At 49.9% G+C, this 71207-nt stretch overlaps 1 protein-coding gene across 2 annotated transcripts; it reads left to right on the top strand.

The window, feature by feature from the left end:
* Positions 1-21143: 21143 nt before the first annotated feature.
* Positions 21144-35931, top strand: BLK (BLK proto-oncogene, Src family tyrosine kinase). Of its 2 annotated transcripts, XM_068552064.1 has the most exons (10): positions 21144-21214; positions 22128-22226; positions 23255-23358; positions 27717-27863; positions 28305-28457; positions 29702-29881; positions 31013-31089; positions 33610-33760; positions 34902-35033; positions 35726-35931. In XM_068552064.1, exons 1-10 carry the CDS (start codon positions 21159-21161, stop codon positions 35929-35931), a joined length of 1305 nt encoding a protein of 434 aa, XP_068408165.1. In that variant the 5' UTR covers positions 21144-21158. The 2 variants fall into 2 exon arrangements, with proteins under 2 accessions (XP_068408165.1, XP_068408166.1); XM_068552065.1 differs by lacking the exon at positions 28305-28457.
* Positions 35932-71207: the final 35276 nt, after the last annotated feature.

Consider the following 71207-nt stretch of genomic DNA (forward strand, 5'->3'; position numbering starts at 1 on the left):
CTCCAGTCACTCGCTCCTGGGGAGGTCTTTCCTTCGAGGAATGGCCCTGGGCCTCTGTGGAAGTCCGTCACACCATCGCTGCTCTCTGCACAGACTCGCCTCTCTCGGAAATGCTTGGCCATTTCCTCTGCTATTCGCTGTCCGGCCTCCCTCTGGCTGCCCGCTGTGCCAGCCAGCACACGAGCTCCAGAGCTCATCTCTGGTGTCCTCTCCCCACCGCGTGCTCAGGACCTGTGCTCACAGGCCTCCATCTGGGAGAAAGGGATCCTCACAGGGAATGAGGGAGTCCCTCCTCCCCATGGCACTGCCCGGTGCCACAGGGCCACACTGCCCCAGGTGGGCCCTCTCCCACGCATGCTGGCAGCCTACGTTGTCCCAGGAAAGCAGTCTGACAGTTTGGACCAGGAGTCCTGAAACTGTTTCTTGGTGTTGATGCAAAGTGACTTTCCTTCTGAGAGCCTGAACAAAAGGGGGAAATCTCAAAAGTAGGCAATCCAATATTATTGACTATAGTAATGAGCCGTACATTGCATCACCATGACTTATTTATTTTATAACTGGAAGTTTATACCTCTTAGAAATGAGTTCTTTTTTTTTTTGGTTAAGACATGTCTTTCTTTTATTTACATAGCACTGAGGGAAAAAACAACACTGAGAATTAAACCATGACAAGGTGCTTGAATGATGGTGTTGATCAGTACTTGAATGTTACACAAACTTCTCTTGCCTCTTAAATTTCTTTTACCCAGTTCAAGGAATTCGGCCATTGCCTTCATGCGCATGGCTTCAAATGTGATAGGGAATCCTTTTGTACATATCTTGGTTACAGACCATAGCAAAATTTCATCAATTTCTAAATAGCTTCCATAGTAGAAAAAGATCAATAACAGCTAAAAAGAAATGAGTTCTTTTTAAAAAAGAAAACTGCATTTTTCAAAATGGTCAAAGGATATAAGTAGGCCATACACAGAGGGAAAAGCCCATATAAATCAATAAGCATCTCAAAAATAATTGAGAAAAAAACAAACTAAAACAAAAATATTCCATTGTCATCCATCGGATTAATGAAAAGTAATGTCTCATAACGCCAGTTTTGGCAAGAATATGAGGAAATGAGAACTCTTAGATATTGCTGGGGGGAGGACAAGTTGGTACTTTGGAGACCCTTTTTGGGAATCCGCAACAAAGCTGAAGGATCTCGCCCGACGGCCCTGTGGGTCCTCACAGCACACTAGAGCCACATTGTTCAGAGAAATGCTCACACGTGTGCACGAGGGACATGGGCTCCTCACGGTGCAGTTTGTCATCGTGAAAAAGTGGAGACAACTCAACTGCTCCTTAGTAAAAAATAAATAGATGGACAAATAAAATGAGGTTTATTCACTTAATGGAATAAGATTTTTAAAAATTGAAGAACTAGGGACCTGTATAGCAAAACAAACAAATCTCAAGAACAAGTTTGAGTAAAAAAAAAAAAAAAAAAGCCGGTTTCCAAAAGGTTACGTGCATTAGGAAGCCATTTTTTTTGCAAAATATACAAAAGTATATATTGCTTGTGGCTGTTTATTTGTATGTTATAAATGTACAAAAGCATATGTGGTAACAACACCCATTCACTTCAAGATAATGATGACCTTGGAGACAAAGAAAGGAGAAAATAATGATCAAGCTTTAGTTGTATCGGTGACATAAAAAGAGAGAGAGGGAGGAAGAAAAAGAACTGAACTAGGTGTGACAAAATATTAATATCCGTTTGGTGTTAGTGTTGTTACATTTGTTTCTGAGCTTTTTATGCATATAAAATACTGTGAAAAAACTAATAGTGAAAATTAATAGATATATACACCTTAACCTAGGTGTATATATCTATAATCTTGGGTTGGGGAAGGTATTTCTAAGCAGGAACACCAAAGGCAAAGATCGGTAAGAAAGATTAGTAAACTGACTAGATAAAGATGATAACCTTTTGTCCACAATAAATACTGCAAACAAAATTAAAAAGCAAAAGATAAAATGAGAAAAATATTTATAATATATATGACAAATTAATGTATAAATTAAATATATTTATGGTATAAAGAGGTCCTATATATAATTAAGAAAAATGATAAACACCTCAATGTAAAAATGAGTAGAGGACATGGACAACCAATTCATCACATGAGAAACACAAGTGGTTGATAAATACATGATAAATATTAATAGAAAATTAAAGCCATGTTGTTTATCATTTTTCACTTAGTAGTTTGGCAAAGGTTTCTTTGAAACTTGATAAAAGCTACTGACGAAGAACGAGGGAAATGAGCTTTCTTCATTGCTGTGAGAATGTAAATCAGTATTACCTTTGCAGAAATTAATTTAGCATCAGAGCTCAAGATCCTTAAAAATGTGTATCTTCTTTGACTTAATAATTCCACTTTTAGAAATACAGCTTTAAAAATATTGGCCCAACAACTAAACATATATTCTATAAGGATGTTTACTACAGGTTTATTTCTAATAGTCAAAGGTTGAAAATAACTTACTTGAGCAGTAGTGATTAAATAAATTAATGTTAAGTCTGTAGATGACATGCAATTAATAATATTGGTTCCCAAACTGTACTTATGTATATATAGTTTACACCATAGTGTTTACTGAAATAACGTTATAATACTGCATAAACAGTCTGGCTCCATTTTCTTAAGTGTATATGCATACGTAAAAACTCTGGAAATTCATCTCCAAAGTGTTCATAGTGGTTCTCCATACGTGGTAGGATTTCAAGCCATCTTAATTTTTTTCTTTATATAGATCTGAATTTTCTGATTTTTCAATGTGTGTACATTACTTGCTTAATAAAAAATTAGATTAAAAAGTAAAAGATAGCTTTTTAAAGTAAAGTAACTTAGTAAGTATAAAGAGAATAATAACCTTTCTTAGAGAAAGTGCTGGGAAATACATACTCACATACACTTGTGTGAAATGCCTGAATGACAATTGGCAAAATATATCAGAAGACTTAAAACGTGTTACACTCTCGAGCCCAGCAATCCCACTTCTAGGATTTTTAACCTCAACAAAGATTAATGGGGAACATGAACAAGGATAAAATACATGAACAAAGGACATCTTTGCAGCATTATTTCTATACTAAAAAAATGGAAACAGCTTGGTGTGTAACCAGAGGAATGGGTAAAATAAGCATTGTACAACCTTCCGATAAGATGCCCCACAGCCGTGCATGTGATGCTACAGGCAAAACGGGTAACGACAGGAAAAGGTGGCCATGAAACACCCTTAAAAACAGGTCACAGAACAAGATGTAGATAATGATCCCGATTTTGCGTTTTTAAAAAATGCCAATGGAAAATTACATACCAGAATGTTAACTAACAGTGATTATCTCTGGATGATGGTGTTGTAAGTAATTCTTATCTTCCTCTCTACTTTCTGAATTTCCTATAACTACCAGCAAATTACATGTATAAAGAGGAAACTATATTTAATATGATTCATCAGAGGAGGCTGGGTCCTCCAAGCATGGCCTGAACACATAAGGGATAGAATTCTGTCACTTCTTTCATCCTTTAGAATGTTGTTCAGGGGCACACGTTCCATTGTTTTTAGGTAATTGCCTATTTTCTTTTTTTTTAACTTCACATTTAAAAAACAATATTTAAGGGTATTATGTATTTAAGCATATCGTTCTGTGTTTAATCCAAACCACACAGAGGTATGTAAAGCAAAAATGTAACATCTTTTTGCTTGCAAATTTCACTCTCCAGAAGCTGCCCTGTTAGCAGTTTCATTTATACCAAGGGCTTTCAGACATTTTCTTTTCATTTGCAAATATATTTATACACTCCCTTTTTTTTCTTTTCCACAATTATTTTATACAAAGTATTCTGCAATAAACTCTTTCACTTAACAATAATGTATTCCAGGCACTTTTGGTCAGTTAGATCTTTTATTCTTTTACTAATATGTCTACCCATTCATTTACTGAACTGGATTTTATCATTGTATAAGTTATTCATGAATATTGTTTTTAAAATGTGGAAAGCTCCAAAGGGTCTAAACTGAAAATTAAAAGTTTGCCCTTACTGCCCCCAACCCAGAAATAAGCGATGATAACAGTTTTTGTTTTTAAATCTCCTTTTTGTTATCTTTACAACTTTAGAGAATACCAGTGCCTGATTTTAAATATATCTCTGGGCTAATTATATTGATTCCCACTATGAAAGATGCAGAAGCCCTTCCTTACCTGCCTTCCACCTGTACCCTCTCTTCTCTATCGAAATTTTCATCTGCGGTTGGTTGAATCTGCAGATACAAAACCTGTAAATACAAAGGGCGGACTATGGGACTTGAGAACGGGGGGATTTTGGTAAACATGGGGGCTCTTGGAATCAATCCCCCCGTGGATAATGAAAGAGGACTGTGTATGGAATCAGACAGTATATATTCTTTGTGTTTTGTTTCTTTCACTTAGCACTGTGCGCTTGAGATTCACATGTTGTTACAGATGTTGTGGTCAATTACAACTGCATTTTTGAAATCCATTCATCAGTTAATGGACCTTTTGGTTGTTTCCAGTTGGGAGCTAATGAGTAAAGCTGCTATGAATGTATGTGCACAAGTCTTTGTGTCAGTTGTTTTCATTGCTCTTTGATAAATAACTAGAAATGAAATCTCTGGATCATAGAATAACCAGAATATCCCAAACTGTTTTCCCAAGTTTCTGTTCCATTTCATTTTGCCGTCAACATTGTATGAGAGTTGCAGTGCCCCCCAATCCTTGCCAACATCTACTATGATCGGTCTTTTAATCGTAGCCATTCTGGCGGGTGTGTAGGGGTATCTCATGGTGATTTTAATTGCCATTTCTCTAATGATTGATAATGTTGAGCGCCTTTTCATGTGCTTGTTTGCCAATCATATAGTATCTTCTTTATTCAAGTATTTGTTAAGTTGAATGTTTGCCTTCTTTTATTGCATTGAAAAAGTTATTTATATATTCTCATATCAGATATATGTTTTTCAAACATTTTCCCCTGTGTGTGGTTTCATGTGTATTCATTTCTTTAATAGTGTCTTTTAAAGTGCAGAAATTTTTAACTTTGGAAAAGTCTAATTTATCAGTTTTTTCTTTCATAGTACATGCTTTTATGTTCTAAGAGAGTTTTTTTTTTGCGTTAAGCCAAGATCACAAAGATTTTCCCCTATGATTTTTTTCTAGAACTATAATGTATCTTTTTTAGCAGCTTCTAGGATTTTTTCTTTATCACTAGTTTTCAGCAATTTGATCATGATGTAACTTGTGGTTTTCTTCATACATGAGGTTGAGTGACTTTCTTGAATCCTTGGGTTTATAGTTTTCATCAAATTTGGAATTTCCATCTTTCATTTTTTCAAATTTTTTTCTCTTCCATCCCTTTTCTGATAATCCAATTACGTGTTTTTTGACCAGTTAATGTGGTCAGTTGTCTCACAGGTCGCTGTGCCCTGTTCTTTTTCTAGTTTTTATTTCTCTTTATTTATTGAAAGCACTTCACTTTAGTTTCTTTTTCTATTGCTGCTATGTCTACAATCTCTAAGACCTGCATCCTGTTCTAAAATCCTACCATAATCTACTTTTACTTGTTTATCACTTATTACTTATACATAATCTTCTAATCATTCTCATGTTTTTCACAGATGTCATCACAGGTGTTTCATTTTCATTACTTCACATACTTTGGAACACAGTAGATGCAGCCAGATTTCGAAGCCAGAGAATTGGTTTTTAAATATTAGTCTCTGACTCAGTGTACGGTCTTGATCAAGTCTTTAGACCTCACTGAGCCTCAGTTTCTTCACCTATAAAACGGGAAGGAGTATGTCTACTGTCAGGTCTAGATATACTATATGTAAAGCACATGGCAGAGTGTCCAGCCTTGAGTAGGAAGGAATACTAGGCCCAGTGCTAGTAATCATTAGTACTCATGCTCCTGTGTGATAGGCAAATCCTACAACAAAGAGTTTTATAAGTTAATTTTAGATCTCTGTGCCTCTAGCCGGACATCCATGTCTGTAGACCCTCACAATAATTACAGTTAACCCAAAAAATGTCAGGGACCTAAGGCCTTTTTTTATTCTTTTCTTTTCTTTCTGTCTTTAACCTTTTCCAATTTCCTGTTTGCAAACGTTAAATAGAGCCAGCTTTTTCAGTCCGAATGTCTCCCCGCCCCCTCAAGCCTGGTAGAGGTGCTTCTCTGCACAAGCCTCCCTTCTGTTTACAAATTCCACCACTGAGTTGTGCATAATAAACATTGGAGAGGCGGCTCAAAAGGACTGATGATGGATAGTGCCTTTGAAAGCAATTCAGGTTGTGAACAGACGCGCATCTGGGAAGACACCTGTGAGCCTCAGCTTGAGAGAACAAGGCTTCACGTCAGAGACGTGCCACAAATCCCTGTTCAGTTTCTTCTGTTTCTTCACTTCCGTCTTCAGCCTCCTGAGGACAAGGATGAGGTTTCTCTTCAGCTCACAGGGTCGTTTTGAGGCTCCTGAGATACATGTGTGAAAATGCTTTGCAAACTGGCAAGTATCAGAGCAATGCTGGTTGCTGTCATAGAAAGGGAAGTGATTTTCCCCATGTCAAAAAAACTATGTAGAAATATATTAATATGTAAGGGACACGTGTATGGAGGACAAAAAGAATCATTCCTTTTAAAGACAAGAGGATCACAGACAGGAAAACTACAAGCATTATTTACGAGGGACTCATATGAAGAAATACCCAAGGTCTTCAGGACTATCTTTTAATCCTCTTTGCAAGTAATACTCCAGAAATGCAGCCAAATGAAAGAAAGGGTCTTCGTGAAGTGGGGTTGATGAACCTGTCTGCATCAGCATGGTCAGGGCAGTAATTAAAAATGCAGATCCTGGGGCTCCAGGCCGGACCTACGTGTCAGAACTGCTGGGACTGGGCCTCAAACTGGCTGCAAGCTCCCAGCTTTGATAATTCAAGCTTAGGAACTGCTGTGCTAACGAATCATAACTGACTCCATTAGGAAGCGAACTCATGATTTAATTTTTTAATAAAATCAGTGCAAAAAAAATTGAAACTTAAAAGTAGATTAAGGTCCACGGTCCCATCAGTACCAAATACACCAGTAGTTTTTTTGTTTGTAGGTTTCAACATATCGGTAGCACGTTTTACTTATCACTACTGTGTGTTTTTTGTTTGTTTGTCTTTTGTTTTTTTGATTTATTTTATTTTTATTTATTTTTGGCTGCATTGGACCTTTGTTGCTGAGCACGGGCTTTCTCTAGCTGTGGTGAGCAGGGGCTAGTCTTTGTTGCAGTGCACTGGCTTCTCATTGCAGTGGCTTCTCTTGTTGCAACACACGGGCTCTAGGCGTGCGGGCTTCAGTAATTGCGGCACATGGGCTCAGTAGTTGTGGCGCATGGGCTTAGTTACTCTGCAACATGTGGGATCTTCCCTGACCAGGACTTGAACCCGTGTCCTCTGCATTGGCAGGCGGATTCTTAACCACTGCGCCACCAGGGAAGCCCGTGGTTTATTTTTTTTTTTAGTATAAATGTACGTGGTGTCTCCCAATAAAAGAATTTTATTCACAAGCTAGTAATTATCAGAAGAATTTAAATATCATCATGGTGCCATTTTCTGCCTAATTGCCTAACAAATTTCAAGCTTGCCTATGTCAGCAGAATCAAATGTCGGTGACACGGTAAGCATGTGTCTATATTTTACTTAACACATTGTCACAAGAAGGTTGTCTTCCTTCCTGAAGTTTCGCTCAGCACCCTCAAACGTTTTACCACCTGAAAATCATTTTGATCAACTTTACCATTGCGGGGAGTGAATTTCCACTGCAGAAATATTTTCAGTTTACAAAATTGGAATAGCCATATGTGTGTCTCCTCTTCACTGGGCCTAAGTTGGCGACCACTTTGACCAAGGGAACACACAAGTCCAAGTCCACTGCTAGCTCACCCGGTGGCCCTGACATACTCAGGCAGGAGTTACAACTCTGCAGTGGGTCCTATGCCAGCACTGGGCAAATATTCTACTAGTATTGAAAATATCGCACAAGGTGTTAACTGTGGTTTCTTGAACTAATTCTAGCATTAGAATCCAGCCAGTGGAAAAACTCTGTTTTCTGAACTAGGTTCTTGCGTCGATGTCTTTGGGAAAGCACCATTTCTCTATATGCAGATACTACCCAACCCTGGTGGAATTATGCACGGCATTTTTTCCCGGTGTTCTCTCGTTCTCATCCTTGATTCTCTCAACTCCCAACTAACAAGTGTGGAAGGAATGCTGGAATTAGCACGTCAGTATTTAGTGACCCCTCATGGAACCATTCGTTGAAATGTTGATGAGGAGTTGATCAATGGAAGGATCAAACCAGCATCACCTGGACCCAGATCTATCTTAGCATCACTGAAGCGGTGCCACTGGACAGTTGGGCCTCCAGATAGGTTGTGACACAGAGCACATGTCACCCCCATAAGGCATCCCTACCAGGAAAAGATGAACCTGAATGCAGTGGACCTTGCAGAGTTAGTTCTATGTATGAGAAAGAGGGAGATAGAGGAGCAGTTGTGAGCCATCTCGAGGATGCAAACTCCAGCACGTAGAACATTCCACGGGACCACCACTCTGGATTTGTTAACTCAGTGGCATGAAGCAAACCTAAGCAGGGGCTGGGGGGCAGTTCCAGGAAAGATGACTGGAGAGAGACTCAACCATCCCATATAACGTGTGAAGCTTGTTTGAATCCTGGATAGGACAAACCAACAGCAAGAAGCCATTTTTGAGACAACTGGGGAAATTGATTATGGATTGGATGTTACATGAAACCGCAGAATTATTGCTCATTTCGTTAGGTGTGATAATGACATAGAGGTTATGTGAGAAAATGTCTCCATGTTTTAAAGACACGTGCAGGGGCTTCCCTGGTGGCACAGTGGTTGGGAGTCTGCCTGCCAGTGCATGGGACACGGGTTCGAGCCCGTGTCTGGGAAGATCCCACGTGCTGCGGAGCGACTGGGCCCGTGAGCCACAACTGCTGAGCCTGCGCGTCTGGAGCCTGTGCTCTGCAACGAGAGGCCATGACAGTTAGAGGCCCGCGCACCGCGATGAAGAGTGGCCCCCGCTCGCCGCCAACTGGAGAAGGCCCTCGCACAGAAATGAGGACCCAACACAGCCAAAAATAAATAAATAAATTAATTAATTAAAAATAAAATAAAATAAAGACACGTGCAGAGTATGTGGAGGTGACGCGGCATGTTTCAAGCCATGAGTTTCATTTCATTTCAAAGTTTCAATCCTTTATTTATAAAATGATTTGTCTTAAAATACCTAAAGTACTTCAATCAAGAAAACAATTTCTAAAGATAATTGGTGGATCTAGGGGGATGAGTATGGAGGTGTTCATTATACTCTTTATTTTTATATTTAGAAAGTTTTCATTAAAAATAGTTTTAATCTAAAAAAGTGATATCTGAGCCATCCGTTAAGGACTAGCTAGTGTTTTCTTCCAGGTGGAAGTGAGTTCTTCTTGCTGAGCTCACAAGACCTCTCTTCTGTATGTCATCTGCCTACCCTGCTTGTTGTGACTTGAGTGTATGTCTCACCTCTTATCGTCCCCCGAGAACGGACGCCTTCCTTGTTTCATCTCTTCACTGTGTCTGACACAGTACACGGTTGACAGTGACTGAATGAACACAAGAATATAGTTTCTAAGAGCCAACACTGCAGCTGTTTCATGATCACATGTTGGGGGGAGCGATATGGGCAAAGGTGACGTAGCCTCATTCAAGTTGAGTTATCCTGAACTTGAGACTCGAAAAATAAGTTTCAATTCAAGTTCTTTGGCCTCTTCTTTAGTTCAGAGTCATAGGCCCATCACTGTACTCTTCTCATCTAGGAAATGGGCATTGCACTAGTGGATTCGTGGGGGGCAGGCCTTGGAACGCTTGGAAGTAGGCAAATGTTCCACGAGGGCAGAAGGAACTCGCCAGTGAGAGGCTGGCGTCTCATCACGACGCCCAACGCCCAGCATGGGCCCTGGGTCTGCACATAGGCTTACCTGTTCCAACTTGAAGCTGCCCACCCATGTCTGGCAGGTTAAGTCAGAGGGTAGAGCTTTCGGCTAATAACATGGCAATGTTTCCAGATCCCAGACTTAGGAACCAGTCAGAGGTGGGTGTAAGGCTGGCTCCACAGCTTACTAGCTTGACTTGGCTTCAAGTCTCAAGTCCATCTCGTCTGTAGAAAGAAAGTAGCACTGCCTGTCTCACAGTTACTAAAGGAAATATTATGGTTGATTATTTGTATATGTGGAATGATAGTAAAATATTTATTAAACACTATGGGCCAGGCACTGTTCTAAGATGTGCCAGTGGCATGTAATAACAAACCTAATCCTTACCACACTCTGGGAGCAGGAACTGTTACTATCTGGAGACTAAGAGACAGAAATGTTAAGCAACTTACTCAAGGACACACAGGTCAAAAGCAGCGAAACCAGGATTCAGACCTCAGCATTCTTGTCAATGGTGCTCCGTGGTCTCTCTCGAACAGGACAGTGTTCATGAGGCATCTGGCTCAGTATCTGGCACAGGGGGACCGCTTGACACATGACAGTACCTGCTATTTAAAAGAATAAACCAGAGTCGCAACATTGTAAATTAACTATACCTCAATTAAAAAAATTAAATTAAACAAAGTAAACCAGAGTCAAACTGATGTTTCTGTCATGCAACCATGTGCATTCCAGGGTTGATTTCATGCAGAAGATTTTTCCCACCAAATCATCCTCCTGCCTCTCAAATAACCTGTTTCTGGAGCAGCCAGTTCAGGTGGAGGGACTCAGAGCCATCAACACTTCCCGGGGCCACACGACAGCCCGCCATCCACGGTGGCCTCTGTCCCCCACCTACCATCTCCACCACCACCCAGGCTCTCACCCCCAAAGGAAAGGTTAGGAAATCCCGAAGGACCCCAGTGGCAGCTTAGGGCACCATGAAGCTCTCCTCTGTCACCCAGTTCGTCCTCCAGTTAGAATTTATTTAGCACCCTCTCTGCTCTCGTTCCTTTCTGACCCTCATCTTGTTTGGGCCGCATGACAACCATGTGATTTATGTACGGGCTGTTGGTCCTTGAACTCTATAAAACCTATGTAGTTGTGCATTATGTGTCAACATCCGCAAACATTTTCCACGTGTTGAATTCGGACTTGAGCACGTCAGCTGGTGAATGAACTGCCACCCGCCTGCCAACAGCTCAGTCTTGGCAGGACAACCATTTTCATCTGGGTAATAGCGTTTGCACAACTGTTTTAATGTTTTGGTGCATTTGCCCCCTAATTTTACACAAGTAGTCATTGGAATTACGCCTGTAATCATGGGTAAGTGCATAATTAAAAGGCATCTGTGAAAGGCTAAAAATAGACAAAGATTTGCCAAATAGGCAAGACTTAATTGACACGTTATTAGTTTTTGTTTAAAAACATGCTAAAAATATGGCATTCCATAAAGCCAGGATCAGGATGAGGGAAACGCACCGATAGGGCATCGCAAGCAGAAAAGTGCACTGAAAACCTGGTTTAATTCCACAGAAACAGAACTGCCCCTTCACCCCCAGACAGGAAAGTCCATTGTTTGGCTTTTTTCGGCATTCACCTTTGAGTATGTTTTCTCAGGAAGTCTTTGTGTATGAAAACGAGGAGTAGTTTCATACTTCCCAATTTTATAGGTCCGGAGACTGAGCCTAGGTGATGAGGTGATTTGCCCAGGTTCACGCAGTCAATTCGTGGCTTGCTTTTGAGCCCAGCTTGCTTGGACCACCCACTCCCCCCAGAGCCAGGGAGGAGGGAGACGGCTGTACGAGGCTCTGCCTGGAATTCCAGACCTCCCCTGTCCAGCAGCTCCCGGGAGGTTTTTCCTCCGGGCAGGAGGGCTTTGGAGGCAGGTGCAGCCTGCACAGAGGAGAGGACTGTGCGTCTGAACCTGAGCTGTGGGCCCAGGGGATGGAGCCTCAGGCAGGGCACCCATGTACCTGCTTTGGGCAGGGAGGTCGGGGGCAGCGTGGGGGCTGATAACCCCCTCCAGCACCTGGCTCTGCCACCTTCAGTGCGACCTTAACAAGCCACCTCGCCACTCCATCCTCAGCTGTGAAATGAGAATACAGTAAGTCCCCTACATACGAACCGTCAAGCTGCGAACTTTCAAAGATGCGAACGTGCCCCTGTATGCCAGCTGTTGTACTGTACTTTTCAAGGTACTGTACTGTGAGATTTTAAATGTTTATTTTTTGTGTTTGTTTTTTATGTATTATTTGTGTGAAAAGTATTATGTACCTATTACAGTACAGTACTATATAGCCGACTGTGTTAGTTGGGTACCTAGGCTGTTTTGGACTTATGACAGTGCTCTCGGAAAGGAACTCGTTCGTGTGTAGGGGACTTACTGTAATTGTAACCACCCTATGGATGTTACATGAATATTGAATGAATCATATATGTCAAGTGCTTTCAACCTGTGAAATGCTGGCCACTGTAAATAAAGGGTTTCCAGTTTCTCTATTTTTAGTTACTGCCTCTGCCACATCCCCTGCCAGGCTGAGGCTGTGTTTCACGTTTTAAGCATCTCCCCTGGGGCCTACATTGATCTCCCTGCTCTGGTCAAGGTCGGCAGGGGCGTCTAATTCATTTCAAATAAGCAAGCAGATGTCCCCTCCCCCACAATCCCCTCCTCTTTCTAACCCCTACCCCCTGCACTACACACACACACACACACACACAAAAGCACACACACGGGTGCATTCACATGCTTGCTCTGTCATGCACTCACAGACACACGCAGGTGCACGTGTGTGCACTCTCTCTCTCTCTCACACATACACAACTCACATCCTTCTCCCATCCATCCTTCACCGCTGGGAGGAGGCCGGTGCCCTCTAAGTGCAGCAAAGCCCCCTGAACCCACAGGGAGCCGCACGTGTTGCCTTGGGCTTCTGCGTGGACTCTGTGTTTGTTTCCTGGCTCCACCCAGCCTGAAACTGCTAAAATATCACAGCGGGGTGGCAGCCCGAGCACGGGGACACAGCTCTGCTTGTCACATGGCTTCCTGGGTAACTCAGGCTCCGGTCAGAGCCTCTGGGGTGGAGGGACCCTAGAGAGCCGATGTGTTTATAAAACCCATGGAAAAGCATCTGCATACACACTGCTAAGGAGTCGAAGGACGAGGAAGTGTAAGTAGTGGTGATTTAATCTGAGGAATTTTACTTCCTGTCAAGTTATGTAGATGCTCAGTTCTGCTATCTAAGTGGACATAAAGGTCTGCCCAGGAAGTTTAAAATTGGTGGCAGTATGGTTAACCAGATAGGGTTGGTCATTCGGGCAGGTGCAGAAGCAGGTGTCCAAGTTGGGAAAACTCTAGAAGCTGCTGCCCTCTGACGCTTCATTGCGCCAGGAGGCTGGGAGAGGGAGGAAAGGCCTGAGGCCCAGGCAGCCGTTCTCCAGAGCTGGGGCTGACCCGGGTCCAGAGCTTACGCCCGCTCTGGTCCCCGGCAAGTCACTCACGTCTCTTTTCATTTTCTGCTTGTACCAATAAGATTATGCTTCCTGTTAAAGGATTCAAGGAATATATAAAATCATAAGAAAGAAGGTAGAAGTCGCACAAGGTCTCATTACTTGAGATAAACAATATTAACATTTTAGGAAATATCTTTTTGGAGTCCTGCTTTGCATTAACGCCCACACACGCACTTTTTTAAATTTGCTTTTTTTTCTGTTGGGTGTGGGCATGCTTCCTCCCTTTCTGTCTCTGCCTCCCCTTCTGTCTCTACCTCCTCCACCAATCACCAAACCTAAGCCTTCGTGTTTATCCTCCCAAACCTATTTCCATGTAACATAAAAACACGTGCATGTGCCTACATAGGGGTTTCTTGTCTCATTCTTTGGTTTTTCCGAATATGGGACAGCCTCACCCACTTCTTCACATCCGGCTTTTCTCACCTAACTATATGTTGTAGCAATTCCTCTTAGCCTCGCTGGTAAAGATCTAACGTGTTCTTTTTGATAGATGCATAATAGTTTAGAGACTTTTAAAGTGCAGATTTACTCAACAATTCCCCAGTTGGTGAGCAGTTACAAAGTTTCTTTTGTTTTGTTTTCTGTTGCTACAACTATTGCGGCAATAAATGTGTTTGTATCTCATGTATTCCTATATAAAGATGTCTTAGTACGCAGTGAGATTCTTGGAAGTGGGATTGTAAATCGAAAGATATGTGTAGTTTTTCATTTTAATAGAACTTGAGAGATTGCTTTCTAAAAGTTTGGCAATATTTCATATTTTATTTATTCAATATTTATTAAGCACTTACTCTGTGCCAGGCACTGTTTTAGCAATTTGGATTAACAGTGTATAATGCAAAGATCCCAGACCTCACAGAGGTTTCATCTTAGAAATGGAGTGGGAAAGAACGGATGAAATAACAATAATAAATACTTTTGTACCAGAAATGTAGAAAACAAGAAAACACAATTTTCCCTTTCTTTACCATCAACAATTGGTATTACCGTTCCTTTTATATATTTCCCTATCTTACTGATGCAACGTAGTGTTTTCTTGTTACTTTGATTTGCATTTTCCAATTGGTAAGTAATTTCAACATTTTTCACATGCCTATTTAGTGATTTGGATTTGTGTTGGATGGAGTGTCTATTTATAATTTTTACTCATTTTTCTATCGAGTAGATTATATGATAAACCCATACGTCTTGCCAAATTTCATGAGCTCTGTGTATATTATATGTGGACATTTGTTTGCCGTATGCTTTGCAAATCTTTTCCCCAATCTATTGCTTATCTTCATGATGGTTTCTTTTACTGTGTAGTACCTTTAACATTTATGAATCTGTCCTTTTGTTATGAATATGTCTTTTTGTCCTCTCTCAGCTTCTAGCTATTCCGCCTTTGTTAATTGTTATCCCCAAGCTCTGGGTCATATGTATAGTCTCCTAAATTTTCTTCCAATTAAAATTTTTAAATTTTTAATATATTGTTTCAATACACCTGGAATTTATTTTTTTAATATGGTGTGAGATTGGCATCCAATTGTATTTTGTTCTAGGTAGATAGTGATTTCCCCAATACCTTTTATTAAAATAAACCCTCAGTTCTCCACTGAATTAAAATGCCATTGTTTTCATATATGCAGTTTCCATATGTACTGGAATCTGTTTGCATTCTTATTATTATGCGTCACTGATGATATGTCTATTCCTATTCCACTTTCATGCTGGTTTGATTTTACTCTCCTTTTTCATAATTTTAAAGCTAGGGTGAGACTTTATTTGGTCATAGAAACCTTCAGATAATGTTATCCAATTAAAAGTTGTAATTATTCAAAGTACATTTAATTTATATTGGGAACAACAAATAAGTCATAATCAAGAAAGAGAAGAGATGAAAATAATTACAAAACAATACGATGTAAAACTTCATGGTTGGGCTTCCCTGGTGGTGCAGCGGTTGAGAATCTGCCTGCCAAAGCAGGGGACACAGGTTCGAGCCCTGGTCTGGGAAGATCCCACATGCAGCGGAGCAACTAGGCCCGTGAACCACAACTACTGAACCTGTGCGTCTGGAGCCTGTGCTCCGCAACAAGAGAGGCCGCGATAGTGAGAGGCCCGCGCACCGTGATGAAGAGTGGCCCCTGCTTGCCGCAACTATAGAAAGCCCTCGCACAGAAACGAAGACCCAACACAGCCAAAAATAAATAAATTTAAAAAAAAACAAAAAACTTCATGGTAAATTAGAAATGGAGAGGAAATCAAAGATGTCCTATAAATCTTATAAATTATCAAAGTGGTGCAAGAAGGAGGAAAAGTGGCAACAAATTCCTGTGGAAGAAACTGGAAATTTATTTAGAGATCTACTATTTAAAAGGGTCCCAGGAACAGATGACTTACCAGCTGAGTTCCACGTAGTCTTTAAGGAACAGATAGCCCCAATGTTGTTAAACGATTCAAGATCATAGGAAGAAAGACGAAGAGATCCCCGGTATGTTATGAAGCCAGAATCATCTTAATGTTAATTCCTTATAGACGAATCACACTTGGGAATATAGATTTTCATTCAAAATAAAATATTAGCAAATAGGATCCATCCGTGTATCAAAAAGACTAAGGCACTGTAACGAAATAGCTTTTATTCCAGAATGCAAGGATGTTTCAGTAGCAGAAAATTGATCAACATAATTCATTACATCAACAAATTAAAGAAGAAAAATTATCATATAAATAGATATTAAATAGTCACCTGATAAAATTCAGCAGCCCTTCCTGGTACAACCCCATAATCCATTATCCAAAATGTGGTTAAGTGTGGTGGTCTGGTGTCAGCCAGGGCTCCAGAGTTGGCTCTGCATTGGTTAACTGTTTGACCGGGAACCAGCTACTTAACATCTCAGACCTCCTACTTACCCTTATTTTAGAGACTTGAAAGGATGATACAAGATAGGTGAAGTTCTTGGTCAAGAGTAAGCTCTCCTTGAACAGCCGCCCCTGGAATGGGGCTGGTGGCGAAGTGGCGGTGCTCTTGGCCGTGGTCCCCGGGGTCTTTCTCACATCTGTCATTTGAAGATTCTTTACCCAAGAAAAATCTTGATCATATTTCACTCACGCCTAAAGAAGATTCCCCGATATTATTGAAAAGTTGGCATTAGATGCCTGTACTGTCTTTGTGACCTAAATTACAGCATCTCACCTGAAAACCTGAGCTGGAAAGAACCTCAGAATGTTCTAACATGGGCCAAGAGAGGGAATGTGACTTTCCCAAGGGAAGACTGAAACCCAGACCACCAGACACGTTGGTCAGCCTCTTTCTAGACGGCAAGGCTCCTACCCCCAGGGGCCTGGGATCCACCCTGGCGGTTTCTGGCAGTTTCCTCAGGCCAGACCATCTCTGTGTCCTAAACCCAGGAGTCTCTCCTCTCTAGGCCACTTCTTCCTGCTCTGGGAAAAAAGATGGAGGCAAGCTTAGCCCACCCAACCCACTTCTGACCCCATGTTCTGACTTTGACCTTCACTGCCCCCCTGCTTCCCCACCTTTCTAATCGGCAACCGGAAGGGGTTTGGGGACGCTCTTGTGTACAGAGGCTCTGAAAACCTACTCACATCACCAATCTGCTGTGTGCTCTCCGACAGGATGGGAGTGGTGAGCAGCAAAAGGCAGGTCAAGGAGAAGGGAAAGGGCAGATGGAGCCCCGTGAAGGCCAGCACCCAGGGCAAAGAGGCCCCACCACTGCCGCCCCTGGTGAGTGACTGCTGTGGCAGCTGGAGGGGGTGGGAGAGGCGTGCACGGAGACCCCCCGCGCGGCTCGGGGGCTGCTGCTCGTCTCCAGCCAGCACCAGTGCCATCTCTAGACAACGCAGGGCACCAACAAGTAGGCCCCTCCCACTGCCACCACGACCCACGTCGCAGTGGTGGCATAGTACCAAGCTTAGCAGCCAGATTGCCGAGCTTAAATCAATGAGTGGTGTGCTTCCAGGTAGGTTACTTAACTCCTCTGTGCCTCAGTGTCCGCATCTGTAAAATGGGTACAGTAAGAATGCCTTTCTGATGGGGACGTGACCATAGGCAGGTGTGCAAGGCACAGGACCGGGCCTAGGGGGTTCCCGGTAACTCTTAGCCAGTTTTCAATGCACACGGGCAGCCTTGAAGAGGAAAGGATATCAAAAATGTCAACTTGGAGAAAGGGTGGGGTGAGGGGGGGTCTGGGGCATTTAGCAACATCTGCTGCCCCCACCCCCTGCCCAGAAGCTCCTGATGGTCCTTGTCCCCTTCGTGGCACTGCTGCTGGCATTCCAAGCAGCTTGCCGTCCTGGGATAAGGCAGCCTAGGACTGGAGGGGCCCTCTCCCCCGCAGCAGGCCCTCAAGTTCTCATGGAGCCTGTCATGCAGCTCTGGTCTGTTCACAAAGCGTTTGGCAGCCTTTGACGGTAGCATTCCCAAAGAGGCACTTTTAGATAATGATGTTCGTGTCTCCCCCACGCGGCCACCTACCCCCTTTTGGTTTGGGGCAGTTGGGGGTCATGCCTGGGTCCCCCAACCCTCACCAGTGCATTTGACTGGCCATTGCTTTATTCTGACAGTGACCTGATGGGGAGGGGAGGGGGGATTGCCAATCCTGTTTCTTAGAGAAATCTTATCTATCCGTGTCCCAATTTAGTGCAGGGCTTGGCAGGTAGCAATGAAATGTTTGTTGAATGAATGAATGATCGACTGGGAAAACGCCGACTTCGACTGTGTTCGTTATATGCTAATAAGTAGTAGAGCCTGGAAGGTTTTAAACTTTTTTAAAAGTCACATCATATCTATTAATTATGGAAAAAAATTATAAATACTCATTATTCCACTGCCCAATGATACCTGGAGTTAGCACTTCAGAGCTCCTTCCTGCCTCCAGACCCCTTTTCTCTGGGTTATTTATATTACATGTTTATATTGTCAATGGAACCACGCTATACATGCCATTTTGCAAAATGCTACTTCAAAATTGTGTTCAATAAATATGGAATACAAAAAGAATTCCCTGGCGGTCCCAGTGGTTAAGACTCCATGCTCCCAATGCAGGGGCCACGGGTTCGATCCCTGGTGGGGGAATCCCACATGCTGCGTGGCCAAAAAAAAAAAAATTTGTAACACATGTGTCAAGTTGAAAAAAGAGCAAAATGAAGAGCCCCATCATCTTCAGAAGTAGAAGGTGACCAGTTGAGACTGTCTGCTGCCCCCAGCCTATCCTCGTCACCCCAGGCCCCACTATCCTGAGGGTGTTTATCATTCCTTAGCTTCGGTTTTTCGGTGTGATCACATATGTATGTGTTTCTAAACACTCTTCAGTTTGATTTTACCCGTTGTGAACTTTAAATCATTTGAATCAGACAGCACGTATTCGTCCGAGGCGTGGGTTTTGGATCTCCGTTACGTTTGTGGGTTTTACCCACGTGGATGCCTGGGGCTGTGGCCACAAACTCGCCCCGGGTTTCGTTGCATAACTCACTCCAGTTTGTCTATTCGTCTGTCTTTGGTCAAAGGGTGACCAAACTTCAACGATTTTTATTTTTTTAATTTTTTTTCTGGGAGCATTCCGGTACAAAGGTTTCTCTACAGGGTACATACCTGGGAACACATCTGTTGAGTTTGAGGGAAATATGCTTTTAAAATAATTTCCCTTGAGAGCAAATACGCTTTTGCAGTTTCATCTTTTAAAGAAGAACCAGGATTTTAACCCGGGTGATACGGCTTCCCTCACAGTTCCACAGCTGCCTCTTACGATGTGCGGGCATCCCCACGTACCCCTCCTCCAGCCGCGTGTGTGGTTGGGCAGGTGGTCCCGGCTTGTGGGAGGTGGCACTGGCACCTGGGGCTTGAGGCAGCATGTGTAGAATTTACCTGTGCAGCCTCCTGGGCCAGCAGAGAGGCTCCCCCAGACCCTCCAGCTGGCACCCAGCAGTCTCACCTCTCCTGCCCTGCCCAGGCCTCGGGGCCGTGACCTAACACAGAGCGCGTGCATTTCCACTCTAGGTCGTGTTTAACCACCTGGCTCCCCCCGCTCCTGGCACCACGCACCCGGACCAAGGTAGGAAGGGGCTGCTTTGGCAGCTGAGGCTCCCCTGGCCACACCCTCCGGGCCCCGGCTTCGTGCAGCTGGAACAGGGGCCGAGGTGGGAGCGGCTTCCTGGGGAAGACAGGCCCTCGAGGGTCGGAGAGGAGAAGGCCTGGTTGGAGGCTGAGGGAGGTGCCCTAGGCTTCACCTGCCCTTGGGGGGTGTCTCTCCAGGAGCCAAGCACCAGCTCATTTAGTGTACCTGAGCCTGGGTGGGCTTTTTTTTAAAAAAGACTTTACAAACTACGAATGAGCACCAAAAGAGTTACAGCAAATACAAACAGCATCGTCAAACCCAGGCTTTCAAAAATTCTAGCTCCCAACCTCCAAGGGCGAAGGTCGATGGCTCTGCGTCCCAGCCTTTGCTCTGTTCCATATGGAGTTTCCCATATCTAGTTTCCCAGCCCGCTTTCAAAGGCCCCCTGCCGGCCTTCTAACCACCCCGGTCTCCACTTCCACTCTGATGGGCCGGACTGTGGAGGTGACATAATGAATGACCTCGGCCCTCTGGGGTCGGGGGTTGAGGCCTGGGCAGGGGGCTCACAGGATGGGGCTTCCGGGAGAGCTCTGCGCCAGCATCCTCATAACACACCTGCATCCAGCACCGGGAGGCCTCGGGCATTAGAGCACTCGCACGGCTGCACTGAACAAACAAGCCAGAGCCCGGCTCTGCCCCAGGACTGCGGAGGATGCAAAACTAATTACGATGGGGCCCCTCCGCGAAGGAGCTCAGAGTCTGTCAGTCAAGAGCTGGAACCCATTTAGTGGCCTCGCCTGGTGCCTGGTGTTTCTTATCCTGCTGAGGATCACGGTTAATTACCGTTAGGGGGGATCCTTACTTCCTGCCGGGGGCTTCGCATCTCCAGGAAGGAAGCCCAGGAGAAGGAAGTAAAACCAACTGCCTTTGGCACGAGAACTTGAATCTCAGAACCGGAGGAGGCCTGTGTCATCTATTCCAGCCCCCCCTTCCCGCCGAGGGGAGGTGAACAGCCACACTTTGGGGACAAAGCTGAGTCATCTACTTCTGGGGACGCTAAGTGGTCTCCAGGTGACCTTTTTCAGGGCGGGGGGTCTTGGCTCCCCATTGCTGTGCAGAAAAGCAGTGGTCATTGGGAAGACGCTAAGCCAAGCTCCGGGCCCGCTCCGTTCCAGGGACCAGCAGCTCGTCTGGGTACCGTGACAGGGCCCTGGGTACCGTTACAGGTCCAAGTTACAGCTGCTACGTTCCGAGACCACTACTCCCCTTGGAACAGAGGCAGGGAGGGCAGGGGGAGAAGGGGAAGAGAGGGGAGGGTCATGGCCTCCGAAGTGATAAGGGATGGTTCCCAGACATGGGTCTGCGGCCCTCAGGTCCACACAGCCGATCTCCCTAGATCTTCGGGATTTTTCCAGCCCCTACCATCGCTCTAGCAGCCCAAGCAGTGACCATCTCTTCCCTGTTCACCCTAGAGGAACACTTTGTGGTGGCCCTGTATGACTACAAAGCCATGAACGACCGGGACCTGCAGATGCTGAAGGGGGAGAAGCTGCAGATCCTGAAGGAGTAAGTGTCCCGGACACCATCCCTGTGACTGCAGGACCCCCACCCCCGCCCACCTACCTTTCCCCCAACACGCTGCCCTGCATGGCTGCCTCCAGAATATCTTCTCCAGTGCCCTGCCCCTCAGCCCAGCCCAGTCACTCGGTAGTAGGGGTTCGTATTCACTACCTCCTGCTCTGCTGTCAAAATCCTACTCTTCCTTCAAAACCCACCTTTAACGTCACCTCCTCCATGAAGCCCTCCTGATGCCCACAACGCTTGCCTGGCTTCTCCATCACAGCTCTGGGCTGGAGTCTGTTGGGTCCAGATTTGTCTCCCTTGCGAGACAAGATCTCACGTGAGACCCTACCTGTGAATTCAGCTTTAGTTTATCCAGGGTTTCTTCTCAGAAACTGCTCTAAAGCTACTCTTTCACATGTCGGGCTTGTCCTGTGGGGCCTGAGAGCTACTTTATTTCTTGATGTTCTGCGATGAAGTGTTAAGGCCCTGACCTTTTGACCACCTGTGGGCTCCGGTTGGTCCTCTCCTCCGCAGGCCTCCTTGTTTCTGTCTTTCCCATCCAGTCCAAACTCACTCCCCAAACCCTAAACGTGTTCCATTAATCGAGAGGAAGGCGTCTCACCAGAGGACTGGGGCCCTCTTGGGTGGATCAGGCTATGGAGACAAACCTCCCCTGGAGGCTGCGTTGTTCCCTTTCCTCCCCTGGACCAGGAGCATCTTGGGCCCATCAGATGCTGGCGAGTTGGAATGACCTGGACACACAGCATCACTGAGCCACTGGCCCCAGTTCCCTCCCTCTGCCCAACTACCTGCCTCTCGAATCCTCTGCCTCCCAGGGGTGAGATGCTGTGGGCAGTGAGCTGCCCAGAGAGGCCCGTGGGAGCCGCCACCTGTTTTGTTTTTCTTTCCCGCCTAGAGCTGGAGACTGGTGGTTGGCCAAGTCTCTCATCACAGGAAGAGAAGGCTACGTGCCCAGCAACTTTGTGACCCGAATAGAGACCCTGGAAGTGGAAAAGTAGGTGGACAGACGGCCCCTCAGAGCGGAGGCGTGTGCAGGCTGCTTCTAGTCCGTGCAGGGCGGAGCCAGAAAGTAGCTAAAGAGCAGAGCAGGGTGTGAACCTGGCACGGAGAGGGCAGGAGAGGGGTGGGGACTTGGTGCCGCTGGGAAAGGCTTGTCTAATGTCCCAGCAACATTTAAATCTCTGTGTGACACTGAGGGTGTCACTCGGGGAGCCCATCTCACCCTTCCCATCTGTGAAATGGGAGCTGCCCATTTCCTGGCTAACCTGATAGAGACGACCCCATGTCCCACCGCCTTGATCAGCCACGCTCCTCCCCTGCCTCCAGGGCAGGACTCAGGGCTTACACCTCGGGGGACTCACAGGATGGGGGCCTTAGGGGACAGCTCCGCCCCGGCATCCTCATAATCCACCTGCACACGGCACCAGCCAGGGCCTCGAGCATTAGTGCCCTGAGCAAACAGAGCCAGAGCCCCAGCTCTGCCCAGGACCGGGGAGGATGCAAAACCCATTATGACGTGACCCCTGCCCTGAAGGAGCTCAGAGTCTGTCAAACTCACGAGCTGGCACGGGTCTGCTGCCTCGCCTAGTGTTCCCATCCAGCGATGCTCGTCCTCAGGAGGGCTCCTTGCCCAGCATGCCCGGCCCTGTGCCTGGCCCTGGACCAGCGTGAGGCCGGGGCACATCCACCCTGACCAGCCTCTGCTCAAGGGGCACTAGAGACCCGACCCCAAGGAGGGTGGGCTGTGAGGGAAGGTGTCAGGTGCATTCTCCCAGAGCAAAATTAACAAACGGCACCAAATACTGCTCTCCTTTCATTTCAAGAAAACACCAAGTCCATCACTGACAGCAGGGAAAGGGACCGAGGGGCATTTCATGTAGCAAAATGTGAGGGGCTCAGCTCAGGGTTAAGTCGACAACAGGAACACATTTTATCTCTGGAGGGAAGGGACTTGGGTGACAATATCCCCGGGAGTGTGGCCACTCTCTGAGGTCTGTCTGCCTTTGTGCTTTTCTTTTCCAGGTGGTTCTTCAGATCAATTTGCCGGAGAGATGCCGAGAGGCAGCTTCTGGCTCCAATCAATAAGGCCGGCTCCTTTCTTATTAGAGAGAGCGAAACTAGCAAAGGTAAGCCTGGGCCTCCACTGCCCTCCCTGTGCAGCCCGGGAGCCCCACCTGCGGCCTTGCTTCTGGGAGTTGGGAGGGGGCCAGTGTGTGGGGGTGCTAGGCAGGAGAACCTGGCAGCGTCCGCCCCGGGGGGTCCCTCCCACATCAGGCCAGCCAGGACAGCCCACGGGTATCCCGTAACTGAGCGTGGGGCTGTACACATGGACAGTTCTCCCAGGGCCCCGCTGGAAACGTGCCCAGCGCGAGAGCAGCTCCCATCTCGGGCTGGACTCGCACCGCCTCGGTCAGCAGGGGTGCTGAGGCTGGCGGGGGCGGAGGAGGGGGTGTGACCCAGGGCCACATCTGGAATCAAAGGATTTGGGAGCTGAAAGAATCCTTAGAGGTAATCTCAGCTAGAGGCTGTGACTCAGACACTTCCAGGAGCCTGTGAGGTATAAGTTTGTGATATACAAGGAGGGGGCGGTGATCGTTGAGATCTGGGGGACTCATAGATTCAAACCCACCGACCGAGCAGAACGTTTCTGCCACCACCCTCAGGCCACTGGGTTTTCTCTTTCTCTGTCTTTAGTTTTCTCTCTGTCTTTCCTCCTCAAAGTTCTTTCTGCTATAAAGTATAAAACACATCTAAAAATTGCATAAATTATAAATGAGTGCATAATTATAAACATAGAGTCATGCTAAGTAAACATCTCTGTAACCACAAGAGCGAGAACATTCCAGACACCCAGAGCCCCTCTCCCTGCCCCACCGGTGCCCCTTTCTGATTCACCTCCCCACCCGCCAGAGAAGCCACCACTGTCCTGACTTGGATGGAAATCCTTCCTTATCTTTCTTTATAGTTTTACCACCCATGTTTTGTCTGTTTTTCACCTTTATACAAATGGAATCATACTATTTTAGTTTTTGTGTGCGTCCTATTCCTTTCACTCAACACTGTAAGATTCTGTATTCGTTTGCCAGGCCTTCTGAAGCAAAGTACCAGGAACTGGGGGACTTAAACAACAGAAATGTGTTTTCCCACAGTTCTGGAGGCTAGAAATCTGAGATCAAGGTGTCAGCAGGGTCGGTTTCTCCTGAGGTCTCTCTCCCTGGCTTGTAGATGGCCGTCTTCTCCCTGTGTCCTCACATGGTTGTCCCTCTGTGTGTGTCTGTGTCCTCGTGCCCTCTTCTTATAAGGACACCAGTCATATTGGATCAGGGCCCACCCCAATGACCTCATTTTAATGTAATCACCTCTTTAAAGACTCTATTTCCAAAGACAGCCACATTCTGATGTACTGGGGGTTAGGACTTCAACACAGGAATTTGTGGGGAGAGGGGGGACACAATTCAGCCCATGACAGACTCACTCGTGTTGTTGAGGATAGCAACAGTCTGTTCACTTTGACTGCTATACGGAATCTAGTATATGAATATTCCATAAGTTATTGCTATTTCTCCACGCTAACGTTGGCGGACTTGGGGTTGTTTCCAGCTTGGGGCTGTTATGAACGTGCTGCTGTGAACCTTGTTACATATGCTTCCTGGTACACGTTTGCCACTAGTCTTCCATCTTTGAGATACTGGGCCAATACCCCCATTTGAAAGATGAGAAAACTGACTCCCTGAGGGCAGAAGTGACTCATTCAAGACCAACAGTGAACAAGCGTCAGGGCCCAGATCATCTGAGGGGCACCGAAAATCTTCACAAGCTCTAAAATGTGTCAAAACTGGCCTAACCTGGGTGGTTGGAGGGGAGTTTCCCAAGCCCGGTGAAGAAAGCCTTTGCTATCAGGACACTGCACAGAGGGACCTGTTACAGGAGAGGAGGTGGCGGCAGCGACATCGGAGGTGAAGGGGAGAGAGGGTGGCTAGACTGTGAGCCTGGCCCCCTGTGTTGGGGCAAAGAGAATGGACAGGGCTTTCCTGGTGGGAGCACCACCCCCTCCCCTGCCCTCTGGCTTACCCCTCAGCTCCATCCATGGCTTGAGAACTGCAGTGAGTGGAAACACTAAAGCAGCAAAAGCAGGACAAAGAGAGCTGTTTACAACCCACTGGAGGCTCAGGGGAGCTCCCGCAGCTCATTGCCCCTCAAAGGGTCAGAGCCAGGTTGGGGAGGAGGAGGGATGCAATGGTGCGTTGGGGTGCTCTGTGCAGAATTTCCTGAGATGCACCCATGGATGCATTAAATTATATACACATACATATTAGGATATTGCCACTACTCCATGTGAATAGCAGTGCACCTATGTCCAAGAAACAATATGGGAATCATTAGAGATGACATAAGTGTTTTGTTGGCTGTAGAATATTTCAAACGCATACGGAAGTAAAGCGAACAGTATAATGGAGCCCCTGTACCCAACACCCAGCTTCAACAATAATCAACCCAGCTAATCTCGTTTTGTGTGTATCGCCACCCACCACTCTTGCTTTGAAGCAAATCCCAGACATCACGTCATTTCACCCGGAAATGATGTTTTAATTGTTGCCTATTGCTAAGGGGCCCCCTGGAGGGAAAGGGCATCCCCATCCTCAGTGTAAAGGAGGAAGGGGTCTCTAAGGGCGGCGGGTGTCTCCTCCTGCCCTTGCCCCCCTCCCCAGCTAGTCCAGGCTGGGATTGGCCAGATGGAGCTGAGGCTTCGGGACCCCACGCACATATACACATCCCCGCATACACATGCCCACACTCCACCGAACTCCAAAGCCCCTGGAAGCCACAGACAGAGGATGGGAGATGGCAAAGGAACACTGCCCCCAGAAGCCAGGGAGCGAGTTCTAGCCCCGAGAGGCCTCCAGGACATCCCTTAGCTTCTCAAGCTTCATTTAATTGGTATCTGTGTGAGGACTGACTCGTTTCCCAGTTCCAGGGCAGGTGGTCCTTACGGTGTTAAGAAATCTCAATCTCTGGGAGCCCAGCCTTGCCTATGCCCAGCGCAGCCCACACGCAGCGTGGAGACAGGACAAGGGGATCCAGATTTTGTGAACTGCAAGAATTGAAGTCCCCTTTAAGAGGAAGGAATGCCAGATTGTAAAAAGATATTCGGGACAGGCCCTAGGAGGAGCCCACACAAGAGAGAGGCCCTAAATCAGAGCTTCCGCGGCACTGCTGGAGGAGAGCCCGGTCTCCTTGGCTGATCTCGAGGATTCGCGAGCAGGGTGCAGCGGAGGGAATGGGGAGAACAGCTCCTTTCCTCACTAGGGTGACGCGCGGATGAATGGACTCACTAGAGCCACTCTCTGGTTCCCGAGATACCGGGGCGCGTTGCACCTCCCCGGGGCGAAGTCGGGGCCACAGTTTGCCGCGTGCGGGCTGGGCTGGGGCCGGGCGCGTGGGGCGGGCTGTGGCGGAGGCAGGGCGCGCCGCGGGGCGCAAGGCTTCTCCGCATCCTTTTGCAAGTGGGCAATAGGAGAGGCGCAATGGCCAAGGGTTAGGGGAGAAGGGATTTGAGATGGGCTGATGGGCTGATGGGGGAGGGAAGACGCCTGAAGACACACCGCAGAGCAAAATCAAGCGCCCACACCCAGGACAAGAGGTGTCCAAGCCTGACACCTGGCGGGGAAGGGTGGTACTGCTCGCGGTAGGCGCGCCCTTAGGAAGGGCACGGGAGCCCCCAAGCCTGCCGCTGGCCAGCGGAGGGCCCTGGGGCAAAGCGACATACCCCTTCTGGGCCTCAGCTTCCTCATCTTCCAAAAAAAAGTGGAGGAGTGTGGTGCCCAGAGAGCTGGACAGAGGCGCTTTGTAAAAAACATCAAGTTCGTGGAATGTTTTTCAGCTGAAAACTCTTGCCACCTAAATTGCTCTTAACCCTTGGCATCTGCTACATTAACCTAGAAGACAGAATACCTAGATGTGTGTATGGATTTGAACAGAACCCCTGGGGAGTGTCTTATTATGTTCTCCCCCATGGACAGGAGTGCTTGGGGTTGTAATTTGCTATTGCATGTGGGGTAGGGTCAGCCTTTCAGCTGGAATGAATGAATGAATGAATGAGTCAATCTCTTAGTCCCTCCAACAATTCTATATTTCTCAATATCCCATGGCAAAGGGTCCCCAAGCCCCAGGGCCCAAGTTGGGGGACAGCCTGATTGCTAAGATAACATCCTGCCTGCTCCAGAATTCTGGGATTCCCTGGCTGAGTGTTTGGAGATTTGGGGAGGAACGTCAAGGACAGAGTCAGATGGAGCTGCGAGGAAAGGCTTCCAGGAGGGTGGAGGGTGAGATGAAGGAAAAGGTAACTTTTGATGGAAGTGGTCAAAATGGAGAGCAGAATTTGGGGAACTTTTCTCCAGGTTATTGAAATGAAGCCAAAATCCCAGTCCTGGTTTTCCTTCTTTATGCCTTACTTCTCATGTATGTGTCTTTATTAACCCTCCAGGTGCCTTTTCTCTGTCTGTGAAGGATGTGACCACCCAGGGGGAGGTGATCAAACACTATAAGATCCGCTCCCTGGATGAAGGCGGCTATTACATCTCCCCCCGAAACACCTTCCCCACCCTGCAGGCTTTGGTGCAGCACTATTCTAGTAAGAGGGGGCATCTGATGAGGGGGGATGGGGGGCTTGTACCAGAGGAGCCCTTGTATCTCTCTATCACTAAGATCTCAGGATGGTGTGAATTATTGGTGCCATCTTGGTGGAGGGGTGGAGGATTATCCCAAGGCTGGACCTAAGGAGTTGACAACTGTCAACATAATGATTCACATTCTGTGTCCCTAATCCCCTCTACTGGCTGTGACCACTTGGAGAGTAACAAGTATTTTCAGTCTTAGAGACAGCAAGACAATGATAGCATTCCTTGCTTAATGCAAAATGAATGCAGAGAGCTGTGTGTGTGTGGTGTGTGCACGAGGGGTAGGGGTGGGGTAGGGCGGGCAATAGGGGGCAGGGACACAGCTGGGAGTGATATGGCTCCCATGAGAATGAGACCAGTCTGGCTCCAGCCCCACCTCTTCTTTCCTAATGCAGAGAAAGGGGATGGTTTGTGCCAGAGGCTGACCCAACCCTGTGTGAGCCTGGCTCTCCAGAACCCCTGGGCCCAGGATGAATGGGAAATCCCCCGGCAGTCTCTCAAGCTGCTCAGGAAACTTGGGTCTGGGCAGTTTGGTGAAGTCTGGATGGGTGAGTATGTGTCACGCCGGGAGCCGCTCTCTCCCTGTCCTGCGTCCTTAAGCACAGAAGTCTCGGGATTTGCACAGGGCATCATGCTTCCCATAAAGGCTTATGAGGGGGAAGGGACTGCGGCTATATACCCATTTTACAGATGAGGTAATGGAGGCATAGAACACTAAAGTGACTTGCCCTCAGCTGTTCCGCACATGATGGTGAAGCAGGAGTAGAATCCAACTCTCCCACCCCCTCAGCCCAGTCCCTCCTTCGTTCTTTGCTGCCCAGAGCTGCCTTTGCCATTGATTTGTGTGTGACCTGGAACGCCTTGCTAACTCATAGAGTGGCAACAGCATGTTAACCGTGGTGAGCGGTGAACCAGGGGCCCCAAGACTCTGGTAACAAACCAAAGCCACCACTTGCAGCTGTGAGACTAGCCAGTCCCTTAACTTCTGGACCCCTGTGGCCTCACCTTCAATTACAGTTGATGGTCTCTCCTCTGCTCAGCATGGGCTCTCTCAGAACACAAGGTGCTTTATTTTATCCCTGGAAAGGTCCGTGTCTCTGGGCATGATTTCACGGTGGGATCCTGCTGCCCCCCCCCCAATCCTCTGGCACCCAGGACTGATGCCTGAGGCGCCCCTGGCAGGAGCTCCACCTGGATTGTTGCAAGTCTGAGTCATGACTTGCCTTCTCCCTTCAGTGTGGATGGGGACCTTATGGTGGGGGTGGGTGTGTGCAGGTGCCGGCGCTGTAAGGGAAACATCACAGGGCGCAGAAAGGGGGAAGGAGTCCCCAGGCCCCCTCTGCGTTCTCTATGCTTTTGTCGTGGGCTGTAATGCTCCCTGCCACGCTGAAGCTATCAGGTGGTAGAAGAGCCTCATTACGTAGGGGTAGGAGGCAGGCTACTTGAAGGACAAGAGATGCACCCCAGACCCAGGCGTAGGGGCAAGGAGGTGAAATGGCCCCCCTCCCAGGCCGGGTAAGTTCCTCCACTGCCTGGGGCTCCCGTCTGGCGGGGGAGGCTGGGACAAGCTGGCATCCCGCAAGGTAAGCAGGCACATCCATCTCTCTCATGAGCTGTCATTCCAGCCCAGGACCACTTCCGGGGGTGGGGCGGGGGCGGCTGTGGCCTCAGTGCCCCATCTATAGAGCAGGGATGGCTCCTGGAAGCTTAGGTCGATTTTGGTTAAGGGATCACCTCCCATAGCCTCTGGGTCTTCTGAATGTCCTCTTCATTCTCCGTCCCTGGGGCTCAGGTTATTACAAAAACAACATCAAGGTGGCCATCAAGACCTTGAAGGAGGGAACCATGTCTCCGGAGGCCTTCCTGGGTGAGGCCAACCTGATGAAAACTCTCCGGCATGAGAGGCTGGTCCGTCTCTACGCCGTGGTCACCAAGGAGCCCATCTACATCGTGACCGAGTACATGGCCAGAGGTGGTGCCCTGCCCGGGACTGCATCCTTCAGACAGAGGCAGGGAGGCTTGAGGGTGGGAGTCCAGGCTTGGGGGGCCGAGAAGGCTGAGGCTGATCTGCTGCCGTGGGTTTGCCTGGCCAGGAGACCTCCGCAGGAGATCACTGAGCCATGGGCTGGATCAGTTAGCCAACATCTTTCAGATCTAGGGTGTTCCATGTGCGTGGGGGGCGGAGGGAAGGATGGTGAGAACAAGATGGATAAGTGGTCCTTACAGAGCGGTGTCCTCGGTGCAGGAGCCCTTGAACCAGCATTTTTGGAGTGCGCCTTCTGTGCCTGGCACTGCTTGATGCCCCCTGGGGTGGACAGAGCGAGGCAAAGTCCAGAGAACAGTAGGCTGGGTGTCCAGAGACGGTTCTAGTTCAGGGAACGTTTTACAACCTTATGAGCATTTTACAACATGGATGAAAAGAGAGGATGGGCGAGATGGCCTCTGAGGTCCATGGTGTGGCCACGCTCTCCCGGGGCAGGGGGCTCCTTTTCACCCCTCCTGTGGCCCTGACCACACGCTGATTCTGGTCAGATCCTAACGTGCTGTGCTAATACAGTTCCTTAAAGGTTGTCATGAAGGGGGCCCACCTGGCTCCCCTGCTCACCTCTCAGCCACCCCTCTGGTGAGAATCCCCCAACTCTTAGATGCCAGAGAGCAGCTGCGTTTGTTCCCTGCACCAACCCAGGAGACGGGTCTCTCCATTCTGGTGCTTTCTTGTGCCCTTGGCCCTCGGAGGAAGAATCTCTGCCAACAGGCGGTGAAGGGGGCAAGAAGATGCTTTGGAATGTTGTGCGGGGAATGAGCATGTTCTGCTCCGGTCCCCTGGCTGCACGACCCTGAACTTGGCTGAGACCTAACATCCTCCGAGCAGCCGGTAGCAGATCAGCACCTCCTGGGTGCTGTGAGGGCTGAGATGGGAGTTTCTGTAGAGCAGAGGCACCTGCAGCTGTGGGTGGGTTTGTTCTCTGGGCACAAGAGATCCGACAGAGTGCCACCCACTTCCTGCCGCAGGTGGGGAGCAGCCCATACCCTGAGAGGCCGGCCCAGCCAGGGTTGGTTGGGTCACTCTGCACAAGTGCAGCTGCAACTTCTCTTTCCTCAGGCTGCTTGCTGGATTTCCTGAAGACGGATGAAGGTAACCGATTGTCCCTCCCAAGGCTGATCGACATGTCGGCCCAGGTTTGTGAGAACCGAGTGCAGCGGGCCAGGCCCCCAGACCCTCTCCTCCGTCCCCATGGCTTAACAAGATCAACTATTTAGAGGTTGTGTCCATTAGATTTAGGCTGGGCTGTGAAGGACAGAGAGCCCAAAGTCATCATGGCTTAAACGTGTAAACACCAGAGGTGGGCAGTCTGGGGTGGGCAGCGGGGCCACTCCTCGGAGTCACAGGGACCCAGGTTTCTTCCACCCTCCAGGTCTTAGCAGGTCATCTTCCCACCCAGGGAGGCTGCTCGCACTTTAGCATCTTGTCTTCAGCCAGCAAGAAGAAGTGAGGGGCGGGGGGCGGGGAAGCCAACCTCCTTCCCTTTACAGACGCGTCCCCAAAGTCACCCACTACCCTTGCTCTCCCAGCCCCCTGGCCACCGGTCACCAGCCAACACCTACTGCAAGGGAGCTTGGGAAATGTAGTCTTTATCCTGGGCAGCCGTGAAGGAGCGAGGTGGGTTCTATTGCTAAGGACGAGAGGGAGGAAAGGGTGGTGTGGGAGACCCAGAGAGTTCCCACGAATTCCATGTCACACGGTAGGCCCGTGTTCTGTGGTGACCTCGCCTGTCCTCAGATGGTGCCCACAAACGCCTTCTGTAGACTCAGACGGCGTGAGGTAAAGAGCAAAAGGAAGAGGAGGGATCTTTCCTCCCCGGGGATTTTAGCTGAGGGTTCTACCCGGCAGCAAAGCACATCTGGTGGCTCCAAGTGTGCATCTGTTAAAACTGGAACTCAGCAGAAAAGCTCCGGTCTGTGGTCAGCCCGTGAGACACATAAACACACACACACACATCCTGCTGCAGAAAGGCACCCTTCCGCATCCCACACCAGCCCCTCCCCTCCTCCTCTACCGTTATCTGCTGTTAATATCAGGGCAGGAACTGAGGTCACCACCCCTTTTTTCCACTGAGGTGAGCGCAGGCCGGGTCCAACAGGCTGCTGAGGTGGTCTCGGAAAATTAACGCTGGTAACCGGTTTCAAACCACAGCGCAGTGAGCAACCTGCCCACTCTTTTTTTCCCCCGATTCTTTTCCTTCTCTCTCTCTCTCTCCGCGGTCTCTTAGTCAATCCTTTGGGAAATCTTGGGTCACCCAGAGGCAAAAGATGTGAAAAGCCACCTGAGTTTATAAGTAGGTGTGGTCAAGAATCTGAAGGTTAGGAAACCAGAAAATCAGAACCTTCCAGGTGAGCAGCTTCTAAACCACATTCTGATCATGCTAACACCTCACTGCGTGCACACACACGCACACACGCACACACGCCCGCACTCACCGCCTTCTGGGCGCTCCTTTTCCTGCTCTGAGGCATGAAATGCCAAGCTCCCCTCCAACCACAAGCCCATGTGCCCCACTTTGCAGCCACACGGCAGCTCCCCCCCTGTCCTGTCACATCTGGGAGCCTTTGCCCAGAATGTCCCCTCTGCCCAGGATGCCTTTGACTCTCTTCTCAGCTGGCAGAATCCTAATCAACGTTCACGACCCAGGTCAAGGTCACGTCTATTCAGTTTTTCTGGACAAGAAAGTGCAGAGAGCACCTTGGTCATGTGTTCCCCTAGCCTCGTGCCTGGTGGATGCTTCTTGAAAGCAGATCTGGGTCCTGCTAGACCTTTTTTTTTTTTTTTTTAATTTCTAATACCGCTCATATAGTACATATATATATATATATACGTGAATACAATATAGTACATATTTGTTAATGGGATGAATACGGCTAAATGCTGTCCAGATATATTTGGTATTCAGCTTTATAACCCTCACAGTACCATACCAACACGTGTGTGTGATGGAATGATTTAGCGAAGGAATAAATATGAAAATATAATATATAAATGAATGAATAAATGAATAAACCAGTGCAATGGAAGCCTAAGGAGGAGTGGGATCAATTCCAGTGCTGGCTTTGAGGAGGTAAACTGGCTTTCTATTCTCTGCCTCAGTTTCTTCATCCATCCACTGGGAGTGCAGTGAATAAACCCTGAGTTAGTTTCTTTGGCTAAACAGCTCCTCCTGGCCCAATGCTGGTGATCTGGGACAGAAACAACTCTCTTCTTTCACTGCCTCTGTTCCGTCAGGATCCTGCTGGGTTAGGTCCTCCGCCGGGTCTCACCTAATGCTCACCCCAACCCTGGGGCCCTGGAGACCCATCCCCTCACGTTCCATGCCAGGGCACTGACACCCCCTCCCCCAAGGAGCTTAAGCAATGATTCCAATCCAGGGCTCCCTGCTCCAGTACTTGCAACTTGCTGAGGAAATGAAACCCTCTCCCCAGCCTCCTGCCTTCCCCTCCTCTCACGCCCCTTCCTTTTCTTCTCCTTCCCTCTCAAGAGACCTTCCTTTTCTCCTGCCTGCCTTCTGCCACCTTCCTCCCCTGCAGACCCTTGAAGGAGAGGAGAGGTGGGTGAGCAGTGCGGGGCCCCTGGCTCTGATGCAGAGGGTGGCCGGAGTCCTTCTCCCCAAGGGGGGCTGGCCTTCACCGTGGGGCGCATTCCCTCAGATTGCAGAAGGAATGGCGTATATCGAGCAGATGAATTCAATCCACCGGGACCTGAGGGCGGCCAACATCCTGGTGTCTGAGACCTTGTGCTGCAAAATCGGTGACTTTGGCTTGGCCCGCATCATCGACAATGAATACACTGCCCAAGAGGGTGAGCCGAGCCTCCCAACTCCCCAAGTCCCTTTGGACTTCTTGTCATGCAGTTCTGGCCTTGCCCCCAGCTAGTCCAGCGTTTCCCTAAAGTGTTCTGTAGAGCACAGGTGCCTCAGGAGGAGTGGCTCTGTGAGGGAGTAAGTTTGGAGACACTGCCCAGTCCATCCAGCCCTCCCTTGGAGACTCCCAGCCCACAGCAGCATATTAAAGGCACTGAGAAGTCCTGCAGCTAAGGAACAGTGTACTTGTGCCTCACCTCGGGTCTCCCAAGCTAACTGGAATCCCAAATACTTTTTCCATGTAACTTCTGTGAACCTCCCACAGAACCAGGGGTTCACAGAACACACTTTGGAAAACACTGCTCTAAAGTATGAGCAGCAAAACCTAATACCTGAATTGGGGTCTCCACAGGCACTCTACTTTACTTTGTAAAACTTTGGCAAAAATCTTCTTCACAAGAGGATTTGAAAGGATCAAAATACATTTCATCAAGCAAGTTAGTGAGCATAATTAGCTCAGCATATTAGTCAGTTGATGCGGGAGAAGGATTGACATGATTCGTTCCCTGAGGGAACTTCAAGGGATAAAGCCAGGCAAGGTGCAGGTGATCAAGGGCAGGGCCATGCGGTCTGTTCTGGACGCCAGCCAGGGCTGCAGCCATCCGCTGGGCTTCACGGGCAGCAGGATTTGAATTCCTTCCTCACTGTGACCCTAGGAGGTATATGAGCCATGTGTCACCATTTCCATTTTGCAGGAAAGGATTAAGGCAGGGACAAGTTAGATGACTTTCCCAAGCCATGGGTTCCTGTTAGTAAACAAGACTCACGGGAGGTGGAAAAGGACTCTCCCATCCCAGATGGAAACACGTGCTGGTTGCCCAATGAAGCCCACTGGGCAAAGACCCAAAGCGGGTGACAGGGATGGTATTTGTCCTTTCATGCTGCGGATCCCCAGGGTCTGCATGCTCCTGGTCACGTGTCCTAGGGGTCTGAGCGACTCCCTGGATGCATCTCTGCCTGGCACAGCTGCGCTAACTCCGCCAGGCAGGGCAGGGTGGAGGGGAGGAGGGGCAGGGAGTTGGGGGGCGTGCAGGGGCAGTCAGTCACGGCCTCACAAAGCTGCTCTTGGCTTTCTCACAGGGGCCAAGTTCCCCATCAAGTGGACCGCCCCAGAGGCCATCCACTTCGGGGTGTTCACCATCAAAGCAGACGTGTGGTCGTTTGGAATCCTCCTGATGGAAATCATCACTTACGGGCGTGTGCCCTACCCAGGTAGGCGGCTGCATCCTGCAGCGACCTTGCTGCCCCGGGCTGTCCTGAGATGACTGTGATGGCAGCTGTCCCATCCTCAGTGCCTGGGGTTGCCCACCTGCATGTCAGAATGGAGCCCAATGGTTGAAACAGAAACCCAAGTGTGCCACTCTGGGGGCGGGGCTTCCACCCCCTTTCTCAACGTTGCTCTTGGCAACAGAGCTGTGTCCCCTTCATCCAGCAGAGGTCAGTGAGCCCCCAAACCTGGAATTCAGTTAAGGTCGGGGTCTGAACTCAGGTTTCCTCCAACTCGTATGCCCTCAACTGAGGGCAGGTGGCCCCTCCCTTGGTCTTGCACCTTGGGTACAAAGCCCCATCTTGAGGGTCAACCCCCAGCCCCCCAGCCTCAGGCCCGAAGGGCTGGGGCCTCTTAGCAGCCTCTGGGAGGGGGTGGGGCCTGTTCACCAAGTACCTGCGAGGTGAGTGATGCTCGCCTGTGCCGCGCAGTCACAGGTAAGCGAGGTGGGGTCCCATCCAGGAGGAACTGTCCCACACTGAGATAATCTACAGCCTCGTTTCCAGCTGTTCTCCAAGCAATGGAAAGTAAACAGTGGGATGCGTAAAGGTGGCACCAGCCGGGCTGCGAGGGCGGAGATGGCGGTCGGTGCCTGGCGGGCCCCTCCGCCCTTCAGCCGCGTCCCCTCCGCCTCCAGGGATGAGCAACCCCGAGGTCATCCGCAACCTGGGGCGCGGCTACCGCATGCCGCGCCCAGATTCGTGCCCGCCCGAGCTGTACAGCAGCGTCATTGCCGAGTGCTGGCGCAGCCGGCCCGAGGAGCGGCCCACCTTCGAGTTCCTGCAGTCGGTGCTCGAGGACTTCCACACGGCCACCGAGGGCCAGTACGAGCTGCAGCCCTAGGCCCGTGTGCAACTGATGAGGACTCTTCACCCGGCGGCTTCCTCAGCCCCAGATGGGCTGGAAAGGCAGGGAGGGGTCGGCACGCCCATTTCTCAGATGAGCAAACTAGAGGTAGAGCGGCCTGGCAGGTGGGTCACGGCTTGGACTCCGGATCCAATCTCAGCACGAACCTTCTCCGGCTGTGTGCCCCTGGGCGAGTTACTTAGCCTCTCTGTGCCTCCGCCTTCTCGTTGGCACCACGGGAAAGAACCACAGTTGTATCTACCTCGTATGTTCTTCACGAGGATGACCCGCTAAGGTGTTCAGAATAGTGCCTGGCACACTCGTGTTTGTCATCATGTCATATAAGGCTTCCTGTGCTGGCACCAAAAGCCAGGCGTCTACTGCAGGTGACCTGAGTCCCGCGGGCTCCCACCTGACCCATACTGCGCTCCAGCACTTTGGGACTTTTCCGTAATAAAGTCACGAGATCTGACCTTTCCCGTGTCGCTCCTGGTGACAAGCCTGGACATCGCATACATGACCTTCGTGGTTGCATGAGTGGCGCCGCTAGGGACTCGCGGACGGCCCTGGGTGAAAGTCAAGCCCCCAGCCCCCCAGGACAAGGGCGCAGACCCGACAGTCACTGCCTTTTAGGGCAGCTTGAGTAGGACCAGCAGGTGGCGCTCTCACCTCAGAAATCCTCGGCCTCCAGGTCTGAGTCGGGGTCGCGGGTGGGAGGGCCGTTGCTCTGCAAAGCGCCAGAGCTGACAGTGCGCGCACCGGGGAGGCGAAGCAGCCCTGGGCTCCGGTGGTGCCGGGACCAGCCGCCTAAACTGATGAGGCGGGGATGGTAACACCAAGGAAGGTTCCAGGTTCCTCACTGTTCATGGAGGCTCCCCATGTGTCATGTTTTTGTTTTGTTTGTAACAGATTTTCCTTTTTTGAGCTGTTAGGTTTACAGAAAAATAAATGAAAAGTGTAGAGAATCCCCATTTACCCCTCACCCCGCCCCCACCCCCAATTTCCCCTAATGTTATTAACACCTTGCAGTAGTGGCAGTACATTTGTTACAGCTGATGAGCTATAACACAGACACGTTATTATTAACTGCAGTCCGTGGTTTACGCTGGGATCCACTTTTTGCCTTGTATTCTGTGGGTTTGGACGGATGTATAATCCCATGTCATCACACTACCATACGGAATATTTTCATCGCCATCCTCTGCGCTCCACCTATTCTTTCCTCTCTCCCTCCCCCTGAACCTCTGGCCAACAACTTGCCATGTTTCTGACTCCTCTGATCATGTGACAGTCAAGGAGGTGGGAATACAGAGAAAGAAGCCAGCAACAGAGAGCGCACGCGGTGTTTCCATGGTCACACAGCTCATTAGTAGCAGGATAGGGTTGTGGCCCCAAGCCAGCAGCTGGACCGTGGCAGCAGAGAATGGGGGATGCTGGGCCGGGAGAGCCTCACGGAGGGGCTGCCGAGCAAGCAAAGGAGGACAGACATCTGCATAGTATTGCTGTTTCCAGAGTGCGTTCCCAAACAGCCCCGGGAGGGATGGAGAGGCGGGCAGGGGGTCACCATTATTATGCCCAAACTCTTTTCCCAAATGAGGAAACTGGCAGAGACTCCACACACCAGGCCTGTCCAGAGGCTCTTAGCTGGCCAGTGCTGGACCCTGGATCTGAACCCACTCTTTGCCCCCAGCCCCTATTCATGGCTGTGGAGGTAGTATTCTCCCAGCCACAAGCTGTCCGTGTGAGGGTATTGGAAAGGGGCCCAGGCCTGAGAGAGTGGAGCCTATGACCGCTGCCCCCCAGCCAGAGCTCTGGCAAGGAGTACGCCCCAGCCTCGGACCCCTCATGGATTTTGTGCTTCCCCTTCTCCCTCCCTCCCCAGAGCCAGGGCATTTGCAGTGCTATTGTAAAATGAGTAACAGCAAGACCTTTGGGATCGGATACACCTGGGTTCAAATTCAAGCGCTTCCTCTCCCGAGTGTGTGAACTCAGACACTTTGCTTGACTTCCCTGAGTCTCGGTTTCTTCATCTGGAAAATGGGCACACTAATAACTCCTATGTTATAGGCTTGTTTTGAGGTTTAGACAAAATAGAACACATGGGATGTTTATCCCAGTGCCTGTCTTATGGTAAATGCTCAGAAACTTTAGCTCTTTTTTTTTTTTTTTCTTTTTTCTGGCTGCATTGGGTCTTTGTTGCTGCCCGCGGGCTTTCTCTAGTTGCGGTGAGCGGGGGCTACTCTTCGTTGTGCTGCAAGGGCTTCTCATTGCAGTGGCTACTCTTGTTGCACAGCCGGGGCTCTAGGCGCCTGGGCTTCAGGAGTTATGGCACGTGGGCTCAGGAGTTGTGGCTCGCGGACTCAGTTGCTCCACGGCACGTGGGATCTTCCCGGACCAGGGCTCGAACCTGTGTCCCCTGCATTGGCAGGCGGATTCCTAACCACTGCGCCACCAGGGAAGCCCGAGCTCTTATTATTTTGACAGCCCCCAAAGAAAGGCCTTCAAAGACCCTGATCCACAATCTCCAACGGCCTTAACTGGGTGTCCCCTGTCCTCTTTGTCTCCTAGGGTGGGCTTCCAACTGTGCCCCTCAGCGTTTTGTTCTCTATTGGTTGCTAGGAATTTTCTTTGTCTGCTCTCACACTGCTCCCACCCTCGGGGCAGAACTTCGAGAAGAGCAGCCCTGGGGGTTGAAGTCAGGGACCTGGGTTTACCCAGCACTTCCCAGCTGTGTGACCCTGAGGTAGTAACTCAAGTCCTCTGAGCCTCAATTTCCCCTTCTACAAGCAGGCAAGAGCAGTGACTCCCTTGCAGGGTTGTTTTCAGGATTTAAAGAGACTTTGAGTTGGTGCATTTGGCTGCAGTAACAAACCCCGCAGCCTGGGGGGCTTCAACAACAGACATTTATTTTCTCACGGCTCTGGAGGCTGGAAGTCCAAGATCAAGGTGTCAGGAGAGTTGTTTCTTTTGAGGCCTCTCTCCTTGGCTTACAGATGGCCGTCTTCTCCCTGTGTCCTCGTCCTCACGTGGTCTTCCCTGTGTGTGTGTCTGGTCCTTATCTCCTCTTCTTACAGAGACAGCAGTCGTGTTGGATTAAGGTCCAGTCCAATAACCTCATTTAATTTAATCACCTCTTTAAAAGGTCCGTCTCCAAATACAGCCACATCCTGAGGTCCTGGGAGTTAGAACTTCAACATCGGAATTTAGGGGAAGCAAAATTCAGCCCATAGCAAATAGTGACACATAGACATAATATAATAATTATTTCTTCTTTTGTATCTTCCACTCTACCTTCCCAGTGCAAGACATACAGTAGGTGTCAATGTATCCTTGTAACTGACCAGTTTTAAAAACAAGAATGTTTAGTGTGAATAAACTTCCCATCTATGAATAAGGAAGAACCAAAGCTAAGCTGAAAAACCAGTGGACCAGCTCTCAGCAAACTAACACACAATAATCCAGATTTACGCAAAGGATACAACTGTCTCCAGTGATTTATCTTACAAAGGGGTCCACCGCATATTCCTTTAGGTACTTTAAAAGTAAGGCTCAAGTTTCCCCGGGCTTCATGTTGTCTGGGGGTTTTTTTAAGTGTGGTAAAATACACACAGAATAAAACTGACCAACTTTGGCACTTTTTAAGTTCAGTAAGTGTCAAGTATATTCACATTGTTGAACCACCATCACCACCATCCATCTTCAGAACTTTTTCATCTTCCCAAACTGAAAGTCTGTTCCCATTAAACACTAACTCCCCATTCCAGCCTCTGGCTATCCCCATGCTACTTTCTGTCTCTGAATTTGACTATTCTCTGAACCTCATGTAAGTGGAATCATACAATATTTGTCTTTTTGTGACTGGCTTATTTCACTTAGCATAATGGCCTCAAGGTTCATCCAAGTTGTGGCATGTGTCAGAATTTCCTTCCTTTTTAAGACAGAATAATATTCCATTGTATATTGTATATATTGCATTTTGTTTATCCATCTGTCGATGGACACCTGTCGATGGACACGAGTTGTTTCCACTGTTTGGCTTTTGTGAATAATGCTGCAATAAACACGGGTGTACAAATATCTCTTGAGACCCAAGCCTGGATCATCTAGTAGTTCTATTTTTAATGTTTTCAGGAACCACCATACCGTTTTCCACAGCAACTGCACTATTTTACATTCCCACCAGCAGCCCACAAGGGTTCTGATTTCTCCACATTCTCACCAACACTTGATATCTTCTGTTTTTTTTGATAGTAGCCATCCTAATGGGTTTGGGGCGGATAGTGTCATTTTAATAGTATTAACCCAAGTTTCTGTGACTTTGGACCCCACAGGACCTCAGTCCTCTTTGATGTCTGAGTTTCCCGAGTTTTTTTCACCTGTATTTGCTGGTGATAAGCCTCTTCAGGCCGGTGCCTCTGAAGTTCTGCTGTTTGCAGCCGGGGGTTGGGGGCTTCGTGGGCCTAGCTGAGAGGTCCCTGCTGGATGGAGGTCTCGGTGGTGGGGGGGCGGGCAGGACTCTATTCTGGGGAAAGGACTCTATTTCTGTTTTCCCCCTGAGTGAGTCTGCCCAGCGCTGCCTCGGGGTTAACTTGCCCAAGGCTCTCACCAGCCATCCCCAGGTGGGTCTGCATCCGTGGGCACGTGTTCAGACCTCCACCCCAACATGTTCACAGGGAAGAAACACATCCTGTTCTGGGCACCCAGCCGCAGAGGCAACAAGGAGAGAATTGAGGGCAGCGGCCACCATGATTCGCAGGCAGATCAGGGAAAACAGACAACTGACATAGGCTTGTTCGGTGCATCCCACAGCCAAGCTGAGCTCATAAATTCTTCTGGATTAAAGAAAGAGCCAACCTTGACACCATGTGTACAATCTGAGCTGAACAGACCTTCATGACCAGTCAACATTTATTGGGTATAAAGAGAGAGGTAGATCCTATGATCCTCATTTTAGAGATGAGGAGACTGGGGCACAGAGAGGGTAAGTAACTGGCCCAAGGCCACACAGCTGGTAAATGGTGGAGTGAGGACTCACCACTCTTAACCATTCTTCTAGGAAGAATCTGGTCTAGATGTTTCAACCTGTGCTCCTCAGAGCCCTGGGCATCCATGCTGGGCTCTCAGGAGTAGGGGGCTAACAGTGGGGGGGAGGGCGGATGGGAGAAGGCCCCCCCCATTTCAAGCACGGCAGCCCTTCTTGCTTCTGATTCACATGCTCAGCTGCCTCACAAGGGTCATTTGAACAGAGTGTGGCTTTTAAATTGTTTTGAAAATCAGTCATCTAGTCCAACCCTCCCTCCACCCTCACCCTCTCACAAGTGGGAGACTGAGGCCTAGATAAGGATGCATAGCCACACAGGGTCCACACAGCAGGGCCCAGCCCTCCAGGTCCGGTCCTTCCTCTGCCCACCCCAACTCACCTGCTTTCCTGGTGGGCAGATGTTAGTTTACTGCAGGTTTTTTTTTTTTTTTTTGAAAATAGACATCCTTGTAATACTTGAGAACTCTCCAAATCGGATTAGTTGGTTCCCTGGAAAACCTCAGTCTCTTTTTTGTTTGTTTGTTTTTGGCCACACCGGCATGTGGGTGCGGCATGTGGGATCTCATTTCCCCGACCAGGGCTCGAACCCGTGCCCCCTGCATCGGAAGTGCGGAGTCTTAACCACTGGACCGCCAGGGACGTCCCAAAACCTCATTTCTGAACCGAGACAGAAGAGCTATTCGTTTGATGGAACAGAGTCTAGCGCCTTTAAGACGTTACTCACGTGAGTGGGGCCCCAAGGGTGCTGCACCTGACAGTCTACAAAGGGCGGCGTCCCCCGGCTGGGCGTGGCCTCAGGCGCTCCTCGCAGAGCCTCTCAGATGCGTGGCTGCCTTGCTCTCTCCTCGTCCCGGATGCGGAAGGCAGCGAGCCTGAGGGTGCCGCTCACCGTCGCCTTGCTGGGGTGGGGGGCTGGGAACGCCGACCCCGCGCTCCTGGGCGCTCCTGGCTCCGCGTCCAGCACTTAAGGGACCCAGCAAATGGCACCGGGATGAAAAGTGAGGAGCGGGGTGGACGCAAGCCACATGGGGCCCGCTGAGTGGCCATGCGGGGCCATCCTTTTAATAAGGTTAAGCAAGCCGTTCCCCGAGGATGACAGGAAGGTTCCGTGAGTGCCTGGTGGAAAAGAAGCAAGGAAGAGAAACTTCTGGTGCTGCCGGGGCCGCCAGGCTGGATGGAACCTCATCCTGGAGACAGCAACTGCGGTCCCCAGAGAGGTGAGGTGACCAGAGCCCCTGAGCATGAGGTCGGGACTCTGTTGATGATTCACGGGGTAACAACTCCGCCTGACAGCAGCCGAGTAGCTAAAAATAGCCATCAGGGAACGTCCAGGAGATACTTGGGGAAAGTTAAAATTTGTGAGCAGAATGGTGTGTGCATGGAAAGGTCTGACTGGCACCTGCAGGGACTTTGTGGACGTCGCAGGTCCTCCTTGGCCCTGGAGGGATCCAGAGACAAGGAAGACAAGAACCTGTTCCCAAAGAGTTCTTAAATATGCCTCGTTCATGGGAGCGTTTGTCACACATCCATTGCTGTGCTCACAAGCATGGGCGCTGAGGCAGTGTCGCCCACCTTTGTTACCTGCCCAGCGCCCAGCTCCTGCTTCATGTACAAGACCGTGTTTAGCCCACATGACAACCCTCAGAACTGATTCTGTTATGAATCCCCTTTGTATCAATAGATGAGAAGACCATGGCTGTGAGAGATGAGGTCACCTGCCAAGCTTGGGCATCTGGGACGCAAGCCTCTGTGCAGGGCCTCCTCCTGTGGGAGTTCCTGGGAGAGTGAGGGGGGCACGGCTTTGCTGGAGACACAGCTGGCGCTGCCCCAGACCCATCCGCGGGCGGGGCCCAGACCCCTGTGGCCTCGCTCCCTGGCCGCTTGCCGCGCCTGCTGTGGAAGGACGGGCTTTGGAGGAACTAGGCCGTGTTCGCTTCACCTCTTGGCTCTGCCTCTTACTGGCTGTGGAATCCCTGGCAAATTATTTAACCCCTCTCGGCCTCAGTTTCATCATGTTTAAATTGGACACAAACGTACCGGCTCACAGGGAAGCCGAGGACGAGCTGCGATAATGTGCATAAGGCTTCGGGTGTGGGTCACGCGTGCAGTAGAAGGTCAGTACGTGCACGCCCCTCCCCCGTCAGGGCCCAGGCTGGACAGCAGCTCCCTGGGGTCACCTGGGAGTCAGTGTGGGAGCCCAGCCTGCCCACCCCGGGGCCCGTCTGCCTCCCCTTTCCAATCAGCTTGGCCCCTGGGCCACCAGGTCCCCGTGGGCAGCAGAGGCTGTCGGGGCTGATGGGAGCCAGTCCCAAGGGGTCTGAAGGCAGATTACCGAGGACTGATGAGGTGAAGGGGATAGCTGCCCGTGAGCTGACAGCATCGCCTGCGAGGAAGGGAAGGCGGGAGGGCAGGGGGTCCCTAATCTCGGCCTGAGGCCTTCTGGAAGGACAAGGGTGCCATCTGGAGGCACCTCTGCTGGAGCCTTTCCCTCTGGGCCAAGGTCACTCTGCGGCTCTTGGTTAAAATTAGCCTCCTGCGCATCACTCTGGACTGAACGGCCTTTCCCATGAGCCACCAGGACCTGGGCTTGCACAGACCGACTGGCCTGTGAGCCCTCCGCCCTCCAGAGGGAAGTAGAATATGTGGCCTCTGCTCCAGAGGCTGGACGAGAGGGGTGGGGCGTGTGCACGCGAGGGTGTACGAGTGCACGCATCGGCGGGCCTGCCTGCACGCGTAACTCACCACGCCAGGGCACCTGGGAAAGAGACTTAATCCCAGAGTTGTGCAAGCTTTCTGCCATTGGCATTATTTCTTGATTGTGTTGTTTCTTTCTTACTCATTTCTAGCCCCTAGATTTGAACAGCAGGCCCACTGCACCCCCGTGCACCCCACCTGAGATTAAGAAAAATATGCAGGGCCTCCTGAATCCCAGATGATCCACGGATATTTATTAAGTGAGTGAGTAAATGATAAAGTGAAATGAGGGAAGGTTTGGCCAGGCCGTCCCTTCTGTTGAGCTGGGCTGTTTCTTTTTCCCACTGTGTCCCCAGCCCCTGGTACAGAGCCCGGAACATAGAAAGTGCTCAGTGGATATTTGTCAAATACATGAATAAATGGGGACAAGTTGCTATTTTGCTCTTTGCCCACATCCGATAGATAGTAACGTATTAAAGTCAAAACAATACGCCCAATCAGGGCTCAGGCAAGGATGGTTTGAGCCACATCAATAAGGGGGCTGAGGCTGGGAAGACAAGAGCCAGTGGTCGTGGCTCTGGGGGCTGGAGTCCTGTTCAGCCAGGTGGCCTTTGGCAAGTCAGCTGACTCCTCAAGCCCGAGTCCTCCCTCATCAAGTGCACCCACTACGCGGGGCCTTACCTTGCGTGCATGACGCAGGCCGCGCCTCTCCAGCCCTCCGCAGAAAGCCTGGCACATGACAGGCGTTCAATAAAAGGGTAACTGTTACTATTAGTACCAGATTTTTACAACGGAAATGAGGGCTAAGAAGCAAAGGATGGGATCACTGCTAATCCTGCAAAGGACATAAGAGCCTCAGGAAGGACGTGAACAAGTTAAAAGTAAGTGTCAGACGGGGAGAAAATATTTGCAGTAGCTGTATAAGGATTACTGCAAAGAAAATGTAAGGAGTCCTTCCTGTTTCTAAACAACCTAAAGACAAATGGACAAATGACTGACATGGGCGTTGCACAGAAAGACAACTACAAACAGCTAATAACATAGGGAGAGGTGTCCAGTCACAGCAGTAAATGGAAAAGTGCAAATTAAATAGTAATGCAATGTTTTTGCCATCAGAATGGCAAAATGGCAATACTGCTAATATCCAATAATATTGGTGATGATGTGGGAAAATGGTTACCCTCATCGAGTGTCAATGGGAGCGTAATTTGATAAAAACGTTTTGGGGAGCATTTTTGGCAGTACCACTCAAAATTTGGGATGCCTACATACAGTGGTGGAGTAATTGCACTTCTAGAAAACTACCCTACACTAAAACATGCCCTGGTTCTCAAAGACATGTGTATGATACCCTTCGCGGCCACATGCTGTCTTAGCAAAAGCAAACATTGAAAACAACTTGGAGGTACAACCATGGGGAAGATGTACGTAAATTTAGGCACATGTATTTTGTGGACTCGTATTCTGTCATTAAAATGAATGGGGCACTTCCATATGCTATGGAAACATGCCCAAGATATGTTGAGTAGTCGGGATGGGGAAGGTGCAGAAAAATACACATGGCGTGATTTTACACACACACACACAACTTTGTATTTATCACACAGACCCTTACACGTATGTACAAGTGCAGCAAAGGGACCAGAGAGAGCCCAGCACGACCTGGGGTGGAGGTGAGGGCTCATGGGACAAAGGCAGATGAGGAAGGGGCTCACAGTTTACTCTGTCCTCCACCGGCTCAAATCTTTTAGGATGAGAATGCAGTAATGCACTTGGAGGAAAAAAGCCAGGCAGCGTCAGTGATGGATTGCGTGATGCAATTGTGCCTGGTGGCAGAGATGGGGTGACGTGACCCTGGGGTTGGGTCCGGCCCTGGGGCTCCAAGCGGCCTCCTGACGCTGGGCCTCATTTACCCCCCACCCCGCCCCGATTCCAGCCCACTTCCTCTCCAGATAGCGCCCCCCACCAGGTTATCAGCGGCCTCCTCACGGGGAGGCCAGCTCGGCACCACACCTTTAACGTGCAGTCACCAAGCTTATCATCCTGCACTGAGGGAGGCCGGGGTGCGGGGGCGGGGAGGTCCAGGGACCAGACAGGGCTGGTTGATGGTGACCAAGCCCCTCCCCTCATCCTAATGGGGTAGGGGGTGGGAGCCTAACTTCCCACCACCAGCGACTCCTCCCTCCATGACTCGGACATCCCTGTGACGGTCTTCAGACCTCAGGCTGCCCTCGTTTCCTACAATAACAGTTGTGGCACTTAGAAGGGATTGCACACCTACCACGGGCCTACCACTGTGCTAGTTGGTGGGCCTGCTTTTTTGCTTCTTAATCTTTATACCTAACAGGGAGGTACGGAGTGATGAGGAAACACTCAGAGATATTAAGTGACCAAGGTCTCCAGCAAATATGTGGCAGAACCAGGATTTGGACACAGCTCACTGAATGGACATCTGCCCAGAAAGCAGGGGGTCCCAGTGGACCACGTCAGCTCCAGCCCTGGGTCTCCCCCAGCTGCCCGGAACCCCAGCAGTGACTCATTCTGCCCCTTATCCTTGGCAGTGGGTGAGGGGCCCTCTCCTTTGGGGGTGACTCACACGAATGTCATTACACTTGAGCCCCGCTAATTGAGAATTGTGTCTTTTGGCTTTTTGAGGTACTGGGTGGGTGGAAAGAGCACTTCATAGGATCAGAGACCTGGCAGGCCTCTCTGAACCTCCGCTGTGCCGCTGGCCAGCCTCGCTTTTCTCATCTGTAAAAGAGGTATAGTCCCTGTGCAAGTAAAAGGGGTGCCAACGTAGATCACACCCTTGGGAGTCAAGTAAATGGGTGACAGGAACTGTGGCATAACCACCACCAGCAACAACATCACCATCATCAGCATCATTTGTGCCAATCTCAGGGCCTCAGTTTCCTCATTTGTAAAAATTAGGAGGAAGGTTAGATGATCTTTTACGTTTCTGCCAACTCTCTCTATAATCCCAACTAGCCAAGGTGACGTTTGCTTGGTACCCCCCTGGAGGAAATAGGATTTGCCAAACTAGCATAAACGAGCCTGCAGAGATTCCCCAATCCTTCACCAGGGCCGGGATACAACTTGCAGAGTCTTCCAAGAACCTCCGGAAACCTACATAGCGTGTTCACCACGGATCTGCTACTCTTTGGAAGCAATTCCCCGGCAATGCCCTACGTCAAGTTACTTTACATCCCTGAAAGTATCAGGACAGCCTTACTTTTAAAATCTTCAACTTTCCAACACAGAGTTTCCAAGAGTCAGGCTCACGCCCACCCCACTCAGAAGGGTTGGCATGGCTGACCGGGAGGAGACCCCGGTGCTATGGCATCTCAGGGAAGTGTGCAGGAGCCGGGGATTTGGGGAGCTTTGGAAAAATCTGGGTAAAATCCCTTCATGAGTTGAGAGAGCAGGAATCTCTGGTCTTTGAAGAAGCCACCTGGATTTTCGGAGGCGTACCACCTGCTCCCAGCTCCACCCCTATTTGGTTACGCAGCCACAGCTCCCTCTGGGTCCTGATGCTATTTTTTAGTGGACGAAGCTGTTCCAGGCCTCAGCCTAGAAAGGACCCTCAGACCATCAGACCTGGAGAGACTCAGAGCTCCCCTGATCTCCCCTGCCTGGGGCCAACCTTTGTGTGCTCTCCGGCAAGTCCCCTAAATTCTCTGTGCCTCCGTTTTCTCTTGGGAAAGTTGTAGTCCGTCCTGTGTCCTGGGGTTCTAGGACTTCCCCTCAAGACTCAGGGGAGCTGATGTGGGGAAATATCAACTTCTTGGTTCTCTCTGAGGCACGTGGTGACTCCACTCCTTTCTGCCAGGATCATTTCCCAGTTTGACTGAAAGTGCTGGGGACCCCTCCCCAAGGGTCCAGGGGGAAGAAGATCAAAGAGCAGTGGGGTGTCATGGGGGCGGGTGGGCTATGGAGGGGGCGGGGGCCACGGTGTGGGGATGTTATAACGGGTGGGCTTTAGGGAGGCTGGGAGGATTGTGTGGTTGGTCTTGGGCGCAGCTAGAGCAGAGGGCAGAGTCTCCTGAACCCCGAGCCCCCAGCAGCAGGTCGGAACACGTTTGTGAATCTTCTGGGAAAACAGCACCCAGGCGGGCTGGTAGAATAGACGGAGCTGGCAGGGGAGGTGGACGCAGAGAGGCTGGCGGGGCACCGGTGGCAACCACCCGTGGCTGGAGGCATCTGCAGGGCGTCCTCCGCAGTGGAGTTGGGTTGGGGGCGGCCAAGGCCCAAGTGGCGGCTGCGTCTTCGTGGGGACTCTTTCTGAGCCGAGCATGGATCTTGGGGACTCGGATTCACCCAGCACATACGGCATGAGCGCTGACCGGGTGCCTGGAACTAGGTACTTCGCGTGTATCATCCTGTCTAACGGTAAAAACCCCACGGGAAGGCACAGGTGAGGAAACTGAGGCCCAGAGAAGGTGGGTGAACTGCCCAAACTCACACAGATGAGGAAACTGAGGCCCAGAGAAGGTGGGTGAATTGCCCAAACTCGCACAGATGAGGAAACTGAGGCCCAGAGAAGGTGGGTGAACTGCCCAAACTCACACAGATGAGGAAACTGAGGCCCAGAGAAGGTGGGTGAATTGCCCAAACTCACACGGCTTTAGACTTCCAGCCCAGTCCCCTGTCCATACTCCTCAGCTGGGAACATTTGCAGGATGGGGACCCGGCTGCTTGCAGCACAATGGGCTCTGGATAAATTGTGCCGGGAACAGGCTGCTGGATGAGGAAGGACTTGGAGTAAAGCAGGATATCAGAGTTCCAATCTGGGTCTTTCCAGCAAATTCTCTTGGGTCAGTGCGACCCTCTCAATATTAGCTTAGACCATACGAACCTGCCATTTTTGTTGGTCAAAAATAATTGAATATTACCAATTTCATAGGTTCAACCTAATAGTATGGAACAATCTTACGAAAAAGTGTCTGGAGACTGAGGGCTAGAGGAAATGACCTCTCTCTGGCTCAGGAGTCTATGATTTGTCCCTTGAGTTTAATTGCAAGTGTGATCAGCCCTACTGGGGCAATGGCTGGGACCCAGTAGATTCTATATCCACTACTACCACCACCCACCCAGGGGAGCTGACAGATACATGGTCTTGAACAAGCCCCTTCTCCCATGGCTGGTGAGCCCTAAGGCTAACGTGCCGCATCGCCTGGGAACGGGGCTAGGGTAAGACAGGCCATCTACCCACTGACACTGAAACCCCTAACCGTCTCCTCCTCCATCTCTCCCAGTTCCTTATGTTCCACAAGGATTCCGGACCCCAGATGGTGATGTAAAGGCTTGGGGGGAATTCGAGTGGTCTTCAGGCCAGGGCTGTAGAGTGAGGCAGGGGTTCTGGAGCTGACACACCTGGATTACCATCCCGGTGCTGTCATTTCCCAGGTGGGGAGTGCCCCCAGGAAAGGCATTTACCCCATCTCTGCTACATACCTCGGCTTCCTCAGCCACGGAATCTGGATAGTACTGGTACCTACTTCCAGGGCTGTGGTGAGGGTGAGTGAGGTAGTGTCTGTAACGCGCCCAGGAGATGCCAGCCAATGTTTGCATTATTGTCCCTGCAAGCCGCGTGCATTTATTAAGCACCCGTGTGGAGCCAGGGCTGGTCCAGGGGCCTGAGGGAGCCTCCCCTAGTTTCCCTCTTTGCTCCACCCCCGCCCTTGCCCTGGCTGCGTCGTTGGTGGTCTCGGGCCCACCGCAGCACTGAATCCCTGCGATAACTCTGGGGTCACGGGGGTCAGCCTGGGGCCAGCAGCTGCTCAGGCATCCGGATCTCTCCACGCTCCCTGCTGATGGGGGGCTGTGTTGGAGGCTCGAGGCTCTCAGAGACGTTGGTGTAAACACCGAGATGAACACGACAGCATCCGCAGCAAATCTGGATGAGCCAGGAAGCATCTCTCCCTCTGCCGGAAGCCACAGGCCTGGGGGCAGGGGGTCCTGGCCGAGAAAGCAGCATCCCAGCCTAGGAGGACCTGTCCCAAAGACCCAGTACTCACAGGTGTGCCCAAGGTACCTTGTGCAGATGGTGGGGTAAGGGATGGGCCTTCTCTGAGGCCCCCTTTCCTGAAACACCGCCCCTCTGGCATTTTTACTCCTGGCATTCCCCCTTATACTCCTTTGGATTCCATGAGACCACTGTGAACCTCAGTCTCTTCTTCTGCAAATGGAGGATAGTGCCTCCTCTTGCTTGGCCTGTAATATTTGTGAGCATCGGATTGTGCGGCACCCAGTGCAGTGTCCGGACACAGAGATGCACTCAGTACCAGTCAGCACCTTCCCGCTATGAGCTCCGCCCTCCCCAAAAGTCCTCTCCTAAGATGCTAAGGTCCCTGGGATGGGCCAAAGAGGCAGCGTGGTCTGTGACATCCGTCAGTGAAGGAACACGGAGATAGAATCACAGAACTTTGAAGCTGAAAGGCCCCTGCAGAGCTGGGCAAACCCAGTCACACTTCTCTCCTTTGTGAAGGCGACAGGGCTTGTGGTCAGCTGGCTCAGGTGGGCCCTCCACTCACCAGGTGTGTGGGCTTCAAGCAGGCTCTCAACCTCCTGAACCTCAGCATCCGCGTCCTAACGTGGGGGTAATAATTATGTCCGCTCTGCTGATGAGGGGAGGTATGAGAAAACGTCTCACTAGTTATTTGCACTGTTTTCAGAGGCTCAGGTAGCTAAGTGTTTCCCCAAATTAGCTGGGAGTCAGTCTCACCAGGCCTGACCCCTAAGCCTCCTCCCTTCCCTGGTCCACAGAGACGGCCAGTCCAGGGTCTGGGCCGAGCAGCCCGGGGCTGAAGCCAGGCTGCAGCACCGCGAGTCCTAATTCAATACCAGTAGCTGCTGTACGGGGACCGCTCGCTGTGGGTCAGGCCCACCACACACTTGGCTTGTTCATTGTTCCCCATCATCCCCGAGGTACAGATGCCCTGACTTCCCTTTCCAGTCTTCCCGTGGGTGGCATGTGCCGGGGATGGCGCTGAACTCGAGGGACACACAGTCAGGCACGGACCCTGCCTGAGAGAGGAATATGACTAAATTATAGTCAAAACCACAAAAATAATGGAGGCTACCGTCTACTAAGCACTTCCCATGTCCAAGTGCTTACTACACCCTCAGAGTTTGATCTTACTACGTAATTCTGCCCTTATGAAGTGGGTTCTAGTCTTATTCTCATTTTATGGATGAGAAAACTGAGAACTGATTAGGCAAACAATCAGCTGAGACTGGATCGCAACTTGGGTCCTTCTGACACCAAAATTCTTGCCCTTCTTCCTACAGTTCTTTCTAGATATTCTCCCCGTTAGTCCTGTGGATGAAGCGCGGCCTACAGTAAATGCTCAGCATCTTAAATAATTGTCATCCTTTCTGTCTTCCTCCAGCCATGTTTGTTCTGGGTCACTCTGGTTCCTCCCCTCTCCCCGTCACCCCATCTGGCTTCCCAGCGTCCTTCACATGACCTTGCCTCCCCCGACCTTGAACTTCTGCCACACCAGACCCAGGATCCCCGGCCCACTGCCTCAGCCTCCACCTGCTTCAGAGGACTGAAGAGCCAGGAAATAATTGCTTAGTGAGTGATCAATACACTGACATCTTCAGATACTGAAAACACTTTGATTGTGATCTCTCCCTGATCAGGACCGTTCATAAGAATCTGTGTAAAGACTTACATTTCCTCTTCATTCTTTTCCTCTACACATGCCTTAAAGTAAGCAGCAAAATACTTTGGACTCAACTTCCTCCAATAGATTCTGTGGTTCCTGCAACCCTTCCCAACTTCCCCCCCTTTTCCCTATAAAATTAAGCTTCCCTTCCTTGTTCTCTGGATTTGCCTATGGGCCTCCATAGTTCATGCCTCCTGAATTGCAATTCCTTTGCAATTCTCAAATCAACTCACTTTTACTGGTTAAAAAAAAAAAAGTAAGCAGCAAAGAAGAGGTGGCAGGATATGCCAGGAGGGGAAAACGAGGGGTCCGGAAAATCTCCAGCTAACAATCAGGACTGAGTTTCTAGTACCCACCCTGGCCAGGCTAGTGGGTGTGCAGACCGCAGGGTGTAAGAATTCTGGGGCCAGGGAGACACCACGTTTCCACTTACAGCACAGTCTCTAAGGGAAGTCTGACACCTGCCTGCCAGCTCACGTTCTTTATCCTGCCAATCTGGCCTCACCCACCTTGAGAGGAGGTGGAGAGCCCCAGGGTCATTTCATGCTCTGCTTCACGTTTCCTTCCTTAGGTTGATCCTTCCCCTGAACTTGCAAGATCCACCTCAGATGAGTTCAGGATCTGCCTTGGAGTCTCTTACCTTCTATTTCCTGCCTCTTAGATCTGTTGGAATAAGGTTACAGCCACAAAACACTTACGTAACCAGGCACCTTAGATGCGTGACATCCTGACTTGCCTGGTGTGATTCAGGGATGTCACCTTCTCCCCCTTCTCCTCCCGGAAATGAAGCTTGCCTACACCATTAAAGTAAAATGAAAGTTGGCTGTCCATCCAACTTCATAGCAGCATTATTCACAACAGCCAAAAGGTGGAAATAACCCAAATGTCCATCAACAGGTGACTGGATAAACAAAATGTGGTCTATCCATACAATGGGGATATGCTTCAGCCTTAAAAAGGAAGGGAATTCTGACACATGCTACATGGATGAGCCTTGAGGACATTCCGCTAAGTGAAATAATCCAGTCACAAAAGGACAGATACTGCATGATTCCACTAGAATAGTTAAATTCATAGAGGCAGAAGGTAGAATGATGGTTTCCAGGGGCTGGGGGGAGGGGGAATGCAGAACTAGTGTTTAATGGGTACAGAGTCTTCGTTTGGGAAGACAACAAGTTCTGGAGATGGATGGTGGTGATGGGTTCACAACAATGTGAATGAACTTAATGCCACTGCACTGCACACTTAACACTGGTTAAGATGGCAGCTTTTCTGTTAGCATATTTTGCCGCAATAGAAAAACGAAAAGAAACACACAGTTGGCACCTAATTTGGCAAAGAGTAGACCCAAAAACTGTTTGTTGAACAAGTTATCTTTGTTTTAGAATTTGGGACTCCCCTGCAGGTACTTGGAAAGCATCAGCCCCGTTGCTCACTGCCGTGTCCTCTGGGCCTTAAGCAGTGCCTGGCACATGGCGGGCCCTCAGCAAGTAGCTGATGAAGGCATGAGTTGAGAAGGCCACAGTGGAAATCCTTCTTGCCCTCATTCTCACCTCCCACTCCACCCACCGTCTTCCCTTCTCCATCCTCGTCAGAGAGCAGTGGTCAACCGAATCGGTTCTGATGCCCGCAGTGGTAGGGACCTTTGGGAGTCACTTTGTTCGTGCTCTTTCCTTCAGGCAATCGATGTCTAAGTTCTTTTTTTTTTTTTTTTTTCTGTGATGGATGTTGTGTTGTGTTTTTTTTGTTTGTTTTTAAATTTGCTTATTTATTTTTATATTTATTTTTGGCTGTGTTGGGTCTTCGTTTCTGTGCGAGGGCTTTCTCTAGTTGCGGCGAGCGGGGGCCACTCTTCATTGCGGTGCGCGGGCCTCTCACTATCGCGGCCTCTCTTATTGCAGAGCACAGGCTCCAGACGCGCAGGCTCAGTAGTTGTGGCTCACAGGCCTAGCTGCTCCGCGGCATGTGGGATCTTCCCAGACCAGGGCTCGAACCCGTGTCGCCTGCATTAGCAGGCAGATTCTCAACCGCTGCGCCACCAGGGAAGCCCGATGTCTAAGTTCTTAAAGGCCGCTAAAGAAGGGGTCCCTCTAGCCCCCTGTGTCATGTATTTGATGCTCTGTGATCCATGGGACATTCTTCTGTCTTTTCTGCTCTAATTTAAACCTCCCACACCCACCCACCCAATTCTTCTCCCCTGAGAAATGTGAGGAGGCTCTGAAGACAGGTGGGGGAGGCCTCGCAGGACTAAGGGGGGGGGCGGGTGGGTAAGAAACAGGACTCAACCCCCTCTGAAATCCTATCAGCCCAGACAACATGTTACGAGGATTAATGAGGCCTCTCCTGGAGCTGGAGATGGATGATACACCCTCAGGAAGTCCCTCTACCAAGTCTTGGAATTCTCAGCCTCTGCGAGGCCAAGTGGAGGCAGCTCTAAGGGGCCCAGGCTGAGTGGGCCGTCATTTTGGAGCCTCTCTCTGACGAGGGTGTCTCCAAGAGGCCAACGGTGGCCAGTTCGTGATTGCCGGGTCCCACTGAAACCCAGGGAAGTAATTGTGCAGCAAAAGGGCGCAAATAATGTCAACACTCCCAAATTAGGCAAATGAATTCCATCCGGTAAGGAGAAGGAAGAGGTTCCCTGACTAAAGGAACGTCTGGCTTGGAAATATAAAGAAATGATGAAGTGGCCTTACCTCCCAACATTCCTGGGATGGAATGTTGATGTTCAATCAGTTTTCCACAGATCTTATAAGGTTATGGAAAACTAGTATTACTAGTATAAGAAGATAGTAAGTGTAGCGGCTAAATGGTTAATTAAACATGGAAGCAGGACATGTGTTACTATGGCCATGATGACTTATTCCCACAAGAGAGGTCACACTGCTGTCTCTCCCTGTGCTTCGTATGAGAACTGATACAGGATTACAACAGAGTTTCCCAAAGATGTGCCCGACAGCTCTATGTAATCACTCCTTGAGATAGTAATACATATTGCATACTTTAAAGTGTGAAAAATACTTCAAAAAAGAAGTTTGTTTTACTTTGCTTAATCTAGCATTTCTCCAAATTAATTTTCTACAAAAACCTTTCTCCACTAATATCTATCATTCTGTGGAAATAGAATTTCTAGGAACATACTTAGCAAAATGCTTCAGTATATCATTCAAATACCCTTGACTCACCCCATGATTCATTGAACAGTCAATGTTCACTCACAAAAAGACACGTGTTGTCCAGGCACTAGAAACACAGAGCACATGATGCAGTCCCTGTTCACCAGACGTACACTGTATGGGGGACACCACGGTCAACTGGCTTCGCAGGGGCTGTGTAATTCCACAAAACACTGAATAGGAGTTGGAATAGTGGGCAGCGTAGGGTCTGGAGACGCCCGGGAGAGGGCACCTACCCCAGGTCAGGCATCGGGGAGGGGTTGCCATGGCACAAGCTGCTTGAGCTGAGCTTTAAGTTGAGGAGTTAGCCAGGCTCGTATTGGAGAAGATTGTTTTAGAAAGAAGGAAAAGCTTACGAGGGACTTCGAAACACCAACAAAAAGAGCTTACACAGGGGATGACTAGAGCAAAAGGTGTGCATAAAGGGATGAGAGAGGAGAGGCTGGAGAAGAAGATGGGGAAAGATCCTGGAATCTACCGTCTTGAGGAGTGTCGGCTTCGTCCTAAACCATGTGGCACCATGGAGGGTCTAAGCATGTGGCTGTCTCCCCTCCTGACACTGCTGGGTTGAGAAATTTAACCGCAGTAGCCTGGGGGCAGGTCAGGAGGGGCAGGAGCTGAAGAGACAACCCCAGCACAGGGGATGGGAGAGACTCTAGCCGGGACCTACCATCGTGGGCAAAGGCAGCATCCAGGCAAGCAGTTTTATCAGATACGTCAGCAGTGGGAAACCTTGCAGTGGATGCCAGTCTCTGCATAGTCAGGAAGTTCTGTGAGGCAGGGGGACAGGACTCTAATCCTGGGGGCACAGGGGAGAGAGGAGATTGAGATATAAAGATCTAGGGGAGCTTTTTTTTTTTTTTTAAAGAGGAAGCAGTGGTCAGGAGGTGAAAGGGAGTGGTGGGAATTGGGGTACAAGTGAGAACTTGGTGCCAAGGACAAAAATCAAAGCTTTGGTGACACAGGAGTAAACATGAAAACCAGATTCATCAAGATTTGTATCAGAGCATGGAGTGAAGGTGGGAATTAAGTGGTCTTCGCTGTGAGGCGGGGGAGCTGAGAAATAGGCAGGTCCCGGCCGGAGAGCTGCCCCTGCAGGTCTCACCCACCAGACTCACTGCCCAAAGCAACCAAACTGTTCTGGGCTAGTGCTGCCCTCTGGTGGCTAGAGATAAAAAGCGAGAGACAGATCTCTAGGTAGGCATCTCCGCTTTCTCTTTGAAGAAATTACATACACTCTGCCCTCACCTCTTTACAACGTTCTGTGGTTCTCTGTCCAAAACTTAGTTCACTCCAGATCAGACACTTGCTCACATATACACATGTTCCCTCTTAACTCCTGTATCTCTGCCTTAGCTCACGCCCAGTGTTCTCAGGGGAAGCCTCTCCCCCTTCCTATCTTGCTTTCTTTTATTCTTTCCTGAATTTTGTTTTGGCACAGGGGAGATTTCCTTAAATGACCCCAGTCACCATTAATAAAAGACAGCAAAGGATCTGTATGAATGGAAGGAAAATATATTAGGTTTGAAATTAAGCACAATTTTTAAAAAGCAGAACAATGTTATCAATCTCTACAGCACAGTACTCATAGGTGGTACTCAGGAGCCCCCCTCTGGTACATGCAAAAATCTCCATCTATTTCTCCACCTTCTTCTGATTAAAAATCTATGTCTCCTCGAGAACTTGCATTTAGGAAAGGAAAATGATTGCTTTATTGAATCTGTTATTTTGTTCATGTAAATTATGAGCTTGCAAGAGCATTTACTTTTTGTTGCAAATACATATCATTTTAGACAACGGGTTTAAATAGATTGGGAGGTGGGGTAGGGGATTGGAACTATTACATTGTTTCCACAAGGAACTGTGTTACTATTTCCAAACAAACCCATCCATAAGTAGGGGCTGCCTGAAGCATCACTTCCTTAGCGTCCAGGTTGAGACAAGGTCTACGGGGACGAATGCAGGTGTGATGGGGACAGCAGGTCCCTACGTGAGGAAAGAGAAGGCTCACTGACTGCACTCCTTCTAGAACTACTATCAGGAGGCCGGCACTGGACAAAGGGACCCAGGTGCAGAGGAGCAAAGCCAGAGCAACTGTGAGAACCAGTTTCTCTCCTAGCAACCGTACAGAGCATCTCTCAGAACTAAAACAAGGCCTCCCTGGCAGTTCCTAGGGTGCCTCCCACCTGCTCCCTTGTGCAGGGAGGAAGACTTCCCTTGTGAAGCCAGCACAGGCTGTGCAGTTACCACGAGGCTCCCCTGGAAGGCCCACAAGTTAGGAAAAAACCAGAATGATCTTTGCAGGCATCTGTACAGCTCAGCAGCTCGAATCATGGGTTCCTGCACCTATGAAGAATGCCCTCTGTGCCACGGTCCTGGGGGCGCAGCAGTAGCCAGGGCTCCTGGTGCAGGTCTCGGCCCCTCTGTCCCTGTCTCTCTCTGTCTCTCACACACACACACACAGATCCAAGCACGTTCTGACCTAGACCTCTCCTTATCTGGGCATGAACAGCGGCCTGTGTTCTCCCACAGACCAGGAGAGCACCAGCCACCCTCGGGGACGCTTTGCTCCACCGTTTGCAGAGTGAGCCCCCTGAAAGCCGAGGGAAACTGATGGTTTCCCTTGAGCAGGAACTCCAGGAAGGTCTCCCTCCTCCATGGACCCCAGAGAGCACACTCCTGCCTGAGCCAGAGAATTGGGGGACATGATGGCAACCGCAGAGGTGATGGGTGGGGCTCCAGATGAGCACATCAGTCTCGTGCTTTTTTAGAAGAGAACGGAGGACATTCCTTCCTTGCCTTTTTCTTTCTTGCCTCTTCTCTGCCCTCCTGGCTCAGGATTTCCAGTCCTTTTCCATGTCTGTTGATCCCACCATGTCTACACAGAAGGCCCTGGGGATTCTTGGAAGGGCATCTTGAACCTCCTTTTCTGCACAGCACTTGTCATAAGACTGAGAAATCATCAACTGTCCACATGGAAGACTGGGGCGCTGCCGGAGGCTGGGGCCTGGGTACCACGCCCACCCTGCGTGCGCCGCTCTGGCTCTGCGTTCAGCCCTGCCTCTCCCGCCCCCCATCCCTGCTCGGGGCCGCCCTCCTCTGCTTCAACCCTCGCAGCTCTCCTGTCCCCCAGGGTGGCTATCTGACCGCCCATCAGCTGGACAAAGCATTTGTCAGCTTTAATGGATGTACAACTCCCAGCCCTGACATGTTTTATGCATCCCTGGGGGCTTTGATCTCCTTGTCTGCGTACATAAATGAGAGGATTACCGAGCCATCCAGAACAGGGCACCAAAAATGTCTTTCACTGGGGTGCTTTTGCCTCCAGCAGATAAGAGTCATAAGCCGAAATCCCGGGAGCCATTAGGGCCCCGAGCTTGAGGGTAACTCTGCTCAGGGAGAAATGGTTCAGGGGGGCTGGCCTAGGAGGCGCTCCCTGTCACAGCTCCCCGATATTGTTTATATCTGGGTGATGCGGATAAAGAAACCGGTCAGTTCTGGCACCGCCCTCCCTCCCGGAAGATTACGAGCAACTGTGGCTGACATTTGCCAAGGCTGCCTGGACTGACTCGGCGGTGGCATATGGTTACTGTCAGGGATTTCTGGACGTGCGGGCTGGGACTGGACACTCGGGTGGGGACTGGTATTTTTAGGACACTTTGAGTTCTCAGCTGGATTTAGGCCAGCTCCCCAGACGGTGCAAAGCGGCAGTGTCACTCCCGCCTGGCCCCGCCTCCTGAGAGAGGGAGAGAGGGAAAATGAAAGTGCTTATTGCCGCACCACCTGACGCCTGGTGGATGCTGAGGGCTGGTGTTTGGAGGTGGGGTTCTTTGAATGCTCACCCGAAGTTTCCAGATGGCAGCACGGACATGGCAACCAGCAGAGAGATTGGGGAGGGGGGTAAGATACCATCAGGGAGGTGGCAAGGGTCCTCGTTAACCATCAGCCAGGTGAGGGGGCCTCATAAGTTGCTCAGGTGAGCTAACAGCAGCTCTGATCCCGATTCTCTGGCCCCCGTTTGTTTAATAAGGCTGCCGTATCTACTGACATATTTATCACATGCGCCTATATGTTCTAGGGACAGGTGAGTCACTGGCAAATAAGGTACACTGCTTCCTTCAAGGAGCTCAAGACCTTATCGTCATTTTCCTTTAGTAAAATAACAGGAAAGGCTCCCGGGGTTGGAAAGGCCGCCTAACCCAACCTCACCTAATGTTTCAGGATCTTCTACAGTATCACTAAGAAAGAATCATCTGCCCAAGCTTGAATACTTCCGGTGATGAAGACCTCACTACCATAAATCTTTGACACCTTTGATTATTGTAAAGCTCACCCTGGGTCAGAACAAAATTTGCTTTCCCATAGTATCTACCCCTTGGTCTTACTCCTTGTCTCTGGGGCAGAGTAGCATGAGTGTTAACTTGCCTCCACAGATCTTGTGTGGAGTAGTCTCTAACCCACTGGCAGGTCATACTCCACATCTGACAAACGGCAAGGAAAATTAAGTAATGTCTAAGTCATGCCCCTCACCCAACCCCTGGCCACCCACTAACCCCTCCAGGGCCTTTGTGAATTAGACGAACGTGTCTTTCCCCAAGGCACATTATCGCCACCTGCTGGCAAATCGTCACAATGCACTACTTCCTGGGGACTTGGTCCTTCCAACATTGAGGTTCCCTTTTCCTTCGAATGTGAGAAGGAAAGTTGAGGAGTCCCTACACTGGAAGGGGTCAGTGATGTGCAATCTAAACCCAAAGTGGTTTTTTTAAATTATTTTTTTAAAGACCAAGCAAAACATTCTTAAGCATCTAGAGCAATCCTTCTCCAAACTTTCAGAAAGCGTCTCACGCTCCCAGATGCTTTAAGCCTCTGTTCCCGACTCTCTTCCTTTCCTTGACGCTTTCTTTCATTTTCTTTCCTGCGTTGCTGCCTCATCCCCAGGACCCCAGTCCTTGCTGACTGGTTCAGGAGTGGATGGAGGGGGTCTGCGGTTATAAATTATGATGCCCACTAAAGAATAAATCGGTTTTATACGCCTCCCACCCTGAGCCCTGGGAGCTCTCAGAGTTCAAGCTCAGTCATCCTGACTCCCTCCGGGTCTGAGGGCTGAGCTGGGGCCCGTCTGGGGGCAAGAGGTCCCGCCCTGCCCTCCAGTAGCTTCCAACCAGTAGAGTGTGTCACTTGGACTTGACACAAACATTTCCTTCTTGGGAGAAAAGGCCACCGTATGAGTCTGATGTATTCAGTCATTTCCAGCAAGTGACTCTCAGTGCCAGGAACACAATGCCAGACCTCAGATCGGCACAGGTTTGGGCAACAAGCAGACTTTGCTCTCTCTCCTGCTCAAGGCACCTGGGAATGCTGGCGTGGGGAAGGGTCTACCTCCCCACGTACAAGTCCCCAGACAACTCTCGCCCTCCGTTCCTGGACATGTTCGGCAACTGTGTGCAGTGTGGGTTTGTGCAGGAGGTAACACCTGAGCTGAGTCATAACAGGAGGGAGATTTGGAAAGGTGGAAACAACCCAAGAGTCCACCAATGGATCATGGGTAAACAAAATGTGGTCTAGCCGTACAGTGGGATATTGTTCAGCCTTAAAAAGGAAGGGAACTCTGACACAGGCTACAATGAATGAACCTTGAGGACATTCTGCTAAGTGAAAGAAGCCAGTCACAGAAGGACAAATATTGTATAATCCCACTTACCTGAGTAATCACACTCATACAGACAGAAAGTAGGATGGGGGTAGCCAGGGGATGGGGGGAGGGGAAAAGGGGAGTTCGTGTTTAGTGGACACGGAGTTCCAGTTTGGAATGATGGGCAAGTCCTGGAGATGGATGGCAGTGATGGTTGCACAACATTGTGACTGTTCTGAATACCATTGAATTGTATGCCCCAAAACAGTTAAAATGGGAACTGTTCTGTTATGTATATTTTACCACAATTAAAAACCAAAAGGATAGGTATATTTGGAGGCTGGCAGGGACAGCATTGCAGGAGGTGGGGCAGCTGGAGTAGTGGCGTGGAGGGGCTCTATTCAGGATCGGAAGTAGAGTTTGAACTCCTCAGTACAGTCATTTATTCGGAAAAAGTCATCCTCCATCTCTAAGCCTGTCTCCTCCTCGAAGGAAGTGTGACAGTACTAACCCCACCCCAGTCTCCCTCGTAAAGGATGGATGAGGAACAGCCTCTGTCAAATCCTTTATAAACCACAGGCGCATCGAGATTTTTAACTGGGCACTTCAGGCCTAAACGTATTGAGGCAATGGATCTCCACTTTAGTCAAAGATGGGGTAGAATCTCCTTGAAGAAAGATCTGGAGACCCAGGTACTACAGGCATCCTTCAGCATCTCGAGGACCCTTAACCCACAAACACTCACTCAGGCCTGGCTGAATCTGCTTTCTTGGTTGCCTGGACTCCCCAGTACTAACTGGGACCATACCATCTTCCCCCTCCCCGCTCTGCCCTCATCATTCCCTCTCGGGACCAATCACGCTCCCAGGAACCCCTTCCCTCCCTGCACTGGGAGAATCCTTCTCCCACCACGATGGCTCGCCAGGCTGAGATGTGCTCCGAGTGGGAACTTGAACTGAGCTGTCTGTCCCCTGGAAGCTGCACCCACATCCATCGTTGGGGACCACCAGGGCACCCCAGGCATCCGCCTGTGCGGCTCCTCTGTGGGGTGGACTGCTTTGGAGGCCAGCCCCCGGATTCAGAACTAGAAGACCTGAATTTGAGTCCCAGTTGCAAAGCTGGGTGTTCTTAGAATGTCACCAACTTCTTGGAGCTGCAGTTTCCTCGTATGTGACCTGTGACGTGGGAAGGTGTACCTGTCTTGCCTTTTTCACCAGATTGTTTCAGAGACCCAAAGGGGATAATAAATGCAACAGGGCATTGCTGATTATAAGTGGACTGGCAAATATGAGGGGATACATTACGGTCCTGAGTGCTTGAGCAGTGTCTGTACTGTCCTTAGTAAAGGAAATTTCAAGTTCCAGACAAACACCTCACAATTCTCCCTCCCCGTAGACACCTCTAGGCCTAGCTGGTTGACAGGCTCCATCCACAGGCACAGGAATGAATTAGGAGGGGCCTTCAGATGCCACGGATTCTTTAAAAGATGTCTATTTCAGTGGCTGAATTACTGTTTCAAATTTCTGAAATGCCGGAGAAGCAAAAGCTGCCTCTGACCACGTGTTGCTGCCTCCCAGCCTGTCTCCCGAGCCGTCCTCCCCAGGGGCCCCTCCCGGGTGAAGGGCAGAGCACAGTCTCCCCCTGCAGCCCCACACTGCACAGCTCCAGCTCCTCGGGCTGGAGCTTGGACCTGGTCCAGCCCCGGAGCCAGGATAAAAACTCCACTCTCCTCCGAGCATTTGAGCCAATTAAAAAGACAAACGACCACTGGCTTATCTTTCCTTCTTCTCTGCCCCTCCATCCCTTTCCACCCCCATGGCCCCCTCCCCTCCAGGGAACGGGGCTAGGGACCTCCGGGCTGTGCTTCCCTTCTGTAACAACAAGGCTCCCCCATCCCTCTCTGCTGCCCCGCAAACCTGCCCTGGGCCTTTCAAGGTCTTGAGGGATGGATCAGCTCTGGGCTCCTCCTGGACCTTCTGAGTGTCCCCAAGCCCTCGGGCTGGAGGACGGACAGTGGAGGCATAGGAGTGAACTAGGAGAAAGTAAAGCAGAAAGGCCACAGGCTCAGATGACTTTTTTTTTTTTTTTTTTTAATGAGAAAGCCTTAGAGTTTATTTTCAAGCTCTTGCCTTGGAGCCTGGAGCTTTAACAGAAGGCTCTATTTCTGGAGGGGCATTTAATTCATTTGTTTTATGGTTAAGATGACCGGGTCCCCTGCCTTGAAGGAGGGCCAGCCTGCCCAGGAAATAACAGTAGCTTTGGAGGTGGAAAGCCCTAGGTCTATTCCAGTCTCCAACCCCAGCAAGCTCTGAGACCCAGAGCAACTTACTGAAGCCTCTAAGCCCGCACGCCCATTTGTCAAATGCCTCTCTGATAGGAGGGTTAGAAGGAATAAGATATCATGCATTAAGTGCCTGGCACAGCATCGGGCACACACAAGGCATGCCATTAATATCCATCAATTCTCTTCCCTGCTGTGGAAACCTCAAGACATTTATTCTTCCTCTGTTACTCATACCTTCACCTCCTATCATAGCTTATTTAAGGGTCTCATAAGTATCATCAACAGAAAGTTTATCTTGAAATCTAACTGAAGAAAAGAAAAATCTTTGATACTGTCTCTCCCTGCTGAACTCCTATTCATCCTTCAAAACCCAGTCCAATTGTCACCTCTCTGGCATTAACCTTCTCCACCATTCTCCCAACACCTTGATTACACTTCCATCTTTACTCTGCAATATTGCAATTGTTCCACTAAGTTAATGAGTATTTATTGAGTGTCTGCCACACGTGAGGCACACTGCCAGTTCCAGGGACACCTTGGTGAACAAGATGAAGGAAATCCCCGCTGTCCTGCAGCTTATATTCAAGTTAGAAGAAACAGACTTTTTTTTTTTTAATTCTAAAAAATAAGCAACTTGTCTGTCTCCTAGACAGTGGACTCTTTGTCTTCTTCCCCTTTGTATCCTGAGAAACTGCACAGTGCCGACAGAGTGGGAAGCTCGGCAAATGTCCATTCTCTTCTCCAGCTTCATTTTCGATGTTTCTCTCCTCTGGGACGATGACTAAGGCCTGTTCACAGGCCCTTTTGGCGGTCAAGGTCCATTGCTCCTTAGGTCTGAGCAGCTATGAGCACCCCCATTTCACGGCCACACCAGCAGACTCAACAGCCCGCCTGATATGGACAAAGTTCCCTCAGACTCGCTGCTGCAAGACAGAGTGCGTGGCAGAGAGGCTGGACCTGCCTCTCACCACCAGGCTGGACCTGCCTGTCACCACCAGGCTGGGCCCAGGAGGGCTGCGTGTGCAGGCTGGGGGCAGCCCGGCTGACGACCAGGCACCGTCTGTTGAGTCATGGAGCCACTTCTGAGAAGCCCCCAAGAGGCAGGGACCAGCAGAGGCTGAATTCCTTCCTGTTCCCCGCTGCAGCCAACTCTCCGGAGAGGAGCATTTTGGATAATGTTCGGCTCAGCCAAGGCAGGGAGTCACTGGCGTCCTAGAATGATGGTGCCAAAAAGGAATCCAGAGATCAGCCAGCCCAAGTCCCTCACTGATGGAGAAGACAACTAAGACCCAAAGTAGGAACGAGTCATGCTTTAGATTAACAGGATCGTGGCGACCATCTGCTTCAGGAAGGGAAACTTGTGGATTTTATGCTCCTCATCCACTTTTAGCACACATCACTGACCAGTTATGGCACTCTCTCTGTTAAGTGAGACAAAGCCCCCCAGTCCTTTCAACATGGACCTCCAGGCACAGACGGCTGAGCTGGCACACGGAACAATGAAGATGATAGTGATAATTCTATGATATATAGGAAGCTTGTTCTGTGTCGAGTCTCCACATGCATGGCCTCATTTGACTCTTATAAGCCTGTGAGGAAGGTACTTTTATTATTATTCCCATCTTGCCGACGAGTAAAGGAGACTTAGCTGAAGTAATCGGTCCAAGATTTCACAGCTAGTGACCCTCACGCTTGCACAGCCCTGGGTCCAAGGTCCGCAGGCAGGGAGGATAGATGTGCAGAGACACACACGTCACCCCAAGAGCTTGTTCTGAGCCTCAGGACTGTCCATGGGGCTGCCTGACCTCACATGCTGGTCATCATCACGTTAGCCGCCACTTACTAAGCGTCTCCCCGGCCTCAGGGACAGTGCCAGACGATTGACATGCATTGTCTCACTTTCATCTCGAAAGCAGTCCTACAAGGTAGACATCACCGCCTTCATCACACAGGTGGGAAGGCTGAGGCTCAGGGGAATTAACCAGTGCGTGCAAGGTCGTGCCACTCATCCACGACAAAGTCTGCATTTGAACTCAGGTTGTCTGACTCCCGACCCAAGCTCTCTTTTTCCATGACACCGTGCCTCCCCACAGAGGTGTTGGTGGAAGGCAAGATGCTCTATGTTTGTGGGCCAGGAACTGATGCCAGCACGGTCCCTGGCTCATCGAGGAGATGTGACACCCGATGCAAAGGATGCATGACCCCGTCCCGCAGCCAGTGGGTACGCTCCCACCTGCACCCCCGTCCTTCCAGCCGCCACTCGTCTCAAGCAGCCAGAGCACATGGAGGGCAGGGCTCGGTCCCCCAACCTACTGGGCCCCACCTGTCCAGGTATGGTGCTGTGGTGGAGAAGGAAGCACCCAAGATCAGAAGTCATCAGCGTTGGCTCTGGCTCCATGACCTTGGGCACTCACGTAACCCCCAAGCATCTTCTCCACCAGGGAAATGAGGAGCCCCAGCCCTTCCCGTCGGGATTGTCGAGGGAGTCAAATGAGCTCACACAGGCAGAGGACCAGTCCCAGGAGCCAGGGGGGCTTGTTCCCAGAGACGAACGCCAGCCCCTCCCAGCTGGGCAACCCTGAGCCAGTCACGCCGCTTTGCTGAGCCCTAAGTTTCCTGTCCTGCACGATGGGAATGGGGACAGTCAGACCTGTGCAGATCAAACGGAGAGCTGTCTGTGAGGCCACTCGGTCGACGGGTAAGCACCGTGCAGATGGTATTTGCCACATACTCAAAAAATAGCCACCGCCTGACAAAACAAACCCTTACTCCCCAAGTAGCAACGTTGATGGCACAGAACCAGCAGTTACGAAACGTTGCCAGCTGCCCCTGTCCTTGTGCATTTCCAAGGTCTTAGATGACTGGGACCTCAGGGACGGGGCTCGCAGGACCCTCCCCAGAGCGGGCTGTCCGTCAGGACGACCCCCTTCAATGCATGAGAAGCCACTGGCGCTTCCTGGCTCTCCCTGGGCAGCTGCAGCTGCTGCCTGAGACATCACGTGCCCTTGAGAAGGTAGCTCACCAGCGCAAGTTTAGTCTGAGATTCCATTCCGGGCCTCCCCCGGCCCGGAGCGCAAGGCCTTGAAGATGTTGCGTGCTGTGTGGTCGGACCGGGTGAAAGGAACAGCGCGAGAGAAAGAGGAGCGAGAGGGAGACCGTGAGCACAGCGATAGCGGGGTCAAGGCCGGAAAGCACAGTGCAGACCAAAGGCTTTGGATCCTCTTTCGGCTGAAGCAGTTGTTAGTGGTGACGCATAAAAACGAGCATCTTCGTAGCTCCTTCATCTCACGACCTCAGATCATTTTCCAAATGCAAGTCCCTCCCACATCCTTTGTCCTGGAACAGCAGCAATGCCCTCGTGACGCCAGCCTAGAAATGTTCAGGCCTTTGCCCACATGTCACCTGCGTCTTTTAAATGGCGGACCCTTGCGGCGGCTTCCCCGCCACCCTCCAACCCCGCAGCCTGCCCGGGCGTCCTCATGGACAGAGTTGTGTCCCCTCCAAATCCCAATGGTGAAGTCCTCACTCCAGGATCCCAGAATGTGACTGTGTTTGGAGACAGGGTCTTTAATGAGGAAATTAAGTTACATGAGGTCGTTAGGCTGGGCCTTAATCCGATACGACTGGTGTCCTTATAAGGAGAGGAGATTAGGACACAGACACACACAGAGGGACGACCGTGTGAGGACACAGGGAGAAGACGGCCATCTACAAGCCAAGGAGAGAGGCCTCAGGAGAAACCAACCCTGCCCACACCTTGATCTCAGACTCCCAGCCTCCAGAACTGTGTGAGGATAAATTTCGGTTGTTTAAGCCTCCAGTCTGTGGTACTTTGTCAGCCCGAGAAGATTAACACTATTTCATATTAGCTTCAGTTCAATTCAAGAGATTGCCCAGCCGGGGCTGGCCAGGCACCGGGCCAGACTACAGATTCAAAGAGGAAAAAGACACCAACCCAGCCCTCAAGTTGCTCACGGTCCAATGTGAGGTCAGATAAGTCAAGGAGAGAATTCATTCTGGGAGGTTCAGAAAGAGCACTGAGTATGGGGTGATTAATTACATGAGAACGTCCAGGAAGACTTCTCAGAGGAGGTGAAATCTGAGGACATTCTCAAAGGATGGAAAAGGCTGGCCAATTTATCAGGCAGAAAAGAAGAGGGAGTGAGTGCTTGGCAAAGACACTGACGCACAAAGAGACAAGGCAAGTTTGGGAAATTACCAGATTACAGGAGCAAATAAAGCACCAACTTGGGCGGGTGGTGGGAAGTCATGTAACCTCGGGAAGCCATGTAACCTCTCTGAGCTTGGTTTCTCCATCTGTAAAATGGGAATAATAATATGTCACACAGTTGACATAAAGGTCAACTCTTACAGTGGGGAAGAACGTTTATGGCAAAGCACTCATAAACCTCACTTCAAATAAACTCATCATAAACCCCCTAAACTTTGAATTCTACTCATCCCCCCACTACCACTTGTAACCTTTTTTTGGCATGGGCACCGGTTAAACCAGGCCAGGCCTGATTTTTTTTTTTTTTTGGCTGCACTGGGTCTTTGTTGCCGCGTGTGGGCTTTCTCTAGTTGCGGCGAGCAGGGCTACTCTTCGTTGCGGTGCGCGGGCTTCTCGTTGCGGTGGCTTCTCTTGTTGCGGAGCATGGGCTCTAGGTGTGCGGGCTTCAATAGTTGTGGCATGTGGGTTCAGTAGTTGTGGCGCACGGGCTTAGTTGCTTTGCAGCATGTGGGATCTTCCCGGACCAGGGCTCGAACCCGTGCCCCCTGCACTGGCAGGCAGATTCTTAACCACTGCGCCGCAGCGAAGTCCCTCTGATTTTTTTTTAACAAAAAAATAAATTAAAATTTTAGAATAGATTCAGATTTGCAGAAAGGTTGCTAAGATAGTACAGAGAGTTCCCACATACCCCCTCCCAGTTTCCCCTATCGTTAACATCTTCCATTAATATGACACACTTGGTACAATTAAAGAACCAGTATTGGTGCATTATTATTCACTGAAGTCCACAGTTTACTCAGATTTCCTTAGTTTTCACCTAATGTCCTTTTTCTGTTCCAGGATCCCATCCAAGACACCACATTACATTTAGTCATCAGGTTTCCTTAGGCTCCTCTTGGCTGGGACAGTTCTGGACTGATTTTATTTATTTATTTTTTTTATTCTGAGGATGCAGCATTTGCTGGGAAAAGTACTAATGCACAGAAGTAGGAAGGGTGGCGAGGAATGTGATTTTCTCAGCATTGTATATTTGGCTTATCAACAATATTGGTTACAAATGAGATTTACCTGTTCCCTGAGGAACCCTAAAGAGTCTGTGTTTTGTTTTTTTTTAACATCTTTATTGGAGTAGAGCCTGTGTTTTATAGTCTCAGTTCATTTTGTCCTTTGCATTAAAAAATAACTAATTTACATGAGTAAACACACAGTTTTAGGATTATCCCGCTGTGCGACAGCCCGGGCCCTTTTTCCCTTCCCAGTAGGCGTCTTCTGGTCCCAGGTGTCCTGGGCTCTTGGAACCACCTGAGTCCCCAAGGTCCTGTCTCTCAGAGAGGTGAAAGGCTGCCTCCTTTCCTGGGCCCTGGGGCTGGGGCTGCGGGAGGGACAAGGACGGCGCATGCCCAGTGGCGTCTGTTCCCTCCGAGGACCTCTGCAGCGGCCCTGGCGTCCACGTCCACCAGCGCACGGTCGGACGGGAGGCTTCCGCGCGGCACCCGCATGGCCTGGGAGGTGGGCTGGGCCGCGTGGGGCTGTTACTGGCTGGGACAAGCTGGAGGAAGGCACCGCAGGCCCTGCCTCTGGGCTGCGGGAGTGGCGATAAAGGCACACGTGCCACTGCTCTGCCAGCCCAGCGCTCTCTGTCTGGAACCCTAGGTTGGAGGGCTGTGTCTGTTCACAGATTTCACATCAAGGCCCCGTCAGGATGACGAGGAACCAAAGAGAAACACTCGCAGTCGAAGCAGCGTTTACGCACCTGGAGCGGCAGAGAAGCGCAGACCCCCCACACCCGCGGGCTGCAAGGCCCCAGTGAGCCCAAAATCACCCTCACAGCTGAGCTCGTTCCTTCTCATCTTTTTTTACGTAAAGAAAAGAACTTTTTAAATGGCTCAAGTCACTGTAAAAAGAGTGAAACAAGCAGATGCAGTGAAAAATCCCCCCGAACACCGCTCAATCGAGTGTTCTCCCCAAGGGTAACCAAGGCCAGCAGCTGAGCTTGTGTCCTGAGAGGTCTTTTCAGCGGATTTCCATGCTTCTATGGCTACATCTAGAAATGAGTAGGTTCTAATATACTGCACTAATCCACTAGATGGGCTCACATACTATCCTCATACACTAGAGGATTTACATAGGGCTTCTACAAGTAAGGAGGTAGTGGTTTATATAACGATTTACTTACAGAAATTTGGACCCCTTCTCATTCTTTTCTGTTCCAAACCATGCTGTAATTAAAATGCGTCCCCTTTTTTATTTTGCAGGCAAAGCTGGTAGGCGTCCATATCCCACTGGGACCAGATGGTCACACGTCTTCCTCTTCATCCTGGGAAGAGACCACCCCCTTGCTCTGCACATTTGCCCTGCACGGTGTATAAGGAGTGATCTACAGCACCCAATGTCCTTCCCAAGTTGTGTCTATTTCCACAAATACAGCTGATGGATCTTTGAAAATGTTAGCATTGTTGAATGATATTCTCAGCCCTAACTCTTCTTTAGGTTTCAGACTGTTTGGCCTGAAGATGACCAGAGGAACAATATAGAGATTGCATCGTGTGCTGTGGCTGCCATAACAAATGATCACAAACGTGGTGGCTTAAAACAACAGAAACTTATTCTCTCAGGGTTGTAGAGGCCAGAATTCTGAAATCAAGGTGTTGGCAGGGCCCTGCTCCCTCCGAAGTCTCTAGGAGACCATCCTTCCCAGCCTCTTCCAGCTTCCTTGGCTGGTGTCTGCATCACTCCGGTCTCTGCCCCTGTCTTCAAGTGGCCTTCTCCTCTGTGTGTCTGTGTCTCCTCTTCTGTCTCTTATAAGGACACTTGTCATTAAATTTAGAGTCCTCCCAGGTAATCCAGGATAACCTCCTCTCAAGATCCTTAAGTACGTCTGCAAAGACCCTTTCTCCAAATAAGGTCACGTTCGCAGGTTCTGGGGCGAGGATATGAACATATGTTTTGGGACCACCATTCAACTCACTACTGGGATCATTAGTGCAATCCTCCACTTCACAGATGGGCGTATTCTTCCCAGCCAGGGAATGATAAGTACTACGGAAAAAAAAAACAAAGCAGAAGAGAGACACAGGGAGGTGCCAGGCCAGGGGCGGGCTTCCTATTTCAAATAGGGTGGTCAGGGAAGGCCTCCCTGATAACATGACATGGACCAAAGAACTACAGAACTGAGGATGTGAGTCATATGAGTGTCTGGGGGAAAAGCCTTCCAAGCAGAGGGAACGGCAAGGGCAGATCCGGCCTCTGTGTACCCTCGGCACTTTGCTCCTATTGTTGTAATAATTTACTACACTACTTTTATTTTAACCATGTGCATATTGGTCTCCTGGATTAGACTGTAAGTTCCTTGAAGACAGAAACTGTATCTTTCTCCTTGGAACCTCCCCAGCACCTAGCCTAAGGCATGATGCATGATGCACGGTAAGTAAATACTTGAAGAGAAAGCAAATGAATGACAGCAGATATGAAGGGATGCATGGCTTAAATGATTTGCCCAAGGTCATACAGCTGGTCAAGGGCAGTGCTGAGACCAGAACACCAGAGCTCTGGTTCTCATGAGAAAGCAAAGTGGCACATTTCAATGGAAGCTCATTTTCTAGTCAATTCTCTCTAAAGAATCCATTTGCTGTATTGAGATACATAGAGTAGATGTAACCACATCATAAGACAGAACCACAGGTCTCCTCAAGTCATGGGCCTTATTGAATGAGAATATCCCCACTGCTTTAACGCCAGGAAACATTTCATAACTGGCTGGTTATGGGGCCAGGAAAGCAGAATGGGCAAAATCAATAAATTGAGTATCTCTTGGAAGTAGACCAGATTCCAAGGAACAACCACCCAAGAAACCAAGTGGCTATGGGAAGAGGTAAGGGACAGAGTGACATGCAGTGCTGGACAGTTGGGTCAGCTGATTATCAGCAGGGACAATGGTAGTTAAGGGGGAGCCCTGGACTGACTTCGAGGCTGACCCTCAAGGCCATCGTGGACTGGGTCCAGTGAGCTGAGGTCAGCAGGACCTAGAAAGTGAGGGAAAGGGCACGGTACTGTAAATCAGACAGGCAAAGTCTGGTGGGGTCCAGAGCCAGGGAAGGCCAGAGGCCAAGGCCCCAGGTAGAAAGATGGGGGGGGGGGGGTCAGTTGATTACAGGGAACACAGGGCAAAGCACTTGCAGGACCTTGGATAGCTCCACAGGAGGCTCTGCTGAGGGGACTGAGGGGCTTTCCAGCTCCAAGTCCCAAGGGTGAACAATTGGATCCACCTCTCAGACGAAACTCTGAGACTTAAAGACCTCCTACAGTCACAGTGGCTCTCACCCTCTGGCTGTGAGGAACAAAAGGGCTTCTACACTCTGAGCACATTTCCCGAAAGTAGTGGCTCTTTCAGCATTTTTAAGGTGTTGTGTTGATGTGACCAATGGTTGCCAAAGCCACAATGAAGCAGGAGAGATCGGTGTTCAAAGGAGGAGCTTTAGCTGTGTTCCAGATCTCCCACCCCCCAGTGCAGACCCCATCCCTGGCCTGGCTTGCCTGCTCCAG

Source organism: Eschrichtius robustus, chromosome 10 (assembly GCF_028021215.1).
Source record: "Eschrichtius robustus isolate mEscRob2 chromosome 10, mEscRob2.pri, whole genome shotgun sequence".
Taxonomy (NCBI): domain Eukaryota; kingdom Metazoa; phylum Chordata; class Mammalia; order Artiodactyla; family Eschrichtiidae; genus Eschrichtius; species Eschrichtius robustus.

Bases quoted from the DNA above. Each gene is read 5' to 3' on its own strand.
- BLK (XM_068552064.1), top strand. From the start codon at position 21,159: ATGAACGACCGGGACCTGCAGATGCTGAAGGGGGAGAAGCTGCAGATC. The intron at 22,227-23,254 runs GTAGGTGGACAG...TTTCTTTTCCAG, and splicing joins GAGACCCTGGAAGTGGAAAA to GTGGTTCTTCAGATCAATTT. The intron at 27,864-28,304 runs GTAAGAGGGGGC...TTCCTAATGCAG, and splicing joins TTTGGTGCAGCACTATTCTA to AGAAAGGGGATGGTTTGTGC.